This window comes from Rattus rattus, chromosome 13 (assembly GCF_011064425.1).
Source record: "Rattus rattus isolate New Zealand chromosome 13, Rrattus_CSIRO_v1, whole genome shotgun sequence".
Lineage (NCBI taxonomy): Eukaryota > Metazoa > Chordata > Mammalia > Rodentia > Muridae > Rattus > Rattus rattus.
The window spans coordinates 20,133,238-20,195,980 of record NC_046166.1 but is presented as its reverse complement, the minus strand read 5'-3'; the positions used below and the strand labels follow the sequence as shown (position 1 = coordinate 20,195,980).

At 39.1% G+C, this 62,743-nt stretch overlaps 2 protein-coding genes across 2 annotated transcripts; both read left to right on the top strand.

Moving 5' to 3' along the window:
• Positions 1–14,794: 14,794 nt before the first annotated feature.
• On the top strand, positions 14,795–24,763 carry LOC116914752 (zinc finger protein 431-like). The gene is given in 4 exon segments (XM_032919199.1): positions 14,795–15,505; positions 15,687–15,747; positions 23,646–24,267; positions 24,269–24,763. Coding segments are annotated over 4 exon segments (1,098 nt in total). The 5' UTR covers positions 14,795–15,471; the 3' UTR covers positions 24,650–24,763.
• Positions 24,764–25,090: 327 nt separating this feature from the next.
• LOC116914974 (zinc finger protein 844-like) lies at positions 25,091–26,006 on the top strand. Its single transcript, XM_032919381.1, is given in 1 exon segment — positions 25,091–26,006. A coding segment is annotated over 1 exon segment (501 nt). The 3' UTR covers positions 25,592–26,006.
• Positions 26,007–62,743: the final 36,737 nt, after the last annotated feature.

Below are 62,743 nucleotides of genomic sequence, written 5' to 3'. Positions count from 1 at the left end.
AGGGAGGTGGAAGGATTAGGGGATGTTGCCTGAAACAGGAAAGGGAGCCAACATTGAAATGTAAATAAGAAATACTCAAGTTAATAAAAAAAAAAAAAAAAAAAAAAAAGGCCAGAAAGTCATCTGATTTAATCCGGTCATTTAAAAAAAAAAAAAAAAGAAATACCTAATTTAATAAAAATGAAAAAAAAAAAAAAGAAAAGAAAACACAGAAGCAGCCTAGGCTTGAGGGTTGAGGGCTGTAGGTCCCTTGCTCTGCTCTGATAGGTAGTGACAGCTCAGAGAGTTAGAGATTAGAAGCTGCTTGCTTCTTTAACAAAAATTGTTTGGAAAATTATTTAATTTAGGCTTGGTTTAATTGCTTTAAAGAGAGTAGAAAAAATAATGCTCTATTAAGTCTTATAGGATTCTCATATTCTTTCAGTGTAGGCTCCATGGGAATTTTGGATGAAAATCCTAGTTAGACAAGCTGCCTGCTTCTTAATGACAGGTATTAATGGAATTGTGATTAAGTTTGTTTCTATAGTTAGCAGAAGAGAGTACAGAGTTTGCCCGAATCAAGTGGAGATTTTCACCCGCATTTAAGAACTAAGATAGGGAAAATTATATATTCCTGTTTAGATTAGTGTTTCCTATAGTCCAGAGTAGCCTCACACTATGTAATTGCAAGTTGCTTTTTACTCCTAATCCTGCATCTGCTGCTTAGTTGTGGGAAGATATTCCTGTGAGTTCTGGCTGGGTCTTGACTGGTCAGTCAGAAGGAAAAAGGGACCAATGTGTAATTGTCCTCTGACCTCCCCCACTTTTATCGGGGAATTACAAATGAAGAGGGACCTGTGTAAGAATTGTGTTCACTGACCAACATTGGAAGTGGTGTAGTCACAATACAGAAAGAGAGGGGCAAGAAGGAGGGGCTTTGGCAGCAGTTGGGATTACCAACACGTAATCAATTTTAGATGATTAATAAATGTCCCGATGGCTTTTTCTTGGGTTCCCAGACCAGGCAATCAAATCTCTGAACAAAGAACTGAACTTATTTCTAGTTACCAAGTTACTGTAGGCTTGTTAGTTCAATCAGAACAGAACATCTGGACAAACTAATGTGGCTGTGCCTAACAGGTCTGTTTTCTTTCCTGCCTCAAAATGCACAGCCTGAGGAAAAGGTGTGAGTAATCTTTGGTGTGCTCTTATATGGATTGCTAGCTCCTGGAGCACATGAGGCCATAAAGTTGGTTTCCATTCAAACTATAATTTTTGAAATTGTAATTACATCATTTCCACATTCTTTTTCCTCCCTCCCACATACTCCTCTTTGTATTTAATTTCATGGCCTCTTTTTGTCTTTTGAACAAAAATTTAAAAAATTTAATTTTCATTAGTTTTTATTAATTTTTTCATTCACTTCACATCCCAGTATCAGACCCTCTTTGCCAGTTTTGCATCACAAAAATCCCCCGCCCCATGCCTCATCCCCTTCTTCTCTGAGAGGGAGGAGCTGCCTTGGATCTGTGTCCTATCTCCCCTCCCCAACCCCAACTCCCGCCTCCATTTCAAGTCATTGCAGGACTAGGTGTATCCTCTCCCACTGAGGCCAGACAAGGCAGCCTGGCTAGGGGAACAGGACATACAGGCATTAGGGACAGCCCCCCCCCTTTACTTGTTGGGGGACCCACATGAAGACCATGCTGCACTGCTGCAGGGTGCCTAGGTCCAGCCTTTGATCCCTCATTGGTTGGTGGTTCAGTCAATGGTATGCACTCATTGATAAGTGGATATTAGCCCAAATGCTTGAATTACCCTAGATGCATAGAACACATGAAACTCAAGACAGATGATCAAAATGTGAATGCTTCACTTCTTGTTTAAAAGGGGGAACAAGAATACCCTGGGCAGGGAATAGAGAGGCAAAGATTAAAACAGAGACAGAAGGAACACCCATTCAGAGCCTGCCCCACCTGTTGCCCATACATATACAGCCACCCAATTAGACAAGATGGATGAAGCAAAGAAGTGCAGGCTGACAGGAGCCGGATGTAGATCGCTCCTGAGAGACACACCCAGAATACAGCAAATACAGAGGCGAATGCCAGCAGCAAACCACTGAACTGAGAACGGGACCCCCGTTGAAGGAATCAGAGAAAGAACTGGAAGAGCTTGAAGGGGCTCGAGACCCCATATGAACAACAATGCCAAGCAACGAGAGCTTCCAGGGACTAAGCCACTACCCAAAGACTATTCATGGACTGACCCTGGACTCTGACCTTATAGGTAGCAATGAATATCCTAGTAAGATCACCAGTGGAAGGGGAAGCCCTTGGTCCTGCTAAGACTGAACCCCCAGTGAACGTGATTGTTAGGGGGAAGGCAGCAATGGGGGGAGGATGGGGAAGGGAACACCCATACAGAAGGGGAGGGGGAGGAGTTAAGGTGATGTTGGCCCGGAAACCGGGAAAGGGAAATAACATTCGAAATGTAAATAAGAAATACTCAAGTTAATTAAAAAAAAAAAAAAAAGAATATCCACCTTTAGCTCCCCAAAGTCTAGGGAATCAGGGCAAGGATTCTTCAATGGCTTCTTCAAGCTGTACATGGGTGTTGAGATATCCTTGGGGTGGGGGTGTAGGGGAAATGGGGGAGTTGTTTGGCCTTAAGAAGGCCACCCAATGATTGTTGTGACCTCTGATGTCTGTCTTGGCTGGATCTGCCTGAAAGTTCCTGAGATCAGGAAACCAAGCAGGCCACTTCAGCATTCTGATGACAAGCTTCACCAAAGCTGCACATTCTGCAGTGTATAAATCTCAAAACAAAATATTAGCACCATTAAGATAACTTTTTTTCTTCTGGAGCTGAGGATTGAACCCTGGGCCTTGTACTTGCTAGGCAAGTGCTCTACCACTGAGCTAAATCCCCAACCTCTTAAGGTAACTTTTTGTTTGATTCTCTTGAATGTAGTTTTTCAGGTGGTCTCCCTCTATCAAATCTGATCCATATAATTCTGGAAGGTGTCCAGAGCCTAATCACCCTTTTTTTTTTTCAGTTTTTTTTTTTTTTATTAACTTGAGTATTTCTTATTTACATTTCGAAAAGTGTTATTCCCTTTCCCGGTTTCCGGGCAAACATCCCCTTCCCTCCCCCCCTTCCTTATGGGTGTTCCCCTCCCAACCCTCCCCCCATTGCCGCCCTCCCCCCGACAGTCTAGTTCACTGGGGGTTCAGTCTTAGCAGGACCCAGGGCTTCCCCTTCCACTGGTGCTCTTACTAGGATATTCATTGCTACCTATGAGGTCAGAGTCCAGGGTCAGTCCATGAATAGTCTTTAGGTAGTGGCTTAGTATCTGGAAGCTCTGGTTGCTTGGCATTGTTGTACATATGGGGTCTCAAGCCCCTTCAAGCTCTTCCAGTTCTTTCTCTGATTCCTTCAACGGGGGTCCCGTTCTCAGTTCAGTGGTTTGCTGCTGGCATTCGCCTCTGTATTTGCTGTATTCTGGCAGTGTCTCTCAGGAGAGATCTACACTTCTGCACTTCTTTGCTTCATCCATCTTGTCTAATTGGGTGGCTGTATATGTATGGGCCACATGTGGGGCAGGCTCTGAATGGGTGTTCCTTCAGTCTCTGTTTTAATCTTTGCCTCTCTCTTCCCTGCCAAGGGTATTCTTGTTCCTCTTTTAAAGAAGGAGTGAAGCATTCACATTTTGATCATCCGTCTTGAGTTTCATTTGTTCTAGGCATCTAGGGTAATTCAAGCCCTAATCACCCTTTTTAAAAACACAAAGACAAAACCTTTCTCCCAAAATACTGTGTTCTTTAGTCTGTAATCAGAAAAGCTTGTATCTTGTATTCTCTCCCAGAGAAATCATATAATAAGACTCAAAATCACACCCATTATGAAACTTAAAACAATTTTTTAAAAGGAAGTAAGCTAAAAAATAGTGTATGAGACTGTTTAGACTTTTCTAATCTGTCATATCAGGAAATTAAGCCAAAATTCCCGTGGAGCCCACGTTAAGAGAATCTGGGCTTCGTGCTGTGGTAAATATAAAAAATAACCACAAATCCTCGCTGGCCCGCATCGAAAAGCCATATGGCCTTTAGTGGAGTAATTCATAAAAGATATTAAACGCCTTCAATCAATTCCATTACCAAGAAGAAGTAAGCAACTTATCAAATGAGAACTTCAGCCCAAAGTACATCAATCAGTCAAGCTCTCCACCCAGAGCGTCAGATTTTTATTTATTAATAACTTCCAATAAAACATGTCTATATTCACTCTGCCTGGTGTACAGACTTCTATTTTTAATAATCTTTTAACTTGTAAATATCACCACACTCCACTTGGAGTCAGTGACTAATTTTCCCTATCTTAGTTCTTAAATGCGGGTGAAAATCTCCACTTGATTCGGGCAAACTCTGTACTCTCTTCTGCTAACTATAGAAACAAACTTAATCACAATTCCATTAATACCTGTCATTAAGAAGCAGGCAGCTTGTCTAACTAGGATTTTCATCCAAAATTCCCATGGAGCCTACACTGAAAGAATATGAGAATCCTATAAGACTTAATAGAGCATTATTTTTTCTACTCTCTTTAAAGCAATTAAACCAAGCCTAAATTAAATAATTTTCCAAACAATTTTTGTTAAAGAAGCAAGCAGCTTCTAATCTCTAACTCTCTGAGCTGTCACTACATATCAGAGCAGAGCAGGGGACCTACAGCCCTCAACCCTCAAGCCTAGGCTGCTTCTGTGTTTCTTTTCTTTTTTTTTTTTTTTTCATTTTTATTAAATTGGGTATTTCTTTTTTTTTTTTTTTTAAATGACCGGATTAAATCAGATGACTTTTTTTTTTTTTTTTTTTTTTTTTTTTTTATTAACTTGAGTATTTTTATTTACATTTGAATGTTATTCCTTCCCGGTTTCGGGCAAACATCCCCTAATCCCTCCACCTCCCCTTCTTTATGGGTGTTCCACTCCCCACCCTCCCCCCATTGCCGCCCTCCCCCCAACAATCTAGTTCACTGGGGGTTGAGTCTTAGCAGGACCAAGGGCTTCCCCTTCCATTGGTGATCTTACTAGGATATTCATTGCTACCTGTGAGGTCAGAGTCCAGGGTCAGTCCATGTATAGTCTTTAGGTAGTGGCTTAGTCCCTGGAAGCTCTGGTTGCTTGGTATTGTAGTACATATGGGGTCTCGAGCCCTTCAAGCTCTTCCAGTTCTTTCTCTGATTCCTTCAACGGGGGTCCTGTTCTCAGTTCAGTGGTTTGCTGCTGGCATTCGCCTCTGTATTTGCTGTATTCTGGCTGTGTCTCTCAGGAGAGATCTACATCCTGCTCCTGTCAGCCTGCACTTCTTTGCTTCATCCATCTTGTCTAATTGGGTGGCTGTATATGTATGGGCAACAGGTGGGGCAGGCTCTGAATGGGTGTTCCTTCTGTGTCTGTTTTAAACTTTGCCTCTCTATTCCCTGCCCAGGGTATTCTTGTTCCCCCTTTTAAAGAAGAAGTGAAGCATTCCTATTTTGATCATCCGTCTTGAGTTTCATGTGTTCTATGCATCTAGGGTAATTCAAGCATTTGGGCTAATTAATATCCACTTATCAATGAGTGCATACCATGTGTGTTTTTCTGTGATTGGGTTAGCTCACTCAGGATGATATTTTCCAGTTCCAACCATTTGCCTATGAATTTTATAAAGGCATTGTTTTTGATAGCTGAGTAATATTCCATTGTGTAGATGTACCACATTTTCTGTATCCATTCCTCTGTAGAAGGGCATCTGGGTTCTTTCCAGCTTCTGGCTATTATAAATAAGGCTGCGATGAACATAGTGGAGCACGTGTCTTTTTTATATGTTGGGGCATCTTTTGGGGATATGCCCAAGAGAGGTATAGCTGGATCCTCAGGCAGTTCAATGTCCAATATTCTGAGGAACCTCCAGACTGATTTCCAGAATGGTTGTACCAGTCCCACCAACAATGGATGAGTGTTCCTCTTTCTCCGCATCCTCGCCAGCATCTGCTGTCACCTGAATTTTTTTTTTTTATTAACTTGAGTATTTCTTATATACATTTTGAGTGTTATTCCCTTTCCCGGTTTCCGGGCAAACACCCCCCTCCCACCTCCCCTTCCTTATGGGTGTTCCCCTCCCCACCCTCCCCCCATTGCCGCCCTCCCCCCAACAGTCTAGTTCACTGGGGGTTCAGTCTTAGCAGGACCCAGGGCTTCCCCTTCCACTGGTGCTCTTACTAGGATATTCATTGCTACCTGTGAGGTCAGAGTCCAGGGTCAGTCCATGTATAGTCTTTAGGTAGTGGCTTAGTCCCTGGAAGCTCTGGTTGCTTGGCATTGTTCTACATATGGGGTCTCGAGCCCCTTCAAGCTCTTCCAGTTCTTTCTCTGATTCCTTCAACGGGGGTCCTATTCTCAGTTCAGTGGTTTGCTGCTGGCATTCGCCTCTGTGTTTGCTGTATTCTGGCTGTGTCTCTCAGGAGCAATCTACATTCGGCTCCGGTCGGCCTGCACTTCTTTGCTTCATCCATCTTGTCTAATTGGATGGCTGTATATGTATGGGCAACAGGTGGGGCAGGCTCTGAATGGGTGTTCCTTCTGTGTCTATTTTAATCTTTGCCTCTCTATTTCCTGCCAAGGGTATTCTTGTTCCCCTTTTAAAGAAGGAGTGAAGCATTCCTATTTTGATCATCCGTCTTGAATTTCATGTATTCTATGCATCTAGGGTAATTCAAGCATTTGGGCTAATATCCACTTATCAATGATTGCATACCATGTGTGTTTTTCTGTGATTGGGCTACCTCACTCAGGATGATATTTTCCAGTTCCAACCATTTGCCTATGAATTTCATAAAGGCATTGTTTTTGATAGCTGAGTAATATTCCATTGTGTAGATGTACCACATTTTCTGTATCCATTCCTCTGTAGAAGGGCATCTGGGTTCTTTCCAGCTTCTGGCTATTATAAATAAGGCTGCGATGAACATAGTGGAGCACGTGTCTTTTTTATATGTTGGGGCATCTTTTGGGGATATGCCCAAGAGAGGTATAGCTGGATCCTCAGGCAGTTCAATGTCCAATTTTCTGAGGAACCTCCAGACTGATTTCCAGAATGGTTGCACCAGTCTGCAATCCCACCAACAATGGAGGAGTGTTCCTCTTTCTCCGCATCCTCGCCAGCATTTGCTGTCACCTGAGTTTTTGATCTTAGCCATTTTCACTGGTGTGAGGTGAAATCTCAGGGTTGTTTTGATTTGCATTTCCCTTATGACTAAAGATGTCAAACATTTCTTTAGGTGTTTCTCAGCCATTCGACATTCCTCAGCTGTGAATTCTTTGTTTAGCTCTGAACCCCATTTTTTAATAGGGATATTTGTCTCCCTGCAGTCTGACTTCTTGAGTTCTTTGTATATTTTGTATATAAGGCCTCTATCAGTTGTAGGATTGGTAAAGATCTTTTCCCAATCTGTTGGTTGCCGTTTTGTCCTAACCACAGTGTCCTTTGACTTACAGAAGCTTTGCAGTTTTGTGAGATCCCATTTGTCGATTCTTGATCTTAGAGCATGAGTCATTGGTCTTTTGTTCAGGAAATTTTTTCCAGTGCCCATGTGTTCGAGATGCTTCCCCACCTTTTCTTCTAATAGTTTGAGTGTATCTGGTTCTATGTGGAGGTCCTTGATCCACTTGCACTTAAGCTTTGTACAGGGTGATAAGCATGGATCGATCTGCATTCTTCTACATGCTGACCTCCAGTTGAACCAGCACCATTTGCTGGAAATGCTATCTTTTTTCCATTGGATGGTTTTGGCTCCTTTGTCAAAAATCAAGTGCCCATAGGTGTGTGGGTTCATTTCTGGGTCTTCAATTCTGTTCCATTGGTCTATCTGTCTGTCTCTGTACCAATACCATGCAGTTTTTATCACTATTGCTCTGTAATACTGCTTGAGTTCAGGGATAGTGATTCCCCCCGAAGTTCTTTTATTGTTGAGAATAGTTTTAGCTATCCTGGGTTTTTTGTTATTCCAGATGAATTTGCAAATTGTTCTGTCTAACTCTTTGAAGAATTGGATTGGTATTTTGATGGGGATTGCATTGAATCTGTAGATCGCTTTTGGTAAAATGGCCATTTTTACTATATTAATCCTGCCAATCCATGGGCATGGGAGATCTTTCCATCTTCTGAGGTCTTCTTCAATTTCTTTCTTCAGAGACTTGAAGTTCTTATTGTACAGATCTTTTACTTGTTGGTTAAAGTCACACCGAGGTACTTAATATTTTTTGGGTCTATTATGAATGGTGTCGTTTCCCTAATTTCTTTCTTGGCTTGTTTCTTTTTTGTGTAGAGGAAGGCTACTGATTTATTTGAGTTAATTTTATAACCAGCCACTTTGCTGAAGGTGTTTATCAGCTTTAGTAGTTCTCTGGTGGAACTTTTGGGATCACTTAAATATACTATCATATCATCTGCAAATAGTGATATTTTGACTTCTTCTTTTCCAATCTGTATCCCCTTGATCTCCTTTTGTTGTCTGATTGCTCTGGCTAGAACTTCAAGAACTCTATTGAATAAGTAGGGAAAGAGTGGGCAGCCTTGTCTAGTCCCTGATTTTAGTGGGATTGCTTCAAATTTCTGTCCATTTAGTTTAATGTTAGCGACTGGTATGGTGTATATAGCTTTTAATATGTTTAGGTATGGGCCTTGAATTCCTATTCTTTCCAGGACTTTTATCATGAAGGGGTGTTGGATTTTGTCAAATGCTTTCTCAGCATCTAATGAAATGATCATGTGGTTTTGTTCTTTCAGTTTGCTTACATAATGGATCACATTGATGGTTTTCCGTATATTAAACCATCCCTGCATACCTGGGATGAAGCCTACTTGATCATGGTGGATGATTGTTTTGATGTGCTCTTGGATTCGGTTTGCCAGAATTTTATTGAGTATTTTTGCGTTGATATTCGTAAGGGAAATTGGTCTGAAGTTCTCTTTCTTTGTTGGTCTTTGTGTGGTTTAGGTATAAGAGTAATTGTGGCTTCATAGAAGGAATTCGGTAGTGGTCCATCTGTTTCAATTTTGTGGAATAGTTTGGATAATATTGGTACGAGGTCTTCTATGAAGGTCTGATAGAATTCTGCACTAAACCCATCTGGACCTTGGCTCTTTTTGGTTGGGAGACCTTTAATGACTGCTTCTATTTCCTTAGGAGTTATGGGGTTGTTTAACTGGTTTATCTGTTCCTGATTTAACTTCGGTACCTGGTATCTGTCTAGGAAATTGTCCATTTCCTGCAGATTTTCAAGTTTTGTTGAATATAGGCTTTTATTGTAAGATCTGATGATTTTTTGAATTTCCTCTGAATCTGTAGTTATGTCTCCCTTTTCATTTCTGATTTTGTTAATTTGGACACACTCTCTGTGTCCTCTCGTTAGTCTGGCTAAGGGTTTATCTATCTTGTTGATTTTGTCAAAGAACCAACTTTTGGTTCTGTTGATTCTTTTTATGGTCCTTTTTGTTTCTACTTGGCTGATTTCAGCTCTGAATTTGATTATTTCCTGCCTTCTACTCCTCCTGGGTGTATTTGCTTCTTTTTGTTCTAGATCTTTTAGGTGTGCTGTCAAGCTGCTGACATATGCTCTCTCCTGTTTCTTTCTGCAGGCACTCAGCGCTATGAGTTTTCCTCTTAGCACAGCTTTCATTGTGTCCCATAAGTTTGGGTATGTTGTACCTTCATTTTCATTAAATTCTAAGAAGTCTTTAATTTCTTTTTTTATTTCTTCATTGACCAGGTTATCGTTGAGTAGATCATTGTTCAACTTCCATGTATATGTGGGCGTTCTTCCCTTATTGTTATTGAAGACCAGCTTTAGGCTGTGGTGGTCTGATGGGACGCATGGGATTATTTCTAACTTTCTGTACCTGTTGAGGCCCGTTTTTTGACCAATTATACGGTCAATTTTGGAGAAAGTACCACGAGGAGCTGAGAAGAATGTATATCCTTTTGCTTTAAGATAGAATGTTCTATAAATATCTGTTAAGTCCATTTGGCTCATGACTTCTCTTAGTCTGTCTACGTCTCTGTTTAATTTCTGTTTCCATGATCTGTCCATTGATGAGAGTGGGGTGTTGAAGTCTCCTACTATTATTGTGTGAGGTGCAATGTGTGTTTTGAGCTTTAGTAAGGTTTCTTTTACGTATGTAGGTGCCCTTGTATTTGGGGCATAGACATTTAGGATTGAGAGTTCATCTTGGTGGATTTTTCCTTTGATGAATATGAAGTGTCCTTCCTTATCTTTTTTGATGACTTTTAGTTGAAAATTGATTTTATTTGATATTAGAATGGCTACTCCAGCTTGCTTCTTCTGACCATTTACTTGGAAAGTTGTTTTCCAGCCTTTCACTCTGAGGTAGTGTCTGTCTTTGTCTCTGAGGTGTGTTTCCTGTAGGCAGCAGAATGCAGGGTCCTCGTTGCGTATCCAGTTTGTTAATCTATTTATTAGTCTTTTTATTGGGGAGTTGAGGCCATTGATGTTGAGAGATATTAAGGAATAGTGATTATTGCTTCCTGCTAAATTCATATTTGGATATGAGGTTATGTTTGTGTGCTTTTCTTCTCTTTGTTTTGTTGCCAAGACGATTAGTTTCTTGCTTCTTCTAGGGTGTAGCTTGTCTCCTTATGTTGGGCTTTACCATTTATTATCCTTTGTAGTGCTGGATTTGTAGAAAGATATTGTGTAAATTTGTTTTTGTCATGGAATATCTTGGTTTCTCCATATATGTTAATTGAGAGTTAATTGAGAGTAACCTGGGCTGGCATTTGTGTTTTCTTAGGGTCTGTATGACATCTGTCCAGTATCTTCTGGCTTTCATAGTTTCTGGTGAAAAGTCTGGTGTGATTCTGATAGGTCTGCCTTTATATGTTACTTGATCTTTTTCCCTTACTGCTTTTAATATTCTTTCTTTATTTTGTGCGTTTGGTGTTTTGACTATTATGTGACGGGAGGAGTTTCTTTTCTGGTCCAATCTATTTGGAGTTCTGTAGGCTTCTTGTATGCTCATGGGTATCTCTTTCTTTAGGTTAGGGAAGTTTTCTTCTATGATTTTGTTGAAGATATTTACTGGTCCTTTGAGCTGGGAGTCTTCACTCTCTTCTATACCTATTATCCTTAGGTTTGATCTTCACATTGAGTCCTGGATTTCCTGTATGTTTTGGACCAGTAGTTTTTTCCGCTTTACATTATGTTTGACAGTTGAGTCAATGATTTGTATGGAATCTTCTGCTCCTGAGATTCTCTCTTCTATCTCTTGTATTCTGTTGGTGATGCTTGTATCTACAGCTCCTTGTCTCTTCTTTTGGTTTTCTATATCCAGGGTTGTTTCCATGTGTTCTTTCTTGATTGCTTCTATTTCCATTTTTAATTTCTTCAACTGTTTGATTGTGTTTTCCTGGAATTCTTTCAGGGATTTTTGTGACTCCTCTCTATGGGCTTCTTCTTGTTTATTTATGTTTTCCTGGAATTCTTTCAGGGATTTTTGTGATTCGTCTCTGTAGGCTTCTACTTGTTTATTAATGTTTTCCTATGTTTCTCTAAGGGAGTTCTTCACGTCTTTCTTGAAGTCCTCCAGCATCATTATCAAATATGATTTTGAAACTAGATCTTGCTTTTTTGGTGTGTTTGGATATTCCGTGTTTGCTTTGGTGGGAGAATTGGGCTCCGATGATGCCATGTAGTCTTGGTTTCTGTTGCTTGGGTTCCTGCGCTTGCCTCTCGCCATCAGATTATCTCTAGTGTTACTTTGTTCTGCTATTTCTGACAGTGGCTAGACTGTCCTATAAGCCTGTGTGTCAGGAGTGCTGTTGACCTGTTTTCCTGTTTTCTTTCTGCCAGTTATGGGGACAGAGTGTTCTGTTTTTGGGCGTGTAGTTTTTCCTATCTACAGGTCTTCAGCTGTTCCTGTGGGCCTGTGTCTTGAGTTCACCAGGCAGATCGCTTGCAGCAGAAACGCTGGTCTTACCTGTGGTCCTGAGGCTCAAGTTCGCTCGTGGGGTACTGCCTACGAGCTCTCCGAGTGGGTAGCAACCAGGAAGGTCTTCACCGCCCTTTCCGGGAGCTTCCGTGCACCAGGGTTCCAGATGGCATTTGGTGTTTTCCTCTGGAATCAGTAATGTGTGCAGAGTGCAGTCTCTTCTGGTTTCCCAGGCGTGTCTGCCTCTCTGAAGGTTTAGCTCTCCCTCCCACGGGATTTGGGTGCAGAGAACTCTGGTCTTATATTTTTAAAGCTTTTAAAAAATATATTATTGTTTCTGTGTCTTGGTTAGCTTTAACTCTCAATAAGACATAACCTAGAGTCATCTCAGGGAATATTAGATAAGGGCATGTTCAGACGAGAATGGTTGGTTGCTATGTCTTTGAGACATTTTGTTGATTGATGATTTATATGAGAAGGGTCTTCCACTTAGGGTGTCAATAACCCTAAGCACCTATGGCTGGTCTGGTTACAAGTACTAGGTAAGCATGAGTCAGTGAGCAAGCAATAGAGATAACCAGGAAACATTTCCCTCCTGAGTTTTACCTTCAGTTTCTACCTTGAATTTATATCCCAAGCTTCCACAGTGGTAGACTGTGATCTGGCAGTATCAGTCAAACAATCTCTTTGCCATCCGAGTTGCTTTTGGGTACAGGATTTAATTATAGCAACAGAGAAGCAAGTTTGAACAAATACTATCCCAGAAGTGATTTTGTTGCTGCAAAGTACATAGAAATGTTGTTTTAGAAGTAGAAATACCAGAACTTTAGATGCCAAATGCCGTCAAGAGTAGTGTGCAGAAGTTAATTCATTATTCTGGCAAGACCTAGAAAAAGGGAGTTTCTAAAGTAGTGCAGACAGTGGAGGTTGGGGTTATAGAATTTCAGGGACAAATAGAGTTCAAGAAAAATTAAGCTAGTGGTCTTTTGTGTGGTATTTGCCTTCAAACTCTTTCTTATTGTCCCCATGTCCTATGCAATTGAATATGATGGAATTTTAAAAAAGGCTGATTTCTTAGATAAAATGTTGATTCTGATGGACACTTACTACTGATGACTCATATAGGTTTGTAGGAAAAAGGAACACGAGAGGGGCTTAAAGATATAACTATTCTGTGGTTTGTAGGGTAAAACACTACTCTGTTTCAGATGGCATTCAAATGCTAAAAACAAAGGCAGGAATATTCAAGGAAAATATCACCATTAAAGAGAAGACTCTCTGCCTTGCATTAGAAGCTTAGGAGGGCACCCTAATGGTAAGACTCCATTCAGCTAAGCATTCAATGTATAGAAGAAACAGGCAAAATGCTTTCTAGTCCCGGAAGCAACTTCATTCAGAACCTGCTACAAATGTAGCCAAGTGTGGCAGGGTCATTTCCAATCCAGAAGACAAACTTGACAAGATCTCCTTTGTTGTTCTGATTCTGGAAACAAGAAAGTGGCAAAAGTTAAAGGTCATGGATTCCTCCTCTATGGTTCCAGTTCAGTACTGTTGCTCTCACTTATGTTTGGCAGAGCGAGAGCCTCAGTGAGAAAGTGTAATACCTCGTTTTATGAAGTTGTGGATATGAAGCCTGGTTTGTATTTTGAAACCACAAGATGTTGAGATACCTAAGCTGTAAGATATATGACATGTTGAGCTGACAGAGTGAGTGGAAGTAGCAAAGAGAGGGAGGGAAGGAAGGGGGGAGAAGAGAGAGAGAGAGAGAGAGAGAGAGAGAGAGAGAGAGAGAGAAAGCACATAGTGACCTGGGTCAACAGTAGTATATTGAATGAAAAACTTCCCAGATAGAAGTATGTATTTGAACACTTGTCTCTCATTGGCTGCTTTCTTTAGAGTGCATATGGAGTCTTTAGTAGGCAGAGCCTTGCTGGAGGAAGTTCCTCATTGGGGTTGAGATCAGAATGTTTATAGCCTCCCCCCCCATTATCATTTTATTGTGCCTACTTTCTTGTCGTTGAACCTGATAATCCAGCTCTCACCACATGGTGCCATGCCTTTAACATGATCATGCACTGTATTGCTAAATAAAACATAAGATACAGGAGCAGCATTGGCTTTTCACTGATAAGCCATTTGCTAGCCTGATAATATATATATGTGTATATATATATGTATATATACATATATATATGTATATATAAAATTTTATTATTTCAGTTTAGTTTTTTAAGATAAGTTTTGTCTGTGTGGCTTTGGCTGCCCTGACATTAGCTCTTGAGACTTAGTTGATTTCGATCTGTCTAATTCTGCCTTCTAAGTGCTGGGATTAAAGGTCCATCTAAAATAACTGGCTTTTTTGTTTTTGCATTATTGGCTGATAGCCCTGAGTGGAGGTTTTTGTAGATGTCAAGCATATGCTTGTGTTGAGCTTCACTTACATCTTATATTTTGAACTTGGGCTGAGGTTATATTCTCTCTCACAAAGTGATGTGATATATATATATATATATATATATATATATATATATATATATATTCCCCCCCCCATGGTATTAATATCATCCAAGCCTCCTAAGTCATTGGATTGGATTGAAGGTGCATGGCATTTTACTTACCTTTTATATGTTTTGATTGTTTTAATGAATACTAGTGTTTGGCCTGTATGCATGGAAAAACATGACACATTGCATATCTGGCATTTACAGTACTCAGAAGACAGCCTCAGAATCTCTAAACCCAGTAAGTGCTACTAACTCCTGAGCCATCTATCCTGCCCAGATTCCTGCTTTTTTTTATAATGATCTAAGTATATAGTGCTTACATTTTCATCACTTCATCTCTATCTGTGTAAACATATGTTCTCCTTTATTAAGATCTTAGTAATCTCATAGTTTGAGTTGTGACACTTCACACTTCTGGGAGATGAGTAGTGAGACCTTCAGAGTTTTTGTCTATCTTGTTTGTCTATCTTAGGGACAGGGTCTGAACACGTATCTACATCTGTCTTGGATCTCATTCTATAGACCAGGCTTGCCTTCAGGTCAATGAGATCCATCTGCCTCTGCTTTCTGCATAGTAGGGTTAAATGTATGAGACAATGGACCCTCTTGCCCCTTTTTTTGTACTTACTGTTCATTCAGTTTCTCTAAAATGTACTCAGTATTATTGATCTGCTTCTTTGCCTATGTCTGTTAATAGGCATTTCTCTTGCAAGGACCCAGAAATTACAGGGGTAAAGCTTCTCTTCAGTTTGCTTCTAAAATGACTTGGTGATTACAGTTGAATGTCTCTGTCATAGGTTGAGTGTGAAAAGCACCAGAATTAGACCAGTATATTGGTAAAGAAGTATACAATTACAATGTTGTCAGTATTATGCTGTCAGTATTACATGTGTGGGATATTTTAGGGTGCAGTGACCTATGATGATGTGCACATAAACTTCACTCAGGAAGAATGGGTCTTGCTGGATCCTTCTCAGAAGGTGCTCTACAAAGATGTTATGCTTGAGACCTACAGGAACCTCACTGCTATAGGTAAGACTGAATTTTGTTTCAGTTGTTAAAATATGAGGAAAAGTTTTTCTTCAGTAGTTTCGATTGTGAAAGCAGAGAATGTACTATATATTTCTGGTATGTCTTAAGGTTCACTGATGACAGTAACTTAACGTTTATATGATTTCAAATATATGATACATTTTCTGGTAATATTTTTTAGGGTACAAATGGGAAGAACACAATATTGAAGAACATTTTCAAACTTCTAGAATACATGGAAGGTAAGTTTCATGTGCAAACTGATACAAATGTGCCTCTGAAGAAATTTTAATGTGCTCTGGAAATTTTAAGGAAATGAACAGCATAAAGCACAGATTCCTTTATTGTGAGGAATAGAAAATTCTCACAATATCATATGCTTTAGTACTAGGAGGTTGATTCATGTTTTTAAGGCATTTCTTTAAGAAACAAGGCAAGGGGACTGAGCCTGGAGTTGAACCGCACCCACAGGTCTCTGTACCCAAATCCCATGGGGGAGAGAGCTGAACTCTCAGAAGTGTGAACAATCCTGAGAGCTCAGGGAAGACCAACACTTCTGCTCACGTTCCTGGCCCAAGTGGAACCTGCTTAGTGCCCTCTGGATACAGGACCACAGGAACAGTCAGTGGCAGGAAACTTCTGGTTTCTACCTGCACTGAGAGCCAAAAGCCAGTCACTTGGAGTCATGAAACACCCAAGAGCGGAGGTAAGACCAACTCTTCTGCTCCAAGTGACCTGCCTGGAGGCTTCACACAAACCCAGGAACAGCTTTGTGTTCCCAGATCGGGCTGAAAGAAAACAGGTCTACAGGAGTACTGACACACAGGCTTATAGGAGTGTCAAGTTACTGTCAGAGACAGCAAGACACGCTAACATCAGATACAACCTGATCTTGAGAGGCAAGCACAGGAATCTGAGCCACAGAAATCAAGACTACTTGCCATCATCAGAGCCCAGTTCTCCCACCAAAGCAAATACTGGATACCCAAACACATGGGAAAAGCAAGATTTGAATTTAAAATCACATCTTATGATGATGATAGAGGACTTTGAGAAGGACATTAAAAACTCCTTTAAAGAAATACAGGACAACACAGGTAAACAAGTAGAAGCTTTTAAAGAGGAAAGACAAAAACTCCTTAAAGAATTACAGAAAAACAACCAAACAGGTGAAGGAATTGAACAAATCCATCCAGGATTTAAAAATGGAAATAGAAAAGATAAAGAAATCACAAAGGAAGACAATCCTGGAGATAGAAAACCTATGGAAGAGATCAGGAGTCATAGATGCAAACATCATCAGCAGAATGCAAGAGATAGAAGAGAGAATCTTAGGGGCAGAAGATATTATAGAAAACATTGACACAACCATCAAAGATAATGTAAAATGTAAAAAATGCCCAACCCAAAGCATCCAGGAAATCCAGGACACAATGGAAAGATCAAACCTAAGGATAATAGGTATAGAAGAGAGTGAGGACTCCCAACTTAAAGGGCCAGTAATATCTACAACAATATTATAGAAGAAAACTCCCCTAACCTAAAAAAGAGATGCCCATGAACATACAAGAAGCCTACAGAACTCTAAATAGATTGTACCAGAAAAGAAATTCCTCCCATCACATCACATCATAGTCAAAACACCAAATGCATATAACAAAGAAAGAATATTAAAAGCAGAAAGGGAAAATGTCAAGTAACATATAAAGGGAGACATATCAGAATTACTCCAGATTTCTCACCAGAGACTATGAAAGCCAGAAGATCCTGGGCAGATGTCATACAGACTCTAAGAGAACACGATGTGAGCCCAGGCTATTATATCCAGCAAAACTCTCAATTAACATAGATGGAGAAACCAAGATATTCCATGACAAAACGAAATTTACACAAATTCTTTCTACAAATATATCCCTACAAAGGATAAGAGATGGAAAATTCCAACACAAGGAGGGAAACTACACCCTAGAAAAAGCAAGAAAGTAATCTTCTTGCAACAAAACCAAAAGAAGAGAGCCACAAAAACATAATTCCACTGCTAAAAAAAGAAAAACAAAAATAAACCAAAACCAAAATCAAAAATGAAAAGCAGGAAACAACAATCACTATTATTACTTAATATCTCTTAACATCAATGAACTCAATTCCCCAATAAAAAGACATAGACTAACTGACTGGATAAGTAAAGAGGACCCAGCATTTTGCTGCATACAGGAAACACACGTCAGAGACAAAGACAGACACTATCTCAGAGTAAAAGGCTGGAAAACAATTTTCCAAGCTAATGTTCTAAAGAAAGAAGCTGGAGTAGCTATTCTAATATTGAATAAAATCGACTTTCAACCAAAAGTCATCAAAAAAGATAAGGAAGGATACTTCATATTCATCAAAGGAAAAATCCACCAAGATGAACTCTCAATCCTAAATATTTATGCTCCAAATGCAAGGGCACCTACATACATAAAAGAAACCTTACTAAAGCTCAAAGCACACATTGCACCTCACACAATAATAGTGGGAGATTTCAACACCCCACTCTTTTTTTTTTTCTTTTTTCTTTTTTTCGGAGTTGGGGACCAAACCCAGGGCCTTGCACTTGCTAGGCAAGTGCTCTACCGCTGAGCTAAATCCCCAACCCCTCAACACCCCACTCTTATCAATGAACAGATCATGGAAACAAAAACTACACAGAGACATAGAGAAGGTAACAGAAGTTATGAACCAAATGGATTTACCAGATATTTATAGAACATTTCATCCTAAAACAAAAGAATATATCTTCTTCTCAGCACATCATGGTACCATCTCAAAAATGGAACATATAATCGGTCACAAAACAGGCTTCAACAGATACAAGAAGATTGAAATAATCCCATGCATCCTATCAGATCACCGTGGACTAAAGCAGGTCTTCAATAACTAAAATAACGACAGAAAGCTCACATAAACATGGAAGGTGAACAATGCTATACTCAATGGTAACTTGGTCAAAGAAGAAATAAAGAAAGAAATTAAAGATTTTTTTTTTTTAGAATTTAATGAAAACAAAGGCAAAACATACCCAAACTTATGGGACACAATGATAGCAGTGCTAAGAGGAAAACTCATAACTCTGAGTGCCTCCAAAAAGAAATTGGAGAGAACATACATTAGCAGCTTGACAGCACACCTAAAAGCTCTAGAACAAAAAGAAGCAAATACACCCAAGAGGAGTAGACAGCAGGAAATAGTCAAACTCAGAGCTGAAATCAACTAAGTAGAAACAGAAAGAACTATACAAAGAACCAACTAAACCAGGAGCTGGTTCTTTGAGAAAATTAACAAGATAGATAAACCCTTAGCCAGACTAAGCAGAGGGAACAGAGAGAGTATGCAAATGAACAAAATCAGAAATGAAATGGAAGACATAACAACAGAATCTGAGGAAATTAAAAAAATCAGCAGATCCTAATAAAAAAATCTATATTCAAGAAACCTGGAAAATCTGGATGAAATTGATAATTTTCTAGACAGATACCAGATACCAAAGTTAAATCAGGATCAGTTAAACCATCTAAACAGTCCCATCACTCCTAAAAAAACAGAAGCAGTTATTTAAAGTCTCCCAACAAGAACAAGAACAAGAACAAGAACAACAAGAACAACAAGAACAAGAACAAGAACAACAACAGCAACAACAACAACAACAACAACAGCCCAGGAACAGATGGATTTAGTGCAGAATTCTATCAGACCTTCATAGAATACCTTATACCAACACTATCCAAACTATTTCACAAAATAGAAACAGGAGGAGCACTACCCAATTCCTTTCATGAAGGCACTATTATGCTTATTCCTAAACCACACAAAGAACCAACAAAGAAAGAGAATGTCAAACTAATTCCCGTTATAAATATTGATGCAAAAATACTCAATAAAATTCTTGCAAACCCAATCCAAGAACACATCAAAACAATCATCCATCATGATGAAGTAGGCTTCATCCCAGAGATGCAGGGATGGTTTAGTACATGGAAATCAATCAACGTAATCTACTATATAAACAAACTCAAAGGAAAAAAAACACATGATCATTTCATCAGATGCTGAGAAAGCATTTGACAAAATTCAACACTCCTTCATAATAAAAGTCCTGGAAAGATCAGGAATTCAAGCCTCATACCTAAACATAGTAAATATAAAGCAAACCAGTAGCTAACTAAATGGAGAGAAACTTGAAGCAATTCCATTAAAATCAGGGACTAGACAAGGCTGCCCACTCTCTCCCTACGTATTTAATATAGTTCTCAAAGTCCTAGACAGAGCAGTCAGAAAATGAAAGGAGGACAAAGGGATACAAATTGAAAAGGAAAAAGTCAAAATATCACTATTTGCCGGTGATATGATAGTATACTTAAGTGACCCCATAGTTCTACCAGAGAATTACTAAGCCTGATAAATAACTTCAGCAAAGTGTCTGGGTATAAAATTAACTGAAACAAATCAATAGACTTCCTCTACTCAAAGGATAAACAGGTTGAGGAAGAAATGAGGGAAATGACATCCTTCACAATAGTCCCAAATAATATAAAATACCTCAGTGTGACTTTAATCAAGCAAGTGAAAGATCTGTATGACAAGAACTTCAAGCCTCTGAAGAAAGAAATTGAAGAATATCTCAGAAGATGGAAAGACCTCCCATGCTCATGGATTGGCAGGATTAATATAGTAAAGATGGTCATTTTGGAGGATTAGAGGAAGTACTGAAAGAGTTGAAGAAGCTTGCAACCCCATAAGAACAACAATGCCAAACAACCAGAGCTTCCAGGGACTAAACCACTACTGAAAGACTATACATGGACTGAACAGGGCTCCAACTGCATATGTAGCACAGAATAGCCTTGTTGGGCTCCAGTGGAAGGGGAAGCCCTTGGTCCTGCCAAGGCTGGACCCCCAGTGCAGGGGAATATGGGGGGGCAATAAGGGGAATGTATGGGGGAATACCTGTATGGGGGAGGGGAAGGGGAAGGGGAGGTAATGGGGGTTTATGGACAGGAAACCAGGAAGGGGAATAACGTTTGAAATGTAAGTAAAGAAATATATCTAATAAAAAATTTTAAAAAATGGCCATTTTGTCAATAGCAATCTACACAATCAATGCGATACTCATCAAAATTCCAGCTCAATTCTTCATAGAGTTATAAAAAGTAATTTGCAAATTCATTTGGAATAACAAAAATCCAAGGATAGCTAAAACTATCCTCAACAATAAAAGAACTTCTATAGAAATCATCATCCCTGACCTCAAGCATTTTCACAGAGCAATAGTGATAAAAACTGCATGGTATTGTTACAGAGACAGCCAGAGAGATCAGTGGAATAGAATTGAAGACCCAGAAATGAACCCCCACACCTATGATCACTTTATCTTTGACAAAGGAGCTAAAACCATCCAGTGGAAAAAAGATAGCATTTTCAAATGGTGCTGATTCAACTGGAGGTCAGCATGTAGAAGAATGCAAATTGATCCATTCTTATCACCCTGTACAAAGCTTAAGTCCAAATGGATCAAGGACCTCCATATAAAAGATACAATCAAACTAATAGAAGAAAAGTGGGAAAGAGTATTGATCTCATGGGTACTGGGGAAAATTTCCTGAACAAAACACTAATGGCTTAAGCTCTAAGAATCTACAAATGGGACCTCATAAAACTGTAAGGCAAGGGACACTGTCTTTAGGACAAAAGGGCAACCAACAGATTGGGAAAAGATCTTTACCAATCCTACATCTGACAGAGGGCTAATATCCAAAATATACAAAGAACTCAGGAAGTTAGACTCTAGAGAGCTCAAGAACCCTATTAAAAATGGGGTATGGAGCTAAACAAAGAATTCCCAGCTGAGGAATATCGAATGGCTGAGAAGTACCCAAAGAAATGCTCAACATCCTTAGTCATCAGGGTAATGCAAATCAAAACAACCCTGAGGTTTCATCTCATACCAGTGAGAATGGCTAAGATCAAAAACTCAGGTGACAGCAAATGCTGGCGAGGATGTGGAGAAAGAGGAACACACCTTCATTGTTGGTGGGATTGCAGACTGGTACAATTACTTTGGAAATCAGTCTGGAAGTTCCTCAGAAAATTGGACAATGCATTACCTGAGGACCCACCTATACCTCTCCTGGGCATATACCCAAATGATACTCCAACATACAACAAAGACACATGCTCCACTCTGTTCATAGCAGCCTTATTCATAATAGACAGAAGCTGGAAAGAACCCACATGCCCTTCAACAGGGGAATGGATACAGAAAATCCATTGGTACATCTACACAATGGAGTACTACTCAGCTATCAAAAACAATGATATCATGAAATTTATAGGTAAATGGATGGAACTAGAAAATATCATCCTGAGTGAGGTAATCCAATCACAGAAAACACACACAGTGTGCACTCATTTGAATCTGTATATTAGCCCAAAAGCTCAAATTACCCAAGATACAATCCACATACCACATGAAGTTCAAGAAGAAGGATGACCAAAGTACGGATGCTTTAGTCCTTCTTAAAAAGGGGAACAAAACTATTCATAGGAGGGGATATGGAGACAAAGGTTGGAGCAGAGATCGAAGGAATGGCCATTGAGAGCCTGCCCCACCTGGGGACTCAGCCCATTTATATACAGCCACTAAACCTAGATAATATTGATGAAGCCAAGAAGCACATGTTGACAGGGACCTGATATAGCTGTCTTCTTAGAGAATCTGCCAGAGCCAGAGCATGACACATAGAGAGGCAAATGCTAACAGCAGATCATTGAACTGAGAACTGGTTCCCCGTTGGAGGAATTAGAGAAAGGATTGAAGGAGCTGAAGGGACTTGCAACCCCATAAGAACAACAATACCAACCAACCAGAGTTCCCAGGGACTAAAACATTACCCAAAGACTACCCATGACTCCAGCTGCATATGTAGCAGAGGGTGGCCTTGTTTGGCATTAGTGGAAGGATAAGCCCTTGGTCCTGCCATGGTTGAGGCTCCCTAGTGTTGGTGAATATCAGGGTGGGGAGGCAGGAAGTGGGGGTGTTTGGGGAGAGGGAACACTCTCGTACAAGCAAGGGGATTGGGGATGGGATGGAGGCTTATGGACGGAAGCCAGGAAATGGGAAAACATATGAAATATAAATAAAATAATATCCAATAAAAATAGAAAAGAAACAAGGCAAGGAAGCAAGGCCTTAGAACCTATCACCATATGAATGATAGCTCCCTCAGAATTACTTTGTAGAACTGCCAGTCCATTTTGTTTGATACCACTCAGGTATCACAAAAGGCGTACACATACATCACATTAGATGACCCAAAACCATGTAATATGCAAGTAGTTGATAGTGAAGCTCTCATTACGTATATACTTGTAGTGATTTACCAAAGTTTAGTGAGAGGGGCAGCTTATGAGATTCAAGAAGGTCGTTGTGGAGAAAACTGCATTCCTGTTTTACATCTGTATGATAAGCAAAAATTTATTGTATGCATGCAATGTGCAAAACTTTATTTGTTATTCTTGCTTTAATATACATACTATATGCTGCATTAGATGCAAGCCATGGGAACATTATTGATATGGAAAGAAGCAGTGTGTCCCCTTCTTTTCAAGAAGAATTAGAAGATATTTAGTAATCTCAATTTGAGTAGACTTTGTGAATGTGATATAAGTTTACAGCTAATGGTGTTTCCAACTTCACTGGGAATGCATTCCCAAACTCACAGTGCATAAAAGCAACCGTGAGTAGGAGTATAGAAATTCTTTTAATTGTCCTGGTTCACCTTGCAAATGTAGTGTGACTCTCAGTTTTGGAAAATAGTTATGAATGCAATGACTGTGGTAAGGCTAAATCCTTCCAGTTGTCTTCAAAGATATGAAAGCACTCACATGGAAAAAGGATGTTTGCTGTGAGTGTGAACCATGTACTACACGCTCTAGCCATCCTAGGTAGCTTCAAACATATAAATGAACACATGATGAAGAGGAGCCCTATGAGTATAAACAATGTGATAAAAATTATAAAATTAAATCATAGAGATAAAAAAAAGATTCTTCAGTATAATCAATGTGGTAAAATGTTTTCACATGCCCTTTATCTTTGCAGGCAAGAAAGAAGTCATCCTGGAGATAAATCTTATGAATATACTCAATGCGGTGAAGCCTTTGGATGTCAAAGACATCTTCAAAGTCATGAAAGAATTCCTGGAGAGGAATCCTGTGAATGTAATCAGTGTAATAATCACAGTACTCTTCAAAATCATGAACAAAGTCATACTGAAGAGAGACTATATGAATGTAATGAATGTGATAAAGCCTTTTCAACACAGAGTTATCTCCAAATACATACAAAGACACATCATGGGCAGAAACTCTATGGATGTAAACAATGTGGTAAAGCCTTTGCACATCCTAGTTATCTCCAGAAACATGAAAAAACTCATACTGGAGACAAACCCTATGAATGTAATCAATGTGGTAAAGCCTTTGCACACCACAGTTACCTGCAAAAACATGAAGGAACACACACTGGAAAGAAACCCTATGAATGTAAACAATGTGGTAAAGCCTTTGTACAACAGATTCACCTTCAAGTTCATGAAAGAATCCATACTGGAGAGAAACCCTATGAATGTAATCAGTGTGGTAAAGCCTTTGCATATAGCAGTAGTCTTAAAAAACATGAACTAGTCCATATTGGAGAGAAACCCTATGAATGTAATCAGTGTGATAAAACCTTTGCACATCCCAGATATCTCCAGAAACATGAAAGAACACATACTGGAGAGAAACCCTATGCATGTAATCAATGTAGTAAAGCCTTTGCACATCACAGTTATCTCCAAAAACACGAAGGAACACACACTGGAGAGAAACCCTATACATGTAAACAATGTGGTAAAGCCTTTGCACAACAGATTCATCTTAAAGTTCATGGAAGAATTCATACTGGAGAGAAACCCTATGTATGTAATCAATGTGGTAAAGCTTTTACACATCACAGCCATCTTAAAGTTCATGGAAGAATTCATACTGGAGAGAAACCCTATGAATGTAACCAATGTGGTAAAGCCTTTGCATATAGCAGTAGTCTTCAAATACATGAAATAATCCACAGTGCAGAGAAACCCTATGAATGTAATCAATGTGATAAAGCCTTTGCACATCAGAGTTATCTCCAGAAACATGAAAGAACACACACTGGAGAGAAACCCTATACATGTAAACAATGTGGTAAAGCCTTTGCCCAACAGATTCATCTTCAAGTTCATGGAAGAATTCATACTGGAGAGAAACCCTATGAATGTAATCAATGTGGTAAAGCCTTTGCATATAGCAGTAATCTTAAAAAACATGAAATAGTCCATACTGGAGAGAAACTCTGTGAATGTAGTCAATGTGGTAAAGCCTTTGCACATCCTAGTTATCTCCAGAAACATGAAAGAACACATATTGGAGAGAAACTCTATGAATGTAATCAATGTCATAAAGCTTTTTCAAAAGAGACTCTTCTCCAACTACATAAGAGAACACACACTAGAGAGAAACCCTATGTATGTAATCAATGTGGTAAAGCCTTTGCACATCACAGTCATCTTAAAGTTCATGGAAGAATTCATAATGGAGAGAAACCCTATGAATGTAACCAATGTGGTAAAGCCTTTGCATATAGCAGTAGTCTTAAAAAACATGAAATAGTCCATACTGGAGAGAAACCCTATGAATGCAATCAATGTGGTAAAACCTTTGCACATCCCAGATATCTTCGAACACATGAAAGAATACATACTGGAGAGAAACCCTATAAATCTAATCAGTGTGGTAAAACATTTGCACATAGCAATAGTCTTCAACATCATGAAAGAATTCATACTGAACAGAAGCCCTATGAATGTAGTCAAAGTAGGAAAATCTTTTCATATCACAGTAGTCTTCAGATTCATACTGCAGAGAAACACTAGTAATGTAGTTCACATGGTAAAGGATTTGCATGTTACAGTAGTCTTCAGATTCTTGAAAGAATTCATATCGGAGAGAAACCCTATGATGTAATCAATGTGGTTAAAGCATTGCATATCACAACCATCTGCAAATACATAAAAGAACACATACTGAAGGGAAATGAAACTAATGTAATCAATGTAGTAAAGCCTTTGGACATCCTAGTTATTTTCAAATACAAAGGAACACATACTGGAGAGTAACCTTATGAGTATAATCAGCCTGGTAAAGTCTTTGCATATCACAGTTGTCTTTGAGGACATGAAGGCACTCACACTGAAGTGAATCTGTGAATATAAAGTATTTGGTAAGATCTTTAGGCTACAAACTTAAATTCAAGTTACACAAGATTTATTGTGTATTAAAAATACCTTACAATGCATGCTGACAGGAGCCTGATTTAGCTGTCTCCTGAGAGGATCAGCCAGAACATGACAAATACAGAGGCGAATGCTAGCAGCAAACCATTGAACTGAGAACAGGGTCCCCATTGGAGGAGTTAGAGAAAGGATTGAAGGAGCTGGAGGGGCTTGCAACCCCATAAGAACAACAATACCAACCAACCAGAGCTCCCAGGAACTAAATCACTACCCAAAGAGTACACATGGACAGATTCATGGCTCCAGCTGCATATGTAGCAGAGGATGGCCTTTTTGGGCACCAATGGGAGGAGAAGCCCTTGGTCCTGCCAAGGCTGGACCCCCCCCCCAGTGCAGGGGAATGTCAGGGGGGCAGGAAGTGGAGGTGGTTGGGTGGGGGACCCCTTATAGAAAAAGGGGAGAGGGATGGGATAGGGGGCTTATGTCTGGGAAAGTAGGAAAGGGAATAACATTTGAAATGTAAATAAAGTATAAATATTAAAAAATATCCAATAAAAATTTTACCTACTTTAAAAAAAATCCTCATGATTGTCAACAATGTCTTCAAGCCTTTGACCTCATGCTAAATGCTAAAGAAAGAAAGAAACTGAATATAGAAAGTTGTAACAAGAAACACTAACCTTTCTGAAGGAAAGACTTGTTGACAGGGATACATGTCATCTCTTGGCAGCACTCCTTTTCTACTTCAAAAATATGATAAGCATTGAAGAACTTCCCTATGTCATTTGCTTCTATGTGGCAAGCTGCTATTGACCAAGAAACTGTCCTTGCTTTAATTGCTGAAATTATACTGCCCAAACTGGACAAATAAGATGCAGAGAAGTTCAGTGCTGAACTTTACCAAAACAAGTAGCCAGTGCTTCAATATTCCTCTGAAGCTTTTTTTTTTTTTTTTTTTTTTTGGTTTCTTTTTTTCGGAGCTGGGGACCGAACCCAGGGCCTTGCGCTTGCTAGGCAAGTGCTCTACCACTGAGCTAAATCCCCAACCCTCAATATTCCTAGTGCATGGAAAATTCTGTCAGGTATTTTGGGGAGAAGGCCGAAGAGGATGCTTCAAAGTTACAGAGGAACCTTGGATGACTGTCCAGGTAGCCAGCAACCCCTCTCTGTCATTTCTAAAGTTTTGGAAATTGCTTGCTCTGTACTTCCTGTATCCTCAGGAAATGTTCATTCCTTCTCAGGTCTCTTAAAGGGGTTGAAGACTAGACAGTTATAGTCTTACAGTTCAGCTTAAGTTTTTTAAGGTTTAAAAAATGTTTTAAGGTCTAAAAAGATATGCTGACAAATGCAAGTTATGATTGAAAGTGAAATAGGTACAGAAGTTTGGATTCAACAAGATAGTTGGAAGTAGATACATAGTAGAGTACTTTCTCCAAGGTTGCCAAATAAATATGGACTAGACATTCTGAATGCAATTCTCACCTGATGGTTTTCATAATTGTTCTTGATAATTGATAATTGATAATTCTTTCATAATTGATGTTAGACAAAGATCTTTTATTGGACTAAAAAGGGGGTGATGTAGGGATAATCTTTATATGCCCTGTGTAATGATATGACTCTGTCCTTCTTTGCCTGCGCAAGGCACCTCCTGATTGGTTACAATAAAAAATCTATAGCAAGGGGTAGAATAGAAGGTAGAATATCTGACAGGGAGAAGACTCTGGGACGGAGTCAGGCACATGTACATCCATCACCAAGAAACAGGAACCCAGAGATAATGAGGCTGAGCTGAGATAAACAATCATGTGGCAAAACTTAGTAACTTCAAATGAGATAATACATTACGAGCTAGTGGGAACAAGCCTAGCTTAAGGCCTATTTATTTATAAAAAATATGCCTCTAAGTTGTTGTTCAGAATTTGGGGCCAGGTAGAAAAGCCAAAGGTTTCCACATCACCCAGTGGCATATTTCTTCCAGCAGAGTGACATTTTCTAAATATTCCCAAGTGATACCACCAAGAAGGGTTGATTCTTTGAATTCTAGCCTACATGCTTGCTTTTTGTTAGATGAACTAATTTTTAAAAAATTTTTTTATTAACTTGAGTATTTCTTATTTACATTTCGAGTGTTATTCCCTTTCCAGGTTTCCGGGCCAACATCCCCCTAGCCCCTCCCCCTCCCCTTCTTTATGGCTGTTCCCCTCCCCATCCTTCCCCCATTGCTGCCCTCCCCCCAACAATCATTTCACTGGGGGTTCAGTCTTAGCAGGATCAAGGGCTTCCCCTTCCACTGGTGAACTTACTAGGATATTCATTGCTACCTATGAGGTCAGAGTCTAGGGTCAGTCCATGTATAGTCTTTAGGTAGTGGCTTAGTCCCTGGAAGCTCTGGTTGCTTGGCATTGTTGTTCACATGGGGTCTTGAGCCCCTTCAAGCTCTTCCAGTTCTTTCTCTGATTCCTTCAACGGGGGGTCCTATTCTCAGTTCAGTGGTTTGCTGCTGGCATTCGCCTCTGTATTTGCTGTATTCTGGCTGTGTCTCTCAGAGAGATCTACATTCGGCTCCTATCGGCCTGCACTTCTTTACTTCATCCATCTTGTCTAATTGGGTGGCTGTATATGTATGGGCCACATGTGGGGCAGGCTCTGAATGGATGTTCCTTCAGTCTCTGTTTTAATCTTTGCCTCTCTATTCCCTGCCCAGGGTATTCTTGTTCCCCTTTTAAAAAAGAAGTGAAGCATTCCTATTTTGATCATCTGTCTTGAGTTTCATGTGTTCTATGCATCTAGGGTAATTCAAGCATTTGGGCTGATAGCCACTTATTAATGATTGCATACCATGTGTGTTTTTCTGTGATTGGGTTACCTCACTCAGGATGATATTTTCCAGTTCCAACCATTTGCCTATGAATTTCATAAAGGCATTGTTTTTGATAGCTGAGTAATATTCCATTGTGTAGATGTACCACATTTTCTGTATCCATTCCTCGGTTGAAGGGCATCTGGGTTCTTTCCAGCTTCTGGCTATTATAAATAAGGCTGCTATGAACATAGTGGAGCATGTGTCTTTTTTATATGTTGGGGCATCTTTTGGGTATATGCCCAAGAGAGGTATAGCTGGATCCTCAGGCAGTTCAATGTCCAATTTTCTGAGGAACCTCCAGACTGATTTCCAGAATGGTTGTACCAGTCTGCAATCCCACCAACAATGGAGGAGTGTTTCTCTTTCTCCGCATCCTCGCCAGCATTTGCTGTCACCTGAGTTTTGATCTTAGCCATTCTCACTGGTGTGAGGTGAAATCTCAGGGTTGTTTTGATTTGCATTTCCCTGATGACTAAAGATGTTGAACATTTCTTTAGGTGTTTCTCAGCCATTCGGCATAGCTCAGCTGTGAATTCTTTGTTTAGCTCTGAACCCCATTTTTTAATAGGGTTATTTGTCTCCCTGCGGTCTAACTTCTTCAGTTCTTTGTATATTTTGCATATAAGCCCTCTCTCTTTTGTAGGATTGGTAAAGATCTTTTCCCAATCTGTAGATGAACTAATTTATGGGGAAGAAAAACCCTGTAGTTAAGCCTTTAGGTGCCTCAACATCTGGGTTACAGAAATGAACCCTTACTTCAGTAAATCAAGAGTTTGTTCAAAGATTTGTTTTAATTTTTTTCACGTGATGTCAGTGTGTCTGTCTGCCTGTCTGTATGTCTGTTTGTCTGTCGGCCTGTATGTATGTATGTATGTATGTATGTATGTATGTATGTATGTATGTATGTACGTATGTATGTTCATGTGTGTACCAGTCACCAAGAATTTAGACTATTGTATCTTACTATAGTGGGAATCACAGGAAGTTGTCAAAAGCTTGACTGTTCCCCATGGGAATGAATTTGTCTTAATTGCTCAGCCAGGACTCTAGCCCAGTAAATATTTTAAAGCCTTTATAAATCATCTTCATGTTATGAAATTGGAAAGAACCCATACAAGAGAAAAACCCTTACTTATGTAAACAATTTGGTAAAGACATTAGACTTCTCAGCTGTCCTCAGTTTAAAGAAAAATCTTGTTTCATTTGTCTTTTATAGCCTTGGAGGAAGTAAATTAATTACCATGTTACTCAAGTGTGATGGTAGAGATTGCCAGTTGTGGTTTGTATTATGCTATATGTGTGATAAATCAATTTGCTAAAGTTTATTTGATGGTTTCTATATTCCTTCTATGGCTTTGGCTCATTTGTAATTGTAACTTCACTTGGTAATAGGCACTTTAGTGCTGAAATGTACAGAATGGGGTGCTCACCATCTAAGTGGTCCATTGTTACTTAAATGTCAGGCAGTGTGCAATCATAATTTTCAAGTCAGGGAGTCTGGGAAAGGGTCATGGTTTGTTGTTACTGATTTTGTCATATTTATACAAACTCCCTTCATGTTTTTTTAATCCAACCTGGCTTGGATGTCAGCAATAAGTCAGGTCTACATTGGAACTCAGGATTCTCATGCATCAGCCTCCTTAGAACAAGTCTAAGGATAGAAGATGTGTCCCAGTGTGTCATGTTTTGTCAACACGTTTTAACAATGCAATGTTAAAATGATTGTACTAAATAGTTTCATGCCAACTTCACATGAGCTAAAGTCATCTGAGAGAAGGAATCTCAATTAAGAAAATGCTTTCTTGTTTGTAATAGCTGAGCAGTATTCCATTGACTAAATGTAACACATTTTTCTTTACCCATTCTTCAGTTGAGGGACATCTGGGTTGTTTCTAGATTTTGCCTATTATGCCTGCTATGAATAGAGTTGTGGTATGGTGGAGCATCTTTTGGGCATATGCCCCCCCCACCTGTGGTATAGCTGGATCTTGACGGAGAACTATTCACAGTTTTCTGAGAAAACACCAACTTGATTTTCAGGGTGGTTGTGCAAGTTTGCAGTCCTACCAGCAGTGGAGGAGTGTTCCATGTGTTGTCACTTGATTTTTTGATCTCAGCTATTTGGATAGGTGTGAGATGGAATCTCAGAGTCATAGCTGAATATTTCTTTAAGTGGTGTTTGACCATACAAAATTCCTTTGTTGAGAATTCTGTTTTCTTTAACCCATTTTTTAATTGATTTATTTTGTTTGTTGTATTTTTTGAGTTCTTTTTATATTTTGGATATTAGCCCTCTGTCAGATGTAGAGTTGGTTAAGTTATTTTCCTGTTTTGTAGATTGTGATTTTTGTCTTATTGATGATGACTTTTGGTTTTCAATTTTATGAGACTTATTCATTTTTATTGATTGATGATCTAGCGCCTTAGCTGTTGGTGTTGTGTTCAGGAAATTGTCTCCTGTACCGTTATGTTTAAGTCTACTTCCCACCTTCTCTATTAGATTTAATGCATCTAGTTTTATGTTCAGGTATTTCATTCACTTGAATTTGAGTTTTGTGTATGGTAATAAATATGGATCTATTTGCATTCTCTTACATGCAAATATCCAGTTAGACCATCAGCATTTATTGGAGATGCTTTTTTTTCCTCATTGTATAGTTTTGGCTTCTTTGTCAAAAATCAAGTGTCCTTAAGTATCCTGGATTTTCAATTAAATTTCATTGATAAGCACAGAAGTTTTTATGCCAACACCATGCAGTTTTTATTACTATGGCTCTGTCATATAGCTTGAAGTCAGGGGTGGTGACACCTCCAGAAGTTCATTTATTTTACAGGATTGTTTTAGCTATCATGCATTTCTGTTTTTTCATATGAACTTGAAATTTCTCTTTCAAGGTTTCTAAAGAATTGTGTGTTGGCGATTGGTCCTCATGCTTTGATTTAATGAGAATCTCTATGTCCAAATGCTAAAGGTCCTTGTCCCAAATTGTTTTTTGATTGATCAATAAAGATGCCAGCACCAATGGCTGGGCAAAGGGAGACAGGTTGGGACCCTTAGCATTTCTTGGTTGTATGTAGGGGGGGAGGAGAAAGGAATTGCCACAATTTAGGTGAGAGATATGGATAGGCGTAGGGGCTGCAGGAGATAAAGTCAACCAATCATGTGAGATATCAGGTAAGTGGCAAGAGCCATTTCCCCAATTGTGCTCAGGTTAGCAGGCAGAGGATTAGAAGTGCCCAGTCATTGAGCTAGACAGCAAATGAAATATAAGCTAAAGTAAGTGTGTGTGTGTGTGTGTGTGTGTGTGTGTGTGTGTGTCTTTCATTCATACGTCCAAAGATTTTATGGGCTGGTGTTTGGAAGTGAGACTCGCCTTGAGCACAAAGCTGAGTAACCCAAACTCTCGCTATAATTGTGTTAGAATTTTGATGGAAACTGCACTGAATCGGTAGACTGGATCAAGGAAGTAATAAAGAAAAAAAAATTAGGGATTTTCTAGAATTCAATGAAAACGAAGGCACAATATACCCAAACTTAGTATTGTTGGGTTCTTTGGAGCAAGTACAGTCTTCATCTTGGTATAGCTCCAACTTCTTCTCATCTCTTTGTTCGTGACTACTTGTCAAACTGCAACAACAGCAACCAGGCACATGTGCCTCCAACACTAACTAATTATCAAAGGAAGCTGACACTTTAAAGTGTTTAGACACGGAAGGCTCATGGGGGTTTGCCTCAGCCTAGAACTGGTCTTTGGAAAGCACAAATGTGGAGGGAACCAAAATAATACATTGCTAGGTTTTAGAGATGATGTTCCCACTCAGATCTATGGCATCTGGAGGCTGTAGATGAGGCTCTCCTGAGTTTCAATATACTTTCCCAACACCATACTCCACATGGAATCTCCTACCTTCCTTTTCTTTAAGATACCTTGCTCTCCTTTGGTCCAGTTCACTGTCCACTTCTGTGATGCCTCAGCAGGTCCTCCAAATTCACGCTTTTGTTTTCATCTTCTAGTTGATGTGACAGAAATGTGTATACAAAAAGAACATTGTAATGTCATTTGTTTCTCCATTATATTATGTTTTGTGTTTTCTGTGTTCTATTTTCTCTGACATATAGGTACTTAATCAAAGGATGCATGTGGTAAATTATGCCATGCCTTCTCTAACCAGGAAGCCTGACATATAGAAAGCTTTGTACTCTTTATTATTAACTGTTCTAAGCACAATGCATGTTTTGTTTGAACAATGCCTTTATGTAGCTGATATTTTCACTCTTACTATCTTACCATAACTTTGACTAAATTTCTTTAGCACAGGTTGGTTTCTAAAATGACAAAATGAACAAAACGTTAACAAAATATCTTTCCTCTTCATTTGATTTGCAGGTATTTTATTATACCTTGGTGGGAAAGAAATGGGAACAGTATTAAGAGTCTAGCTTGAGAATTTGGTCTGAGGTCAGGAATCAAAGCAAATAGAAATTTACAACAGCTATTAAACCTCAAGCACTCCACAGTAAATCATTCCCTCCAAGGAGACTCCATTCCCTAAAGGTACTTCAAACTGCAAAGCAGCATTAGCAGCTTGGGATCCAATATTCAACACCTGAAATTCAGGAGGATAGTTCACATTCAAAACATAACAGTTATGGTCTAGTAACAGATTAGATTATCCCAAACTTCATGTTTCCATGTAATAGTCTCAGGAAGTTTTCTTTTTCATTAGCAGTAACAGAACAAAGAATGCTATGAATCTGGGTATTAAAAATATATTATTTGAAGCATTACATAGGGGTGTTACGTCAAAGTGAGAAAAAACCCTATTATTGACTTAAATAGTACTTTATAACAATGCTAGTCTATTCATGCATTCCACATGTGAACTTTAAGGTAGTTGGTAGTGGTTGCTTACATGGTATATGGCCTTAAGGAAGAAATTTCACACAGTGTCAGAGCTGAGTTCATCGTTCCCTCCCTGTTCCCTTCCCTTGGTTCATTTGTAAATGGAAAGGTATTGCTGCTAGGCCAAGAAGCTCTACACTAGTCATATTTGAATCATTGGTCTTGCTTTTTTAGAAATGATTCTAATCAATTATGATTTTGTAATTGGGATTTCATTCACTGGCCATAAATGTTTCTTGCCATCCTTATATGGTAACCAGAATGTTTTGTATAAAAGGAAGATACTCTTTATGTTATTAAAGTCAGATTGTTTCCAGTTGTTAAGGTTAAGGAGTATTCTCATGAAAATCTGAAAGAAACAATTTAACAGACAGGGAAGGTTGAGGTTCTTACAGTTACAAAATTCCCTGCGTGTACCCTAAGAATTCTATGGAGTCTACAATATTCTTTAGAACATTTCAACCACAACTTGGTGCTGTGTCCCAATATGTCTTAAACATTCTGTGAAAAGTGCTGCCATTTAATTTGGAGGGAGCAGCCTCTACAGGTCAACTGGAAATGCTTAAAATTGGGTGTCTTACCTTTGCTTATATGAACTGGCGGACCTGAGTAAACATCCTACAGTTCCAACATATAAAATGAATTTAGAATTTGTAAAGTGACTATAAGGTACTACTTTGCCCTTTAGCAGTTAGGAATCCATTTTATTTATTTATTTATTTATTTATTTATTTATTTATTTATTTACTTATTTATTTATTTATACATATAGCTAGTTTCATATAAGATATAAGATAACGAGAATTGCTGACAATCCTGAGAGCTCAGAGGAGAAAAGTACTTCTTCCCATATTCCTGACCCAAGAGGAAACCACCTAGTGCCCTCTGTGCCCTTTGGGCACAGGAACCTATGAGTAGTCAGGGACAGAATCCTTCTGGTTAATGCCTGCACTGAGAGCTGAAAGTGAGTCACCAGGAGTGCCTACATACCAGAGCAGAGATAAGACCAACTCTTCTACTCTAAGAGACCCACCTGGAGGCATCAGGTCACACAAACCTAGGAGCAGTTCTCTGTTCCCAGATCTGGCTGAAAGAAAACAGGTCTACAGGAGTGGTGACACACAGGCTTATAGGAAGGTCAAGCCACTGCCAGAGACAGCAAGACAAGCTAACACTAGACACAACCTGATGGCTAGAGCAAGCACAGGAACTTAAGCAACAGAAACTTGGCATCATCAGAGCCCAGTTCTCCCACTGAAGCAAATACTGGGTATCCAAACACATGGGAAAAACAAGATTCTGATTTAAAATCACATCTCATGATGAGGATAGACGACTTTAAGAAGGATATAAATAACTCCTTTAAAGAAATATAGGGCAGTCCAGACACCACCCGGACCTGTAAGGGAACCAGTCAAAAGGTCTCTGCACGGAAATCCTGTGGGAGGGAGAGCTAAACCTTGAGAGGGGCAGACATGCCTGGGAAGCCAGAAGAGACTACACTCTGCCCACATTTCTGACTTCAGAGGAAAACACATAACTCCATCTGGGACCCCGGTGCACAGGGGCTACAGGAAAAGACGGCGCAGGCCCTCCTGGTTGCTGCCCTCACTGAGAGCTCAAAAGCAGTCCCCCACGAGCAACTTGAGCCACAGGACCACAGGTAAGACCAACTTTTCTGCTCCAAGCAAACTGCCTGGTGGACTCAGGACATAGGCACACAGGAACAGCTGAAGACCAGTAGACAGGAAAGACTACACGTCTGAAAGCAGAACACTCTGTTCCCATAACTGGCTGAAAGAAAACAGGAAATCAGGTCTACAGCACTCCTGACACACAGGCCTATAGGACGGTCTAGCCATTGTCAGAAGTAGCAGAACAAGGTAAAACCAGAGACAACCAGAGACAATGGCGAGAGGCAAGTGCAGGAACCCAAGCAACAGAAACCAAGACTACATGGCATCATCGGAGCCCAATTCTCCCACCATAGCAAACACTGAATATCCAAACACACCAGAAAGTCAAGATCTAGATTTAAAATCACATTTGATCATGAAGTTGGAGGACTTCGAGAAAGACATGAAGAACTCCCTTAGAGAAACACAGGAAAACATAAATAAACAAGTAGAAGCCTATAGAGAGGAATCACAAAAATCCCTGAAAGAATTCCAGGAAAACACAATCAAACAGGTTAAGGAATTAAAAATGAAAATAGAAGCAATAAAGAAAGGACATAGGGAAACAACCCTGGATATAGAAAACCAAAGGAAAAGACAAGGAGCCATATATACAAGCATCACCAAAAGAATAGAAGAGATAGAAGAGAGAATCTCAGGAGCAGAAGATTCCATAGAAATCATCGACACAATGGTCAAAGATAATGTAAAATGGAAAAAGCTACTGGTCCAAGACATACAGAAAATCCAGGACTCAATGAGAAGATCGAAATTAAGAATAATATAAGGTATAGAAGAGAGTGAAGACTCCCAGCTCAAAGGACCAGTAAATATCTTCAACAAAATCATAGAAGAAAACTTCCCTAACCTAAAGAAAGAGATGCCCATAAGCATACAAGAAGCCTACAGAACTCCAAATAGATTGGACCAGAAAAGAAACTCCTCCCAACACATAATAGTCAAAACACCAAATACACAAAATAAAGAATATTAAAAGCAATAAGGGAAAAAGGTCAAGTAACATATAAAGGCAGACCTATCAGAATCACACCAGACTTCTCGCCAGAGACTATGAAAGCCAGAAGATCCTGGACAGATGTCATACAGACCCTAAGAGAACATAAATGCCAGCCCAGGTTACTGTAACCTGCAAAACTCTCATTGAACATAGATGGAGAAACCAAGATATTCCATGACAAAACCAAATTTACACAATATCTTTCTACAAATCCAGCACTACAAAGGATAATAAATGGTAAAGCCCAACATAAGGAGGCAAGCTATACCCTAGAAGAAACAAGAAACGAATCGTCTTGGCAACAAAACAAAGAGAAGAAAAGCACACAAACAGAACCTCACATCCAAATATGAATATAACATGAAGCAATAATCACTATTCCTTAATATCTCTCAACATCAATGGTCTCAACTCTCCAATAAACAGATATAGATTAGCAAACTGTGAGGACCCTGCATTCTGCTGCCTACAGGAAACACACCTCAGAGACAAAGACAGACACTACCTCAGAGTGAAAGGCTGGAAAACAACTTTCCAAGCAAATTGTCAGAAGAAGCAAGCTGGAGTAGCCATTCTAATATCAAATAAAATCAATTTTCAACTAAAAGTCATCAAAAAAGATAAGGAAGGACACTTCATATTCATCAAAGGAAAAATCCAAGGTGAACTCTCAATCCTAAATATCTATGCTCCAAATATAAGGGCACCTACATACATAAAAGAAACCTTACTAAAGCTCAAAACACACACTGTACCTCACACAATACTAGTAGGAGATTTCAACACTCCACTCTCATCAATGGACAGATCATGGAAACAGAAATTAAACAGAGACATAGACAAACTAAGAGAAATCATGAACCAAGTGGACTTAACAGATATTTATAGAACATTCTATCCTAAAACAAAAGGATATACCTTCTTCTCACCACCTCATGGTACTTTCTCCAAAATTGACTATAATTGGTCATAAAACAGGCCTCAACAGATACAGAAAGTTAGAAATCATCCCATGCGTCCTATCAGACCACCACGGGCTAAAGCTGGTCTTCAATAACAATAAGGGAAAAATGCCCACATATATGTGGAAGTTGAACAATGCTCTACTCAACGATAACCTGGTCAAGGAAGAAATAAAGAAAGAAATTAAAGACTTCTTAGAATTTAATGAAAATGAAGGTACAACATACCCAAACTTATGGGACACAATGAAAGCTGTGCTAAGAGGAAAACTCATAGCTCTGAGTGCCTGCAGAAAGCAACAGGAGAGAGCATATATCAGCAGCTTGACAGCACACCTAAAAGCTTTAGAAAAAAAGGAAGCAAATACACCCAGGAGGAGTAGAAGGCAGGAAATAATGAAACTCAGAGCTGAAATCAACCAAGTAGAAACAAAAAGGACCATACAAAGAATCTACAGAACCAAAAATTGGTTCTTTGAGGAAATCAACAACATAGATAAACCCCTGGCCAGACTAACCAGAGGACACAGAGAGTGTGTCCAAATTAACAAAATCAGAAATGAAAACGGAGACATAACTACAGAATCAGAGGAAATTCAAAAAAATCATCAGATCCTGCTACAAAAGCCTATATTCAACAAAACTTGAAAATCTGCAGGAAATGGACAATTTCCTAGACAGATACCAGGTACCTAAGTTAAATCAGGAACAGATAAACCATGTAAACAACCCCATAATTCCTAAGGAAATAGAAGCAGTCATTAAAGGTCTCACAACTAAAAAGAGCCCAGGTCCAGACGGGTTTAGTGCAAAATTCTATCAGACCTTCATAGAAGACCTCATACCAATACTATCCAAACTATTCCACAAAATTGAAACAGATGGAGCACTACTGAATTCCTTCTATGAAGCCACACTTACTTTTATACCTAAATGACACAAAGACCCAACAAAGAAAGAGAACTTCAGACCAATTTCCCTTATGAATATCGACACAAAAATACTCAATAAAATTCTGGCAAACCGAATCCAAGAGCACATCAAAACAATCATCCACCATGATCAAGTAGGCTTCATCCCAGGTATGCAGGGATGGTTTAATATATGGAAAACCATCAACGTGATCCATTATATAAACAAACTGAAAGAACAAAACCACATGATCATTTCATTAGATGCTGAGAAAGCATTTGACAAAATTCAACACCCCTTCATGATAAAAGTCCTGGAAAGAATAGGAATTCAAGGCCCATACCTGAACATAGTAAAAGCTATATACACCATACCAGTTGCTAACATTAAACTAAATGGAGAGAAACTTGAAGCAATCCCACTAAAATCAGGGACTAGACAAGGCTGCCCACTCTCTCCCTACTTATTCAATATAGTTCTTGAAGTTCTAGCCAGAGCAATCAGACAACAAAAAGGAGGTCAAGGCGATACAGGTCACAAAAGAAGAAGTCAAAATATCAGTATTTGCAGATGATATGATAGTATATTTAAGCGATCCCAAAAGTTCCACCAGAGAACTATTAAAGCTGATAAACACCTTCAGCAACGTGGCTGGGTATAAAATTAACTCAAATAAATCAGTAGCCTTCCTCTACACAGAAGACATACAAGCCGAGATAGAAATTAGGGAAACGACACCCTTCATAATAGACCCAAATAATATAAAATACCTCGGTGTAACTTTAACCAAGCAAGTAAAATATCTGTACGATAAGAACTTCAAGCCTCTGAAGAATAAAATGGAAGAAGACCTAAGAAGTTGGAAAGATCTCCCATGCTCATGGATTGGCAGGATTAATATAGTAAAAAAGGCCATTTTACCAAAAGCGATCTACAGATTCAATGCAATCCTCATCAAAATACCAATCCAATTCTTCAAAGAGTTAGACAGAACAATTTGCAAATTCATCTGGAATAACAAAAAACCCAGGACAGCTAAAACTATCCTCAACAATAAAAGGACTTCAGGGGAAATCACTATTCCTGAACTCAAGCAATATTACAGAGCAATAGTGATAAAAACTGCATGGTATTGGTACAGAGACAGACAGATAGACCAGTGGAATAGAATTGAAGACCCAGAAATGAACCCACACACCTATGGTCACTTGATTTTTGACAAAGGAACCAAAACCATCCAATGGAAAAAAGATAGCATTTTCAGCAAATGGTGCTGATTCAACTGGAGGTCAGCATGTAGAAGAATGCAGATCGATCCATGCTTATCACCCTGTACAAAGCTTAAGTCAAACTGGATCGAGGACCTCCACATGAAGCCAGAGACACTCAAACTAATAGAAGAAAAAGTGGGGAAGCATCTCGAACACATGGGCACTGGAGAAAATTTCCTGAACAAAACACCAATGGCTAATGATCTAAGATCAAGAATGGACAAATGGGATGTCATAAAACTACATAGCTTCTGTAAGGCAAAGGATAGTGTGGTTAGGACAAAACGGCAACCAACAGATTGGGAAAAGGTCTTTACCATTCCTACAACAGGTAGAGGGCTTATATCCAAAATATACAAAGAACTCAAGGAGTTAGACTGCAGGGAGACAAATAACACTATTAAAAATGGGGTTCAGAGCTAAACAAAGAATTCACAGCTGAGGAATGCAGAATGACTGAGAGACCCCTAAAGAAATGTTCAACATCCTAAGTCTTAAAGGAAATGCAAATTAAAACAACCCTGAGATTTCACCTCACACCAATGAGAATGGCTAAGATTAAAAACTCATGTGACAGCAATTGCTGGCAAGGATGTTGAGAAAGAGGAACACTCCTCCATTGTTGGTGGGATTGCAGACTGGTACAACCATTCTGGAAATCAGTCTGGAGGTTCCTCAGAAAATTGGACATTGATCTACCTGACGACTCAGCTATACCTCCTTTGGGCATATACCCAAAAGATGCCCCAACATATAACAAAGACACGTGCTTCACTATTTTCATAGCAGCCTTATTTATAATAGCCAGAAGCTGGAAAGAACCCAGATGCCCTTCAACAGAGGAATGGATACAGAAAATGTGGTACATTTAAACAATGGAATATTACTCAGCTATCAAAAACAATGCCTTTATGAAATTCATAGGTGAATGGATGGAACTGGAAAATATCATCCTGAGTGAGGTAATCCAATCACAGAAAAACACACATGGTATGTACTCATTGATAAGTTTCTATTAGCCCAAATGCTCGAATTACCCTAGATGCACCGAACACGTGAAATTTAAGAAGGATGACCAAAATAGGAATGCTTCACTTCTTCTTTAAAAGGGGAACAAGAATACCTTTGGGAGGGAATAGGGAGGCAAAGTTTAAAACAGAGGCAGAAGGAAAGCCCATTCAGAGCCTGCCCCACTGTCCCCGCCAGCGGGGACCCAGTTATTCAGGGTCCCGAAGAGGCTTTCTACCTGTGGGCCAAAATGGGGGTGAAGAGAAGAAGGAGACCAAGCAAGATTCTGTTGTCAAGGTCTCGTTTATTGGGGTGAACGTTACAGCTTTTAAGGCTTTCAGGTAGGGGGAGTGTCCTTTGTGAAACACAGAGGAGGGGGAGGTGCGGATATAGGTAGTGATAGCAGGAGGCAAAGAGGTCAGGCGGTAGACGATGAGGTCAGGCAGTGGAGACACCGGGTGTTGATTCAGGAGGTAACAGGTATCTGCTAAGGGAGCTGAGGCATCCCTTGAATGTTATCTTCCTGTACTGTAAATTCATGGGAGAGGCTTTCATTCAACAATCTTAAGATTTAAGGCAGTCATCAAAAAGCAGCTAGGCCCAAATCTAATGTGGCTCCGTGCATCTCCCCCATTTTTCTTTTATAAAAGACCATTAGGTGGAAGTAGTGGTCTGAGAGGGATCAGACATGCCTCACAGAGTGCCCAGCTCGGCCATGGTGAGCCACTCTTGCAGTTAGGACTGCACCCCAATGGCTAGGAATGAACTTATGCTCTAACACACCGTTCTGGGCTATACGTGTGTGTTATTGGGGGAGAAACTGGGCAGAGGAGCATTTGACCGGCCCGTACATTTAAACGGGGTGTAGCCACCTCTGTCTTAGGATCGACCTCTCGAACCCCAGCCTTATCCGTCATAGAATCACCTTGTCGCCCCCCAAGGTTCCTGTCTTAGATTGGTCAAGGGTCAGAGGAAGTTGCCCGTCGCTGAGGATAGCTACATCAGGTCATCTTCTCATTCCTCTTACTTGAGCCCAGGGGCGAAAGAGTAGGAGCCAGATGGCATTAATATAAGAGATTGTGGAAATTGAGCCTCTCCCGATAAGTAGTGGGCACCTCATCTGGTTCTCCTCAGCTGCTATGGCCATACCACCAAGGGCCTAGTCATGTCTCTCCTGTAATAAAATTTAGAATTCCCAATTGTTAGCAACTACTCCAGAAAGTTCACCCACTGTGTTTGCCTAACAATAGATTAGGGGAGGGTAACTCCAGACACTGCAGACACAATGGAGTAGTGTACAGAGGGTCTGAGCGTAGGCCACAGTGGGACAGGAACACGCAGTGGTAACGCTGACTGTAGCAACGCCAAAATTTCTGTGATGACAAAAGATGAGTGGGAATCTTCCATATTCCTCCAAGGACACAGGAATGACTCCAGGGACCCGAACCAGGAGAGCTGAATCTTCATGCTCCCAGGATCAGCAAGTCTCAGCAACCACCTCTGGCAGCTGGCATACTCTTAGCATCCTGTAGAAAAAACACAAAGATTCCCTCTTCCCCATATAAAATATCTGAACAGGATCATGCCAATATGTGGATCTTTCTATTTCACCTAGGCAGAAGTATGCCTAGTTGTAGGGTGCCATAAACTCAGAGTGTTCCTTGGCATCCAAATTTTAAAATTGAAATAAAAGGAGCATATTTTAGCGTACAGGGATAACTCCCCTTTTTTATTTATTAAAATATTGTTAAAATATTATTATTTAAGATAAGTCCTTGAGGATTAAATTGAGGACACTGAGCACTTGTATTTATAAATTGACTTTTATACCAAATTATTATCTCCAGCATTATTGTTTTGGTGATATAAAGAATGAGATTTTTTGACTAATTGTTCCTATGTAAGGCCTATAATCTGCCTGGTATCATTGTCCTCCCTTGTTAAGTAAGGTGTCCAGGCAATCCAGTTTGAGTTCTTAAATGGCCTATAAAGGAACAGTACTTAGTGCTCTTAACTACTAAGCCATCTCTCCAGCACCTCACCAGCTTTATTTACCTAAACATAAGCATCCAGATTCAGTCATACTAGAAATCCCTGAGCTGGCAAGGTGAGGATGGGAGTTGAAAGTAAGCAAATGGAGTCTTCCTCTTTTCCTGAGGGAGTGTTATCAACTCCATTACCATTTTTAAAGAGCTGGGTCTATGGTTTTGTTTAGTTGTCTGAGCCAGAGCACTGAAAGGACAGTGAGTTGTCAGACATTCACACTGAAATCATCACTCACTGATTTCAAGTAGAAAACTTGTCTCCAACAAAGCATTAACTAATTGAAATCAATTGTAAATCACAAGCCACACATTGGCTATCAGTATATGAATTGAAAGCTTGATTTTTTTTAATTTAATTTTTTAATTTTTTTAAATTTAATTTAATAATCTGTGCTGAAGCAGGGGAAACTGAAGAGAATAAACAGGTGATCCAATCATACATGTAGCCTTTTCATAAGATGAACCACCTATAAATACAGTAAGCGCATTTCCTATGGGTTGTATGTACAAATTTATAGGAAATACAAAAACATGTAAAGAGTAAAATTACCAACTTTGCCTGAAAAATTTGTATATGTGATAGGCCAAATATCAGTATTTTGAAATAACCAATTTAATTGTTGTTTGGAATAAGATATGTTTTACCAGGTTTCTTTTTTAAAATACTTCTATGACTCTAGTCTACAATTCTGTATTAACACAACTGAAGCTTTATCTCCAAGGAGGATAACAAAGGAAGGCTTAAGTCCTCTGGTAAGGTGAGGTATTTAGCCAATTAACATATCCCTAGAAGCTTAAAATTAGCTTCAAATATTCTTTTCTGGAGTAGTGCAACAGCTACTCCCCAAATATAAAAGCTCATTATGAGAGCAAAGGTTTGTAATAAAAATTTCCATATACACTGAAAGATTCAAGGTTCTAACTTCTTACATCGAAGAAGTGACAAAATTACATAATATAAGGCTATTAGCCATTCTCTTGTAAAAATTTTAATGATATCACTTTATGGGCTCTCTAAAATTATAACCAAGCTCACGAAATGAAAACTCACAATGGCCAGGACGTAAACAAATTGTATAAAATCAGTCCTCTAAATCTATCTTGAAATGGCAGTTGGAGTAAGCAAACTGGCTGTAATGCTCTCACAAGTTCTAAAACCTCATCAATCTTTTGTAAGTCTTGTAACAATCTCTACCTGTTTGATTTTTTTTTTCTTTTTTTTTTTTGTCAAGCCAGAAGAGGAAAAGGCCTCTGGTTTCTTTATGGACCACCTCATATATCTAAAGTACAGTTCTTAGCAGTACTTACTGCGAAGCACAGTGGGGAACCCTGGCTGAGACTTCGGTAACAAAGGACAGACTATGTGGCCTGAATAAATTAGGGAAATAACCAGGAAGGCCAGCCTAATTCTGACTCAGGTGAGAAGTACCTGGCCAGACTGCCAGTTGGGAACAAAAGGCTTCCACATGTAAGGGCAGGGCTCAGCAGGGGTCAAACCTTGCTGGAGACCCAGAGGGGTCTTGTTGAGGCTGAAAACATTCCATGAATGTAAACTTCTTGTGCCGTAAATTACAGGGAGAGGCTTTTGATCCTACAATCTAAGGCTAAGGCCAAACAGTGACAAGGCAACCAGGCCCATGTCACATGTTATCTAGAATGACTTTATCTAAATTACAATTTTAAGCCAACTTTCTGTTACCAATGTTACACCTTTTTAACCATATTTAATAACTTAAAAGCCAATAGTACATAACCAAGGCATGTAGAGCATATTTATACATTTAAAACCAATCAGAAACAAAATTGAAGTGGCTACACATGTCTTTAATATTTAGACCAAGCACCATTTTTACTTTTCTAGCTATGATTTTAAGAGAAGCACCTTGTCACCTGCTAAGTTTAATAATAAGTCAGGGATTTTTCTAAGAGAAACAGCCATCAGCTTCATTACCATAGAAGCTATGAAGCTCTGGTTGCCTTCAGGATTGGCTAGTGTAAACATTTAGCCAGCCCCCTGGGGAGCTTGCCCAGTGGACTTAGGCTTCTAGCTACAGATGCAGGCTCCAAAAGCCAATTGAAACTTTTTATTTATTTGTACCTTTTTTGAAAGGAGTTAAAACTACATCAATGGGTGAATCAACCAGCATTTAAAATTTTAACCTTTTCTTTTAAACATGAAACATAAAACATTCAAGCTATGGAACCCAGAACCAGAAATAAGCATTTCTCCAATAGGAGCCAGCAGAGAGGCAGGACGTCTCCTGCCTTCCCTCTGTTCCTAGGAGAGCTCTAAAAAGTTTTTCTCTTTCTCCAAAGCATCTGCGGAGAGTCCGGCAGGACTGTTTTTCCCAAGCCCATTCATTCTCTCTCAAGTCTAGGGTGTAAACTATCTCTAGTCAGGGTCCAAAGACTAAAACATAACTCTAAAAGAACGCATATGCAAAAACACTTTACCATTACCTTGTCCCTTTTTTATTACAAGTTTTACTTAAGCTAGCCCCACACTGCTTAAAATTAACCAGGGACACCTTTCATCAATAAAACAAAAAAAACTTGATTAAATCCTTTTTCTTAACTCTTAATCCTCTCTCCCTGAGTGAGAGCTTGATCTCTCCTATGAAACAAGCCTCCTAAATCCATACCTTCCCATGGCAATTAGAGCGACAATTATTAGGCCGGTCCTTACCTCCCTCTCCAGCGGCCACGAGCTATCTGACGGCCTGAAGAGTCCTCGATTCGCTGCAGCTCTCTTATCTCCGTCGTCCTGTAGGCCTTGCTTGGGGTCCCTGTGTTAAGCGCCACTTGTCCCCCAAGCGGGACCCAGTTATTCAGGGTCCCGAAGAGGCTTTCTACCTGTGGGCCAAAATGGGGTGAAGAGAAGAAGGAGACCAAGCAAGATTCTGTTGTCAAGGTCTCGTTTATTGAATTGAAGCGTTACAGCTTTTAAGGCTTTCAGGTAGGGGAGTGTCCTTTTGAAACACAGAGGAGGGAGGTGCGGATATAGGTAGTGATAGCAGGAGGCAAAGAGGTCAGGCGGTAGACGATGAGGTCAGGTGGTGGAGACACCGGGTGTTGATTCAGGAGGTAACAGGTATCTGCTAAGGGAGCTGAGGCATCCCTTGAATGTTATCTTCCTGTGTTAAATTCATGGGAGAGGCTTTCATTCAACAATCTTAAGATTTAAGGCAGTCATCAAAAAGCAGCTAGGCCCAAATCTAATGTGGCTCCGTGCACCCCACATGTGGCTGTACATATACAGCCTCCAAACTAGATATGATGGATGAAGCAAAGAAGTGCAGGCCAACAGGAACCGGATATAGATCTCTCCTGAGAGACACAGCCAGAATACAGCGAATACATAGGCGAATGCCATCTTAAACAACTGAACTGAGAAAGGGACTCCCATTGATGGAATCTGAGAATGGACTGAAAGAGCTTGAAGGGGCTTGAGACCCCATTTGGACTACAATGCCAAGCAACCAGAGCTTCCAGGACTAAGCCACTACCCAAAGACTATACATGGCCTGACCCTGGGCTCCAATCTCATAGGTAGCAATGAATAGCCTAGTAAGAGCACCAGTGGAAGGGGAAGCCCTTGGTCCTGCCACAACAGAACCCCCAATGAACGTGATTTTTGGGGGCATGGCAGTTTTGGGTGGAGGATGGGGAGGGGAACACCCATAAGGAAGGGGTTCCGGAGGGATTAGGGGGATGTTGGCCTGGAAACCGGGAAAGGGAATAACAATCAAAATGTAAATAAGAAATACCCAAGTTAATAAAAATGAAAAAAAATATATATCACCATTTTGCGAAAAGGTTTTCATATGTGTGAATGTTTGGGGGGGTGTGCATGTGTGTGTGTGTAGGCTATGTTCTGATCTTTTTAAAATTTACTTATTTTTTCCTTCATAATTCAGGATACAATGATAAGACAAAATATTTGAATAATTAGAATAGAGGAGAATGAAGAGTCCCAGCTCAAAGGACCTTAAAATGTCTTCACACAATCATAGATGAAAGCTTCCACAAGCTAAAGAAAGAGATGTTTATAAAGGTAAAAGAAGGTTAAAGAAAACCAGACAAATAGAACCAGAAAAGAAAATCCTGTCATCATATAATAATCAAAACAATAAGACACAGAACAAAGAAAGAATATTAAAAGCTACAAGGGAAAAGGGCCAAGTAACATACAAATGTAGACCTATTAGAATTACACCAGACTTCTTAATTGAGACTATGAAAACCAGAAGGGACTGGTCAGAGGTCATGCAGACTCTAAGAGAACAAAAATGCTAGTCCTGTCTCCTATACCCAGTAGGGGACCGTGAAAAGCACCCTGGTTCCAGTTGAGGAGGCTTAAACACTGGAGATCCTGAAATGTCATTAAGCGTTTCACCTGACTCCCAGAAAACCAGGCCAGTCACTAACCCGAAGCCCTCCATCGATTTGTGGCCATCAGTTACGTAAAGACAACGCCCCAAGTACCTCCATCAGTAGAGGACAAGACTACAGATCAAGCCGGCTCAAGAGAAACCTCCATTATAATGAGATAACTAAAGGCCTGGAGGCTTAAAAAATGAATATCTGCTCCCAGATACTCCTCACTAAAAAGGGTATTTAATCTCAGTTCCATTATGTGAAGTGATGTACAGTTTTATTCATCCACTTCCCACCATGACAATAAATGCTTTAAAACCATGGACTGGCTTCTGGTTTCCCCCTGGGCCTGGAGCTAATCCTATGACACAGTTCTGTATACACAGATACTGCTAGGAGAAATCCAGTCTCCAAGAGTATTGACACACAGACTTACAGGAGGGTCAAGTGGCTGACAGAAACAGCAAGACCAGTAAACACCAAAGACAACCAGATGACAAGAGGCAATCACAGGAACATAAGCAAGAGAAACCAAGAGTACTTGGCAACATCAAAGCACTGTTCTCCCACCAAAGTAAATACTGGATATGCCAACACAAAAGCAAGACTTGAATTTAAAATCACAGTTCATGATTATGATGCAGGAATTTAAGATGGACCCAAATCTCCCTTAAAGAAATACAGGACAACACAGGTAAAAAAAAAAAAAAAAAAGTAGAAGCCCTAAAGAGGAATCACAAAAAATTCCTTAAGTAATTACAGGAAAACACAATCAAACAGAAGAAGAAATTGAACAAAACACTCAGGATCTAAAAACAGAAATAGAAACATTAAAGAAACCACAAGGAGACAACAGTGTAAATAGAAAACCTAGGAAAGAGTAAGGAGTCATAGATGCAAGCATCACAAACAGAACACAAGAAAAAGAAGAGAGAATATCAGGGGCAGAAGATACCATAGAAAACATTTACACAATCATCAAAGATAATGTAAAATGCAAAAAGCTCCTAACCCAAAACATCCAGGAAATCCAGGACACAATGAGAAGATAAAACCTAAGGATAATAGGTATAGAAGAAAGTGAAGATTGTCAACTTAAAAGTTTAGTAAATACCTTCAACAAAATTATAGGGGAAGACTTCCCTAACCTAAAAAAGAAATGCCAATGAACATATAAGAAGCCTACAGAACTCCAAATAGATTGGACTAGAAAAGAAATTCCTCCTGTCACATAATAGTCAAAACACCAAACGCACAAAACAAAGAAAGAATATTAAAAGGAGTAAGGGGAATAGATCAAGTAACATATAAAGACAGACCATTCACAATTACACCAGACTTCTCACCAGAGACTATGAATGCCAGAAAATTCTGGGCAGATATCTTACAGACCCTAAGAGAACACTAATGCCAGCCCAGGCTACTATATCTAGCAAAGTTCTCAATTAACATAGAAGGAGAAACCAAGATATTCCATGACAAAACCAAATCTACATAATATCTTTCCACAAATCCACCACTACAAAGGATGATAGATGGAAAACTCCAAAACAAGGAGGGAAACTACACACTAGAAAAAGCGCAAGAAAAGTAATCTTCTTTCAGAAAACCCAAAGGAAGAGAGCAACACAAGCATAAACACAAAGAAAATTACAGGAAACACTTTCCCTTAAAATCTCTTAATATCAATCGACTCAATTGCCCAATAAAAAGACATAGACTAACACAATGGATACAGAAAGAGGACCCAATATTTTGCTATATACAGAAAACACACCTCAGTAAGAACGACTGACACTACCTCAGAGTAAAAGCCTGGCAAAACAATTTTCCAAGCAAATGGTCCAAAGAAAGAAACTGGAGTAACCATTCAAAAATTGAATAAAATCATTTTTCAACCAAAAGTTATCAAAAAAGATAAGGAAGGACACATCATATTCATCAAGGAAAAATCTACCAAGATGAACTCTCAATCCTGAATATCTATGCTACAACTGCAAGGGCAAATACATTCATAAAAGAAATCTTACAAAGGCTCAAAGGACACATTGCAACTCACACAATAATAGTGGGAGAATTAAACCCTCTGCTATCATCAATGGACAGATTATGGAAATAGAAACTAAATAGAGACACAGAGAAACTAACAGAAGTTGTGAATCAAATGGGTTTAACAGATATCTATAGAACATTTCATTGTAAAACAAAAGAATATACCTTCTCAGCACTTCATGGTACCTTCTCCAAAATTGATCATATAATTGGTCACAAAACAGGCCTCAACAGACAGAGAAAGAGAGAAATAATTCCATGCATCCTATCAGATCATCGCACACTAATACTGGTCTTCAATAACAACAATAATGACAGAAAGCCCACATATACATGGAATTTGAGCAACGCTCAACTCGATGATAACTTGGTCAAGGAAGCAATTAAAGAGGAAATTAAATGAAGTTAATGAAAATGAAGGCACAACATACCCAAATTTATGGGACACAATGAAAGCAGTGCTAAGAGGAAAACTCATAGCTCTGAGTGCCTCCAAAAGAAATTGGAGAGAGTGTGCATTAGCAGCTTGACAGCACACGTAAAAGCTCTAGACCAAAAAGAAGCAAATACACCCAAGAGGAGTAGAAAGAAGGCAGGAAATAATCAAAATCAGGGCTGAAATCAACCAAGTACAAACAAAAAGGACTATACAACGAATCAACAAAACGAGAAGCTGGTTCTTTGAGAAAAGCAACAGAATACATAAACCCTTAGCCAGACTAACCAGAGGGCACAGAAAGTTTGTCTAAATTAAGCAAATCAGAAATGAAAAGAGAGACATAACAACAGAATCTGAGGAAATGCAAAAAAAATCATCAGATCCTACTACAAAATCTACATTCAACAAAACTGGAATATCTGGAGGAAATGGACAATTTTCTAGACAAATACCAGATACCAAACTTAAATTGAGAACAGATGAACCATCTAAACAACCTATAACTCCTAAAGAAATAGAAACAGTTATTAAAAGTCTCCAAGCCAAAAAGTGCCCAGGACAAGATGGGTTTATTGCTAATTCTAACAGACCTTCATAGACGATCACATATCAATACTGTCCAAACTATTTGACAAAATAGAAACAGAAGAAACATTACCCAATTCCTTCTATGAAGCCACAATTACTCTTATATCTAAACCATACAAAGACCCAACAAAGAAAGAGAACTACAGACCAATTTCCCTTATGAATATTGACAAAAAAAAACTCAATAAAATTCTTGCAAACCCAATCCAAGAACATCAAAACAATCACCCATCATGATGAAGTAGGCTTCATCCCAGAGATGCAGGGATGGTTCAGTATATGGAAATCAATCAATGTAATCCACAATGTAAACAAACTGAAAGATAAAAACCACATGATCATTTCATTAGACGCTGAGAAAGCATTTGACAAACTTCAACAACCCCTCATGATAAAAGTCCTGGAAAGATCAGGAATTCAAGGCCCATACCTAAACATAGTAAAAGCAATATACAGCAAACCAGTAGCTAACGTCAAACTAAATGGAGAGAAATTTGAAACAATCCCACTAAAATCAGGGACTAGATAAGGCTGCCCACCCTCTCCCTACTTATTCAGTATAGTACTCAAAATCCTAGGCAGAACAATCAGACAACAAAAGAAGGTCAAAGGGATACGAATTGGAAAGGAAGAAGTCAAAATATTACTATTTGCAGATGATATAATACTATATTTACGTGACCCCAAAAGTTCTACCAGAGAAGTACTAAGCCTGATAAACAACTTCAGCAAAGTGGCTGGTTATAAAATTAACTCAAACAAATCAGTAGTCTTTCTCTACTCAAAGGAAAAACAGGCTGAGAAAGAAATTAAGGAAATGATATTCCACATAATAGTACCAAATAACATAAAATACCTGGGTGTGACTCTCATCAGGCAAATGAAATATTTGTATAACAAGAACTTCAAGTCTCTGAAGAAAGAAATTGAAGAAAGATGGAAAGACTTCCCATGCTCATTCCATTGGCAGGATTGATATAGTAAAAATGGCTATTTTGCCAAAAGCAATCTACAGATTCAATGTAATCCCCATGAAATTTCCAACTCAATTCTTCACAGAGTTAGAAAGAACAATTTAAAAATTCATTTGGAATAACAAAAAACTCAGGATAGTGACAAATATCCTCAACAATAAAAGGACTTCTGAGGGAATCACCATCCCTGACTTCAAGCTGTATTACATAGCAAAAGTGATAAAAATTGTATGGTATTGGTGCAGAGACAGACAGATAGATCACTGGAATAGAATCGAACCCACACACCTATGGTCAACTTTGACAAAGGAGCTAAAATCATCCAGTGGAAAAAAGATAGCATTTTCAACAAATGGTGCTGGTTCAACTGGATGTCAGCATGTAGAAGAATGCAAATTGATCCATCCTTATCACTTTGTACAAAGCTTAAGTCCAAGTGAACCAAGGACCTTCACATCAAATCAGATACAATCAAACTAATAGAAGAAAAAGTGGAAAAGAGTCTCAATCACATGAGCACTGGGAAAATTTCCTGAAAAAAAAAAAAAACAAACTACCAATGGCTTATGCTGTAAGATCAAATATCATCAAATGGGACCTCATAAAACTGCAAAGCTTCTGTAAGGCAAAGGATTCTGTTAGGATGAACAGAAACCAACAGATTGGGAAAGTTCTTTTCCAAACCTACATCTGATAAATGGCTATCATCCAAAATATAGAAAGAACTGAAGAAGTTAGACTCCAGTGAGCCAAATAACCCTATTAAAAAATGAAGTACAGAGCTAAACAAAGAATTCTCAGCTAAGGAATATCGAATGGCTGAGAAGCACCCAAAGAAATGCTCAACATCCTTAGTCATGGGGGAAATGCAAATCAAAACAACCCTGAGATTTCACCTCACACCAGTGAGAATGGCTAAGATCAAAAACTCAGGTGACAGCAGATGCTGGCAAGGATGTGGAGAAAGAGGAACATTCCTCCATTGTTGGTGGGATTGCAGACTGGTACAACCACTTTGGAAACCAATCTGGAGGTTCTTCAGTAAATTAGACATTGCACTACCTGAGGACCCAGCCATACCTCTCTTGGGCATATACCCAAAAGATGCTCCAACATACAAGAAAGACACGTGCTCCACTATGTTCATAGCAGCCTTATTTATAATAGCCAGAAGCTGGAAGAACCTAGATGCCCTTCAACAGAGGAATGGATACAGAAAATGTGGTACATCTACACAATGGAGTATACTCAGCTATCAAAATCAATGACTTCGTCAAATTAATAGGCAAATGGATTGAACTAGAAAATATCATCCTTAGTGAGGTAACCCAATCATAGAAAAACATACATGGTATGCACTCACTGATAAGTGGATATTAGCCCAAAAGCTTGGATTAGCCAAGATGCAATCCACAGACCAAATGAAGCTCAAGAAGAAGGATGACCAAAGTGGGGATGCTTCACTCCTTCTGAAAAGGGGGAACAAAAATATCCATAGGAGGGGATATGGAGGCAAAGTGTGGAGCAGAGACTGAAGGTATGGCCATTCAGAGCCTGCCCCACATATGGCCCATACATATACAGCCACCAAAACTAGGTAAGATTGATGAAGCTAAGAAGTGCATGCTGATAGGAACCGGATATAGACATCTCCTGAGCGACACAGCCAGAGCATGTCAAATACAGAGGCGAATGCTAGCAGCAAACCACTGAAGTAACAATGGGATCCCCTTTGAGAAATTAGAGAAAGGATTGAAGGAGCTGAAGGGGCTTGCAACCCCATAAGAACAACAATGCCAACCAACCAGAGCTCCTAGGGACTAAACCACTACCTAAAGACTATACATGGACTGACCCATGGCTCCAGTTGCATATATAGCAGAGGATGGCCTTGTTGGGCATCAATAGTAGAAGCCCATGGTCCTGCCAAGGCTGGACCCCCAGTGTAGGGGATTGTTGGGGGGACAGAAAGGGGGTCAATGGAGAGGAGAACACCCTTATAGAAGAAGGGGAGGTACAGCGGATAGAGGCCTTATGTCTGGGAACCTGGGAAGGTGAATAAAATTTGAAATGTAAATAAAAAAAACTTATCCAATAGAAAGAACAATGCCTTCATGAAATTCATAGGCAAATGGATGGAACTAGAAAACTTTATCCTGAGAGAGGTAAGCCAATCACAAAAACACATGATATGTACTCACTGATAAGTGGATATTACCCCCCAAAGAGAGGTGGGGAAATCTATGCAATTCAACTTTAATTAAACATATAGTAAAAGTAATATACGAGTTTCCATATGTAATCTCTAGCTTCTTATATTCTACTCAAAACTGAAGGCTATATTGCTGGTTAATCCAAACTAAGTTTGTAATCAGTGTGTCTGTTTTCATTTTAAAGGTTTCTAAGGTTTCTGAAAAAAAAATGGAATATTCTAGAGAATTATCAAGAATTTTTATGGAAAATTAAAAACCCTCTGTTTTCATGTCTGTGGTAGTTTGACTATGCATGCAAGCCCCTCCCATAGACTCATGCATTGTGTATTAGGAGATGTTTCCTTATTGGAATTGGTATGGCTTTGTTGGAGGAATTGTGTCCTTAGAGAGGCAATGGTCTCCTAAGCTCACAGTACATTAAGTGATACAGTTTTATGGTATTGTCAAACAATGATAGAGTCTCCTCCTGTTGCCTGTGGATCAAGATGTAGAGCTCTTAGCTCCTCCAATAACTGTATGCTACTATGCTTTTCAACGTGATGATAATGGACTAAACATCTGAAATTGTAAGCCAGTCACAACTGAATGTTTTCCTTTGGACAATTTGTTTGCATCATTGTATTTCTTCACAAGAAACCCCAACTAAGATATCCATGGCACTCTGGACCAGTAAAGCCAATATGTTTTCTACAATCCTCTTGTTGTTTACATACTAACCATCACTGTTTTCATATACATTGCTTATATTGGCACTAGGAATCAGCCTGACCCACTCCTTCTCATCTCCCTGCCCTGGCTTTCCCCTATGTAGGGGCATTGAGCCTTCACAGGGCCAAGGGCCTCTCCTCTCATTGATGCCCTTTACATCCATCCTATGCTACATATGTGACTGGAGCCATGGGTCTCTCCCTGTGTACTCTGTGGTTGGTGGTTTATTCTCTGGGAGCTTTGGGGGGGGTCCGGTTGGTTAATATTGTTCTTCCTATGGGGTTGAAAACCCCTTCAGCTCCTTCAGTTCTTTCTTGAACTCCTCCATTAGGGACACTGTTCTCAGTTCAATGGTTGGCTGCTAGCACTTCCCTCTGTATTTGTCAGGCTGGCAGAGGCTCTCAGGAGACAGCTATATCAGGCTCCTGTTAGCATGGACTTCTTGGCATCTACAGTATTGTCTGGGTTTGGTGACAGTTTATGGGATAGATCCCCAGGTGGGTCATCTCTGGATAACCTTTCCTTTTAGTATCTGCTCTACACATTGTCTCTGTATTTCCTCTTGTGACTATTTTGTTCTCCCTGCTTTGAGCTTTAGTGAAGTTTCATTTATAAATGTAGATGCCCTTGAATTTGGAGTATAGATATTCAGGATTGAGAGTTCATCCTGGTGGATTTTTCCTTCGATGAATATGTAGTGCCCTCCCTTATCTTTTTTGATAACTTTTGACTGAAAGTCTATTTTATTCTTTATTAGAATGGATACTCCAGCTTGTTTCTTGGAACCATTTGCTTAGAAAATTAATTTCTGGCCTTTTACTCTGATGTAGTGTCTGTCTTTGACTCTGAGGTGTGTTTCCTGCATGCAGCAAAGTGCTGGGTCCTCTTTACATATCCAATCTGTTAGTCTTTGTCTTTTTATTGGGGAATTGAGTCCATTGATGTTGAGAGATATTAGGGACCTGTTGATATTGTTTCCTGTTATTTTTGTTGTTAGAGGAAGAATTACGTTTGTGTGGCTATCTTCTTTTGGGGGGTTAATTGAAATTAAATTTCTTTCTTGCTTTTTCTAGTGTGTAGTTTAACTCTTTGTGTTGGAATCTTCCACCTATTATCCTTTGTAGGGCTGGATTTATTAAAAGATATTGTGTAAATTTTGTTTTGTCATGGAATATCTTGGTTTTTCTATCTATGTTAATTGAGGATTTTGCTGCATATAGTAGTCTGGGCTGGCATTTTTGTTCTCTTAGGGTCTGTATATCTGCCCAGGATCTTCTAGCTTTCATAGTCTCTGGTGTGTGTGTGTGTGTGTGTGTGTGTGTGTGTGTGTGTGTGTGTGTGTGTGTGAGAGAGAGAGAGAGAGAGAGAGAGAGACCCCACTTTTTGAAATGAGAATCTTGGAATGTTGCTGAAGTTAGTGATGAGTTCAGGGGCTTTTTGGATCCTCCTCCTCTCTCCACCTCCTCTGGAATGAGGATCACAGGCCTGAGTCCCACTGCCAGCATGAGAAACCCACCTTCTGAAAATAGTATCAGAGAACTAGATTGAAATCCTGCTGCAGATGTCCTTCGCCTTTCCCATCATTAGCCACACAATCCAGGGACCATGCTGCCTTTCGAATTGCTCTTACCAACTTGGTGGCATTTAATAGCATCTGCTATTCTTGCAGTCTTCTTCTATTTGGGAAATTGACTAAAACAACTGTCTTACCCCTATAGGTGTAGCACATTGGAGCCTTTGATGAGAATTTGGGATGAATGTTTGGGAGCAGATGTTCTGAAGATGTGCTTCTATAACAAGCAGCATCAGAATGATCAGAGACAAGTTCCTAACATCCTCCTCCCAGGCCCATCATATCATCCATTCTAAGGCAGAGGCCTAGATATCGGCCTAGATATCTTTGTGTTAACAAAATTTCTAAAGTTTTCTGATTGATGGATTGTGAAAATAATTATAATTTATTATTGCAGATGATATTTATGGAAGATTTACCTTGTGACAAAAATGAGCTGTTTAAAGTCAGTTTAGTTCCATGTTAATGGCATCCATCTGTGTACAAGGAATATATTCATAGTCCTCTGACTTTTATACAATTGTTTTTGAAAATGAGTCACCTCTGGTAATGCATCTTGTAAGTAGAAATGCTACAGTTGATTCAAAGCCAAGCAATTGGGCTCCACAGAATGAGTGTTGTAGCCAAAGCTATGGCTGTCTTGCTGGGATAAAAACTAGAAATGTTCCACATCCCTTGGATAATCACCGAATTATTTTTAGTTAACAATAAGTAAGTCAGTTATCAACACAGAATTAGAGTCAGGAAATTAGAGTTAGAATTAACCCTAGAGACCTGTGTGGCATAGACAAGGACTTTAGGATTGCAGAGCTAACAATACGCTTAAAGTTATAGCTCATATTTGATGTTAAGTTGTAGGTACTTGTCTTGGAAATATGGAATCTAGTATGTTCTTGGCAGTCACAGTTTGCCATTCTTACAAAAACTCCGTCTAGAGTAATGTCACAGTTTTATGTTTGCTAGATTACGTCTAACTAAGGTTCGGATCTCAACTGCAGCAAACCGTAGAGAGATGATTGCAGTAAGTCAGAGTCCTTATTTTTCCAGGATCATTTTATTTGTAGATGTTACAAGAATTCCTAAAATGGACGTTAGGATTATTTCCCGCCTTTTATATAACCTATAAGAATTATTAGAAAGTCAAAGTATATTTTATATCTCTTCTAGTTCAATTTCTCCTACTTAATTATGCCAATAAATTAAATTCAGGTTCAGATTCTATGTATGCCAAAGGCAGTTTATAATGGGTAATTATTTACCATGCCTATAGTGGTAAAGTAGTTATTAAAATTATGCCTATTTTATAGTTATATTATTTAGCAAAAGGGATGTCAGAACACATACTGAATTCCTTTCAAAATTGGAATGCCATGCCCTTAAAAGTCTAGTTATTGTCCCACCTCCACAAGCTTGTTTACAGTTCTACCATAAAATTAAGAACCCATAGCATATCAAACATTAGGAGCATCATCATGCTTCCTACTCACATCTTAACAACACAATTTTTGATTTAAGATCATTAACAATTCATGCTCACGTTTCAGTGCCACTTACTGGTCACACAATATGTGAAATGCAAGGATACTAAATGCTTTATGTAGACAGCTGGTTAAGTTGAGTAAGCATTTGATTGGCTGAAGTTTCAGGGCTACCATGGGGAACTAGAGCTGATATGACATTTTAAGCCTCAGTTCCCTGGACTGTGGCCTCTTACCTAAATGCCAGGATACCTTGTCGCCTTGATAACTTTTTCCTATAATTCACTTAATACTTTTCTTTCAATAATTAGTCCTTAAAATGAGATAATTAAGTCATGAGCAAAACAGTACTGGCAAATTTCCAGCTCAATATTATACATACAAAACCTATTTGTCTTCTTCCCCTTGAACTCACTCCATAGAATTTGTATTGCTTGTCATCTGTTTGGCACTGACATTATTTACAAACATTTATAGTATTCGTTGTGCCAATTATGCAACCTTACAGTTCAGTTCCTAAATCAAAGCATTTTATACCAAGCACAGGCAGTTCAAAACTACAGGAAGCAAAATCCCTCGACAATCATAACAAAGTATAGATCTAAAGACTCACATTCATGGAAACAGATCAACAGATGCCCAAATACTTGCACCATCTTTTAATTAGGCAAAATCCCCATAAGCTATGTAATCTTCATTTTAATTAGAGCGAGTAATCAATGTACATTAGAGAAAGGAAGAGGAAAGAATAACTAATGTGAGTCCTGTGTGACAAAATTGAATCACAACAAACCCAAGTCAAACCTCAGGTCTTAGTCACCTATATGTCAATTAATACTAGCATAATGGATGTTCTAGTTAGGTTTTTCTGTTGTGATAAAACCCTAAACATACTTGGGTGAGAAAGGATTTACTTCAACTTACACTTTGATATCAAAGTACAACACAAGAGAAACCAGGGCAGAACCCAATGCAGGAGTTTGGAGGCAGGAACTAAAGTAAAGGCCACGAAGTAATGCTGCTTACTGACTTGCTTTGCATATCTTACTCAGCTTGCTTTCTTATATACTTCAAGAGCACCTGCCCTGAAGTATAGCACTGACCTCTGTGAGATTGGCCCTCTCACATCAATTACTAATGAAGTAAATGCCCCCCACAACTTGTGCACAGGCCAATCCAATAGACAATCCCCCAGTTAAGGTTCTGTCTTCCTAAATGACTCCAGCTTGTGTGAAACTGACAGGACTACCAACATGAGTCTCTTACCTGTTAGTAAAATCATAGTGGCATTGGCAGGTGGAATAGGCATGGATAATTTGAAATCAATGCATGGTACCCTTATGAGGATGTCAATATGACAAGTAAAAATATTACCCAGAAAAAAATTCTGGTAAGCTATCTTCAAGGTAAAGAAACAATATATTAGGTAGCAAACGGGTTTCTTCTTTCCTTTTTACAATTTTTCCTCAGATATTCTTTTTGCTTAGCGTACAAAACAATAAGCTTTATAATTACTTTTTAAATACATACCTTTTTGTCCTTTTCACTTTTTTCTTTTAACTTTTTTTTAAATTTAACTTCAACTGTTATCCCCTTTCAAGGTTTCCATCCATAAGTCCCCAAACCAATTACCCCACCCACTTCTTTCCCCCCAACCACCCACAACTTCTAGCCTTCCTTCCCTGGAATTGATATTCCCCTACACTGGAGGGTCCAGTCCTGGCAGGACCAAAGGCTTCTCCTCCCATTGGTGCCCAACAAGGCCATCATCTGCTACATATGCAGCTGGAGCCATAGGTCAGTCCATGTATAGTCTTTGGGTGGTGGTTTAGTCCCTGGGAGCTCTGGTTTGTTGATATTGTCGTTCTTATGGGGTTGCAAGACCCTTCAGCTCCTTCAATCCTTTCTCTAACTCCTCCATTGGGGACCACATTCTCAGTTCAATGGTTTGTTGCTAGCATTCGCCTCTATATTTGTCATGCTCTGGATGAGCCTCTCAGGAGTCAGTTATATCAGGCTCCTGTCAGCATGTACTTCTTGGTGTCAGCAATATTGTCTGGGTTTGGTGGCTGTATCCCAGGTGGGGCAGACTCTGAATGGCCGTTCCTTCAGTCTCTGCTCCATATCTCCTCCTATGAATATTTTTGTTGCCCCCTTTAAGAAGAACTGAAGCATCTGCACTTTGGTCATCCTTCTTGAGCTTCATGGGATCTGTGGATTGTATGCTGGATAATCTGAGCTTTGGGGCTAATATCCATTGTATGCAATCAGTGAGTGCATAACATGAGCGTGTTTTTGTGATTGGGTTACCTCACTCAGGATGATATTTTCTAGTTCCATCCATTCCTATGAATTTCACGAAGTCACTGTTTTTGATAGCTGAGTAATATTCCATTGTGTAGATGTACCACATTTTCTGTATCCATTCCTCTATTGAAGGGCATCTGGGTTCTTTCCAGCTTCTGGTTATTATAAATAAGGCTGCTATGAACATAGTGGAGCATGTGTCTTTGTTATATGTTGGGGCATCTTGTGGGTATATGCCCAGGAGAGGTATAGCTGGGTCCTCAGGCAGTTCAATGTCCAATTTCCTGAGGAACCTCCAGATTGATTTCCAGAATGGTTGTACCAGTTTGCAATCCCACCAACAATGGAGGAGTGTTCCCCTTCCTCCACATCCTCACCAGCATTTCCTGTCACCTGAGTTTTTGATATTAGCCATTCTGACTGGTGTGAGGTGGTATCTCAGGGTTGTTTTGATTTGCATTTCTCTTATGACTAAGGATATTGAACATTTCCTTGGGTACTTCTCAGCCATTCAATATTCCTCAGATGAGAATTCTTTGTTTAGCTCTGTACTTAATTTTTTCATGTTATTATTATTTTACTTTTTATTTTTTGCATGTCAGTAAACAGTTTTAATTATTATATATAATGTATATACATATATAAATATGAACAGAAGGTCTAAAATGAGGAAGTGCAATGGATAACATATGACCTTTCATAGCATTCACATCATAGCAATTCATTTGAGCACTGACAAAAAGTATAGGATTTTTTCATGGCTATTGTTTACCTGACATATTGCCTTTAAGCAAAAATTATGAATATGAAAAAAACATAATTAAAGTTCATGAAGTCAGAGGCTGAGCTCAGTTCTCAAAGAAGCTTAAACCTGTATTATAGATATGATTTCTCTGTCCTCATAAATGTATATAAGAAATACTCAAGTTAATAAAAAAAACAAAAAAACCTAATGGATGGAAATTGATAATGTCATCCTCAATTATGTAACCACACCTAAAAAGACATGCAGTGTTTGTCTTTACGTATAAGTGGATATTAGCAATAAAATACAAAACACTCTCAGTGCATTCTATAGACCCAGAGATGCTAAACAACAAGGAAGGCTCAAGAGAGAATTCATGGGTTTCACAAGGAGGGGGAGTAAAAGAGTAATAGGAGGAAGATGGAGGGAGGGCACTGTGTAAGAGAAGCATAGAAAAAGGAATGGGGAAGGGATTCAGTATCACATATGAGGTGAAACATAAAACAGGGCCAGAGAGCCCAGAGAATAAATGAAATCTACAGCAGACATGTGTGTGTGTGTGTGTGTGTGTGTGTGTGTGTGTGTGTGTGTGTGTGTGTGTGTGTGTGTTTGTCAAATGGGGGCCTCATGAGTATGTATCAGACACCTGGGTTGGAAATGTTCTCAGGATAAACAGTGGTGACATTACCTGATACTCATAGCAGTGGGGATATGGAAGCTGAAGAATCCACCTTCTTCAGGAACATCCTTATAGAACAAGGGGAGGGGGATGGTATGGGGACTTACAGACAGGAAACTGGGAAAGGGAATAACATTTGAAATATAAGTAAAGAAATATCCAATAAAAAGCTACCATGTTTAGTATATAATACAAAAACAAGATTCATTGATGAGTCCAATATAATTAAACATCTGTATATAAATTTTTACCCATACACCCATTGTTCATTTAAGAAAAGTTCCACGGTATGTGGGGTATTAACAGTAACTTTAACAAATTATACTGATCAAAAAGGTAGCTATATGAAGAAGAAACAAATTTAGTCCATTACCCAGACCAAGCACAAAAGTCAATTCCCCATGCATCAAGGAACAGGATGGAAGACTTGATATCACAAATGTGGTAGATGAGAAAGTAGGAAATATGCTTGACTTCAATGTACAGAATAGTACTTCCTGAACATTATTCCTATAGTATAGAAAAGAAAACCAAGAATTCATAAATAGTACCTCCTGAAACTTAAAAGATGACATAAGTCAAAGAACATCATTTGACTGAAAAGAATGCCTCTACCATGGGTTAAAATCTTACTAGTTCCTTATAAAAAATAAGTCCATTTACAATATAAACACACGTAAAATGTTATCTATTAAGCTTCACCACTACTAAGGAGCATTATCAAATATGCAAGTTAGTCTACATGTGATCAGACAGAATTATAAACATGGTTATCCCAAAGCTACAAATAAACTAAATGAGTAACTTCCCTTTAAGATATTCTGGTGCAATAGTGAGACAAATTCTGTGGAAAGAATTCTGTTTCTTGATTATATTTAAGACACACTCCATGTGATGGGACCCATGTCTGAAATTGCTAAAGCAGGCAAAATCGTAGAAGTAGATATGTTTTGATCCAAGAGGAAGACTCAGTACTCTTACCCTACTAAAATACCATATCAATTAAGTGACTGCCATGTGTATAGATTTGGGTTTCAATCAGCCCTCATTAAAAAAGCCTCACCTTCTTGTAGACTATGGAAACTAACACAGAGACCACACACTGGAAAGTTTACAGAGAAAGTGGGAACCCAATTTTAAATGGGATGAGTTCTTTTAGGCTCTCCCTCAAGGATCCATTATCTCTATATTAAAGGAAACACAGAGATTCTAAGAGACAGAGGTGATAGATTAAGGAAACAATGCCTTCTAGACATAGTTCCATACAAAATAAAACATTTTTGAACAAGGTCCCTAGGAAAAAAAGAGAAGAAAATTAATATAGAATTTGTGATAGAATCTGTGAAGTACTATTAAGAACTCAATAGGATTCAAATAATGAATTACTCCGTGGATGATGGTAGAGGTCACCACATTCACTTGAGTGCATTCAGAGGACCTGAGATAGTGCCATCTAACGATGGCACCTATGCACAAACCTGTGTTTCCCTTTAGTATTTTGGTATTTTATTTTAGTAGTTTCTGCAGTGAAATGAATATAAACATCCTCCACTTCAGAAGACAGATGTGCTGTGTGTCTTCCATGGATATTAGACACATGTTGTACTCTATTCTCACTCTAAAGTCAAGTCTAAACGGAAGCATGTGCTGTGCACTCACTGAGTTTTGGTGAACAGGATTTCTAGGAGTGAGGAGAACAAATACTTCTCATGATTTACTGGATAGTACAATTCAGGGGACTTGAACCCTGATCAAGGAGAATCCATGTCCCTGTGAGACCACATTATCCTGAAAATGACTCATTTCTTTTCTTTTTCATGATTAGGCAGGTAGCAGGCTAATAGCATGTGTGTGTGTGTGTGTGTGTGTGTGTGTGTGTGTACATACATATATATGTATATATATATACATATAAATATATCCTCAATGAAATTAAATTTTTTCAGAGATAAGTGACATCATGAGCAGCAGAGGACAAGGGTAGAAATGACAATTTATGGAGTCCGGTCTTCGCATGCTGTGAAATTGTAAAGGAAGGGCAGCAGAGCATTGTGAGAAAAACAGTCCAAGGAGAGCAATGGACCCAGA